The sequence below is a fragment of the Coenobita brevimanus genome, chromosome 85 (genome assembly GCF_032717465.1).
Source record: "Coenobita brevimanus isolate Jiangsu-jjx chromosome 85, ASM3271746v2, whole genome shotgun sequence".
NCBI classification, from domain to species: domain Eukaryota; kingdom Metazoa; phylum Arthropoda; class Malacostraca; order Decapoda; family Coenobitidae; genus Coenobita; species Coenobita brevimanus.
In genome coordinates this window covers 7,251,968-7,324,056 of record NC_137038.1, presented here as the reverse complement: position 1 = coordinate 7,324,056, position 72,089 = coordinate 7,251,968, and the positions used below count along the sequence as shown (strand labels likewise).

At 43.4% G+C, this 72,089-nt stretch overlaps 1 protein-coding gene across 2 annotated transcripts; it reads left to right on the top strand.

The window, feature by feature from the left end:
• The first annotated feature begins 18,331 nt into the window (after window positions 1–18,331).
• LOC145410377 (ribosome biogenesis protein WDR12 homolog) lies at window positions 18,332–68,400 on the top strand. 2 transcript variants are annotated; one of them, XM_080280530.1, is made up of 10 exons: window positions 18,332–18,551; window positions 28,911–28,999; window positions 40,786–40,996; window positions 42,117–42,281; window positions 47,317–47,492; window positions 51,425–51,507; window positions 51,633–51,879; window positions 56,263–56,395; window positions 67,630–67,777; window positions 68,049–68,400. In XM_080280530.1, exons 1-9 carry the CDS (start codon window positions 18,448–18,450, stop codon window positions 67,754–67,756), a joined length of 1,335 nt encoding a protein of 444 aa, XP_080136656.1. In that variant the 5' UTR covers window positions 18,332–18,447; the 3' UTR covers window positions 67,757–67,777; window positions 68,049–68,400. The 2 variants fall into 2 exon arrangements, with proteins under 2 accessions (XP_080136656.1, XP_080136655.1); XM_080280529.1 differs by having other exon boundaries at window positions 67,630–68,400.
• Window positions 68,401–72,089: the final 3,689 nt, after the last annotated feature.

Here is a 72,089-nt window from a genome sequence, read left to right as displayed (position 1 = left end):
TAACCTACACTGTGTTTGAAACAAAGAAGTTTTATGTAAGTTTTTTTGGCATTAATATTTAAGGGTTTTCTCCCTAACCAAATCAAACAATGATTCATTACAAAGGGTTAAAAGTATAAATGTATGTCTGGTGTGTAAAATATACTCGTACATATAATAAATCTAACATACAGGTGAATAATCTGTTGTAAATACTGTATAAAGACTGAGTGTGAGTATGGTAGCCTACACATTATTAACAGCAATTAGACAGTGATAAAATGAAGTTATTGTGGCATACAAGGGATTGTGTGTTTGTGTATGTTATATGGAATGGGTAGTCAGTACAGTATACCTAGCATTTACTAAAATACACTGAGGTCTACTTATTGATTATGTATCTTTAACCTGTTTGCAGCACTTTTGTTTTTCTCTGACTGATCATAAATGTAATAGTCAATGCCCTGAAGTCTAGCAGTCCTCTTACATGCCTCACATTTTCACATCATCCGTTCGGCATTAATAATCACTGTACATATTGAATATATGCTAGGGCTGTCTCATGCAGGAATGGTGTAATGGTACTGTACTACCTTTACTCTAACTTGGCCATCTATATATCTTGAAAACTGAGTTGTAACAATAGACTAACACTAGAATCTGGTGTTGGTCACAAAGAAATGCTATGGAGAGGATGTAGAGTTGTAGTACAGTATTGTTGTTCACTGCCACTGAACTGCATGGCACAAGCTGCAAAAGAACAAAAATCTAGGCCAAGTTAAGATAAAATAGCTATAGTGGGGATGTTTTATGATGTCAGTGGGTCTTGTGGAACATCAGTTAAGTGTTTTACGATCCATCTTCAGTGGGAGCTCCCACAAACTGGAAAAAGATGCCACCACCTGCCAGACAACTTAATGTAAAGTGCAAAAGTGGGGTCAACTTGAATTACCCTCCTGTTATACAATTTTTGTGTTACTTTACTGAAAACAGAATGTTTGTTGATTTATCTACATTTAATACTGGAGAAAAAATGGCTTCTTTTTCAAAATATAATAAAACGGAAGGTTGCGTCCATCTCAGTGTAGGGACAGCCTACGTGCGAGTATTATGTTGCCTGAGTATCAATCACTGTCATGTTTTTAGGTGGTGAATGTACATTTGTAAGGAAAAATGGTAAATGGGTTTAATGGAATTGTATCTCATGTAACATATGAAGGAAATATGCTACTTAAACAATCGAAGATCGTATGAACTCACTGAGGTCATGTGGAGGTGCTTCCTCATGGGCAGCATGGCATAGTTTGTGTGCCCGCCGCCAGGGGCCCAGGGCGGTGCTGATGATGTGTATACACCACGCCTGACTCCTGCCCCTTTTGAAAGCAGCTGATAAATCCGGAAAATATAGTGCCGTGGTCCACTTCACAGTTAAAGTGTATGTGGAAAAACAGACTGTAGCAGAACTGAGATGTTTTCTCAAAGCAAGAGAAATACCATGCCTTTAAAAGTTCGGGTCACTGATCTCGGCTATGTAAGATTTTGTCCGTACAATTCTTACTATTATTAAGTGTATAATGGATAGAATCATGTCAGGATTTGCTAAATGAAAGATTACAATCTCTCGAAACTGTATGATAAGTTTCTCCAGCAACTGAGATTCATAACACTTGATAAAAATGTGTTGAATGCAAATAACACATGATAAGTTTTCATGGCTTTTAGTAAACTCTGGAGAACTTTTCAGAGTAAATCTCGTGTAGAGCATTGGTAAAATATCTAAGATGAAAATAGTACTGGTATAATGCTTTATGCCTGAGTAATAATCCTGACAGGAATTTTTTTTAAGGAAGGTACACCAACTCTGAGCGGGTAGTGACCCCATGCTGTTTAGAGATCTGGCGAACACTGGCAACTTTTAGGAGTTTGTGGGGACTCCTATTCATTTGCCCTGTCTGGAGTATAGGGGCCTTGAGCTAGGGAAATCAGTCCCAACATTGAAGGCAAGGGTGACCAGACTCACTTTCCCAGGAGTGGCATTATCTGAGCAATAAATCCCAACCATCCCTTAGATGGAAGCCCTTACAGACTCCATCCGGTTGGAATGCCTTCACTTACAAGACCACCAGGTGTCAAAGAGCCTATTGTAACAAATTTCAAATCACCCAACTGTTTCTGCCCCAGCTTAGGACTGAAGTCTTATCCTTGTGAAATCCACCAGACCATCTCCCCCCAGATTTATAGACTGTTCTCATTCCCCTGCAGTTCAGAGTAATTTAGCACTGATTATGTCTGTGTCATTGAGCAGTTGACAGATATTATCACTTCAGGCCATGATGCTTTTAAAATGAATAAAATTATGGTTTGTATATGTGTGGGGTGGGGGGGGGGGACATGCACCATGCACTCACTTGTGCTGCCCACAAAAGTCTCTACAATTAGTGACAAGCCAAACAGTTTCCTGTAACCCAGGTAACCATACAACCAAATGATCCCTGGTGGTCTTGTGGGTCATGGCACTCCAGCCAGGTGGAACTCACAAGGGTCTGCACCTAAGGGATGGGCAAAGTTTATTGCTCACTTACTGCCTCTGAGGCAAGTGAGGCTGATCATCCATACTTTAAGTGTTGGGACTGATTAGCCTATCCTCAGACCCCTAAGCTCCTGATGGGACAAGAAAGGATTGGATAATAATGATGATGATGATGATTGTATCACTTCGTCCAGGTAAAATATTAATTTCCATTCACTCATTTGAGCTTGGCACTTACATGGTATAACTTACAGGTAGCTATCCTTTATTTAGTGATGTCTGTAGTTACTGAACCACCCCTCTTCTTCATATAGACCTGAAAATGATAAAAAAATAAAATAAAAAATTACCTGACCACGGTGCTGTGATATATTCTTGTAAACTACATTTAACTACTGTATTCAGTTAAGTAGGCTTAGCTATCCTGATTCTCTGGCAAGAACCAGGCAGAAGTCATGTAAAGCTCTTGAAGGCAAAGAAACAGCATATCTGTGTGAAATTATATATATATATATATATATATATATATATATATATATATATAATCACTAACACTGCACAAAACTGATGAAACAGTAATGCCAAAGGAATGTCGGTAAAAGCAGATTGAAGGCACTGATGCAACACTAAGCTTGCTTAAGTTAAGGAGACACTGTACCAGTATGTCCTCTGCTTCTACTTTTTTTATTTTTTTTAATGACCCCTTTTGTTTTGAACAAATTGTACTGAGGTATACATATCATGGATTAAGCTCACTGCAGGAGATTCTTTGTCTTTCTTCATACATAATATTTATTACATCATCCAGTCCTTTAATACCTCATAAGAATGTAGGTACCATGGGCATAGCTAATTAATCCAGATATTTAAGGCAAATCACACCATGGATTAAGCTCAATGCGGGAGGTTCTGTGCCTTTCCTGTCATATACCTGTACTTACTAATTATTCTGTTATCCAATCCTTTATTACCCCATAAGCTTTTAGGTGCTAAGGGCTAAGCTACTTAGTCAGTATTAAGGCAAATGACCAGTTTCTAACCCTTGAGTGACATTATTATTTGGAACAATAAACCTTGACCACCCATCAGATGTAAACACTAATGGGCACCATCCAGCTGGAGTGCCTTAATCAAACAGACCAGCAGCCATCCTTCTGGTTAGGCTAATGTGTATGGTTATCACCCAGCATATCAAAATATTTCCTGGAGGTCAATAACCATCTGGATTATAAATTAGTGTCAAGTCACAAAGGTAGCACTGAATTAATGAGTGGATGGTGGGAACTCCCACCTAACTAACCACCATACCACACAGCCATGCACTCAAATATCTTACAGTGGTGACAAGGATGGAATTTCTCAAGTTCTACCGTATCTACAAGCCTACCCAAAATGGGGTGTTGTAATGCAGTGGTTTGTCAGATACAGTGAGGGCAGCTGATGTCACATCTGCTAAATATTACCCATCCAAAGCTCATACCAGTGTTGTTAGTCCCTAAAAAAGTTGGTGTGTGGTTCTTCAGACCCTAGATATATTCGTTGTTGTTTTCTGTGTCTCAGGTCTTGCGGATTTTTCACACACTGACAAGCTGCCTAATATTGGCCAACCGGCACTTGACATCGTTATTATTATTATTATCATCATCATCATCATCATCATCATCATCATCATCATCATCATCATCATCATCATCATCATCGTCATCATCATCATCATTATTATCTTTATCATCATCATCATCATCCAGACCTCCTTTCCCACCCTAGGGCAGGGTGAGGGGTAACAACGTCCAGACAGCCTACGTTTGCCCAGTTCATTGGGCCACTCTTCCATTCACTCATCATTCAGGCCCACGGAATCCAGGCTCCATCAGGTAGGCCAAAATATTTTCACCACGTTCTTTAGCTTCACATGTACCTTTCTGACAAAGTCAGTCTGAATGCTGTCACGTTAAAAATGGTGTCAAATCCCCGGTTATGTGCTTCGCGCAAAATTCATCCAGCCAGCTTGGTCTCTTGTCAATCCCTTAGTCTCACCAACTTCCATACCTCTCTTCCTCACACATTCATCCACCATATCCCTCCACCTTCTTATTTTTCTTATTGAGGACAGTCGTCGGATTGACTTGTCCATAAAGTGTAGTTCCTTGGAGAGTATTTTTTTATTTTCAGGTGGACTCGGGTTTCTGGGTTTAAATGATGAGTGAATGGGAGTGTGGCGCATTGACTGGGCAAACTTTGGCTAGTCTCTCTCTCTCTCTCTCTCTCTCTCCCCTTGGACCATACTTCAGGTGGGATAAGTCTATAGACGATGATGATTATTATTATTATTATTGAAATACAGTACCAGCGTGGCGGAGTAAGCCAGACATCACCATCCCAGGAAGAGGGTACAGGGAGGTGACTCCCACCCCACGAGGAGACGACGGGGAGGCTTTTTCACCTCATGAGCCTTCCTGGCAGGAATGACGTATATCCCCCGTGACCCGACGCCCCTCTTCCCTGCAGCCAGACCACCGGGCAGTGCGCAGTTTGAGTGCACTACACTCCAGCGGAGGAAGCACTCACCAGAATCAGAGGGGGACTTACAATCCTCAAGTCACAAGCAAGCCCTCGGACGCCGTGTCCACCCGATCAGCCTTCACAAGAGGAGAGGAATCCACAGGAGCCTCCACTCTTGCTTTACCTCAGGGGAGCAGCGGCACAGTAGCATCCACAGGATCTACTGTGGGTGGAGTGACTACCGGTTCTCCATCCTCTGCCACCCACCTTCAGGAGTCATCACATCAGCACATCACACAGACGACTTTGCTGGAGCTCCCTAAAAGGGAGGCAGGCCCAGGGATAGACTCCACTGGAGCTACCTATGCGGGACAGACCACCGGTTGTCTCCTAAGCTGACCCAGCCACGACGGCTGGAGGACAGACTCTGCCGGAGCTGCAGCCTTGGCCAGGAGAGCCCATCGGGCCTCCCCTTCCTGTCGTCTCCGGGACAGGTGTCCCAGTCCCGAAGGCAGAAGGACGGACTCCACTGGAGCTGTGGCAGTAGCTATAGTCAGACTCGCGTCCATTTGCGGATGTGGTGTGGCCCGCACCTGTGTACAATGGTGCCACGTTTCCCCAACTTGCGATGTGAAACGGAAGCTATTTATGTACAAGGCATCACAAATTCGATAAATTCAGATGAATAAAATTTACACTTGTGTATTTTGATGGATGAATCAACAGTAATCTTATTATGCATAAAATATTTATACAGTAACACAGAAACATGGCATACATATTGTACAGTGTTGCTAAAAGATATTGTAGTCACTTTTAATGGTTTTTAGCGTAGTTTTAGGGTGGGTAATAATATCACAGTTATGGATATAAGATAATGAGCCTGAAAAAAGAAGAAATATGCCACTATCCAAAGTAAAAGAAATAATTCATGTAATTCTTGTGAGTGGCAACACTTACACACCCAATCTGGCCTAAAATAAAGTACCTACCCCTTCGTATACCCAACCATAGCTTGTACAGGTGTTGCTTGGGAAAAATGCTCACATTTACTGGCTTTTACCATAATTTTAAGGGCGAGGAATAATCACATTTATAATCATAAGCTAATATGTAGGACAAAATAGTAGGCATATGCCAATACCGAAGTAAAAAAAAAAATAACTATTCACTCGCGAGCGGCAACACTTCCACACCCAGTCGGTGGCCTTGACAGATAGCTTTCCTACAGAGAGAGAGAGAGAGAGAGGCAGGAGAGGGGCATGCATTGAATGCATTGTCGGCATCACTAAATATAACAAAACCAAATTAACAAATGAAAGCACAATTATAAATAACTTATAAAAGAATCAAAAGTACTCAGGGTGGCTCACATTTCCCGCCAGGAGAGAGAGAGAGAGAGAGAGAGAGGTCTGTCACTGCCTTCTTTGTATTCATTTGTTCCTTTGTACATACTGCACACACTGATATACATTGTTCCTATTGATGCACATATATCTATACACGTAATTTCTCTCTCTCTCTCTCTCTCTCTCTCTCTCTCTCTCTCTCTCTCTCTCTTCTAATACTGACCACGTGGTAGGTGAATCCAGCCCCCCCTTCCCCTTCCCTCCCTTCTTAATCCCTCCTGGGTGTCTCAGGTCAAATCCCCCTTTACACTTCCCCACCACCCCAACAAACCCACATCCACACTCCCACCCACACCTACACCCACACCCCACTACGTCGGGGTGTATGAATCAGTAACGTAACAAACCTCTCAGCAGACAGTAACTTTGACACTCCATCTACTACTAAATATAACAAAACCAAATTAACAAATGAAAGCACAATTATAAACAACTTATAAAAGAATCAAAAGTACTCAGGGTGGCTCACATTTCCCGCCAGGAGAGAGAGAGAGAGAGAGATAAAGGTATAGAAAACGTGGCAACACTGTACACAGGTGCGGGCCACACCACAGCCGCAAACGTGCGCGAGTCCTACTATAGGAGAGTCCACCATGCCTCCCCTTCCCACCATTGTTAGGTTCAGCGGTACCTGAAGATGCACACTCAGGACCTCCTTCCTCCTCTCTCCTGAGTAGGAACTCAGGCAGTGCCCACTGGGTCTGTCTGGCCGAAGGAGCACCCACTGGGTTTCCCTCTTGCGCCCCAGTCTGGAGCTCCAGCAGGGACCGTCAGGCCCACCAAGTTGGGGAGCAGGCCACCGGTCGCTCCCCTATGCGACCTCCAGAGTTCCTACTGAGGGTGACGTCTCTGGCTCAGCACGCCTTTCCTGTGGCGAAGTGAGGCGCCCCTCTCCCCCAGAGAGTGGGAACTGCTCCCCCACAGGTACCCCACCAGAGACCAGCCAGGACGAGACGATCCCGAGGCCAGGTGTCCTATCGCTGCGTCTCCTGCCTCACCACCCATGGGCGCTGCCGGACTCCCACACAGCGAGAGGCCGCAGTCCATCCCTGACGGCCTCCTCCCCCAGGTAAGGCCACGGTCCCCGGAGCAAACGGAACGCCTCTGACGCCCGCCATAGCTGCTGGACCCCTCCCAGCATAGGTGGCTGCAGCCAGCCCCTGACGGCTGCCCCTGACGGACAGGTTTGCGGCCCCGATAGTGTGCCACCTGACCCGCAGCCAACCCTCGGCGCAGGCCTAGCCAGGTCCGCCCCTAGGACTCTGACCACAATGAAGGGCCAGCACCGTACTGCAGGCCTCCTGGCCCTTTTTGGCCCTAGCCCCGAGGGCCTGACCTGGCCAAGGGCCCCTACAGAAAAGGGCCACTCACCACACTGCCTGCCAGCTCCCGTAGGACCCATGGCAATCTCGATGACGACCTACACCCAGAATATACTCCTGACGGCCCGCCCCCGACACCCAGCCGCCACCTGCAGCTACCGGTGTAGGGGCCTCCTCCCCGGCGTGCCCTAGCTCCCCCCTCCGACTGTACTCATGAGTAGAAAGACCCTGAGGTAATTGTTTTGTTCCCTAGTAACGTAAAGACACAATCCCAAGTGAAACAGACCCCCCTAATGTCCCCACTGCTACCCTTCCCCCGTCTTCCCCCTTGCTGAACCAATGAATTTACTACCCCAGGGGAAACCCACGATGACTACTTATAGTGGTACGAGGCGAGAGGCCCCGGGCTGTTCCTCAGTGTGAATCCAATCCCCAGTGCAATACACGACGAACTTCCTCTAAGTATCAGTGCCGTGCCCCTGCCCCCGTAATTGTCGTATGCCCTCCCACCTTGACTAGTCTGATTCTGTATACGCCGAATGCATACCCTTGGGATATATTCACTGTGACTGGCCCACGTAGAGATACTGTGTGACAGTAGTTCCCCTCCGTCCCTGCCACACGACTAGATAATAAGTGATATATTCTTCCGTTCCCTGTCACATGGGCGTAACACAAAGTAGCTAGGATATCGTCCATGTCACGCGGATGTGTATAACTAGCATAAGGTGCCGTCTATGTCACGCGAATGTTTATTGGAATGAGAATATACTTCCGTCTATGTCATGGGCTGTGTATCCTGAAATAGACTGTATTGGGTGTGTTATACGTACGAAAACAGAACACACCTGGTATATTGTGTGAGATATATGTGTATTACTTTGTGGGAATTGTTCAGTATAAGTAGAGACATATCACTGTGTGTGTTGGTCAAACTCTATATGAACTAGGTGGAGATATTTAGTGTAAAGTATAGTCTTCTGTGTCGTATTAATATTCTGTATCATTTAGGCTTGGTCTTGGACTGTAGTGTGTAATTGGTTATTGTTAATATATATGTGTGCCTTTGACCAGTCGTGTGTGGACTTCCTTTCCTTGTCTGTATACTCTGACCCGGTTGAGAACAAAGACCCCAAGGCTGCACTGTACCTGGACCCAAGAATTCGGGGCCCAGACTTCGTAGCATAACAAATTATTATTATTATTATTATTATTATTATTATTATTATTATTATTATCTGGTGGTCTAGTAGGTAATTATGGCACTCCAATTGGATTAGGCCAGTGAAGGTTTATATCCAAGGGATGGTTGGGGTTTATTGCTCATGTAATGCCACTCAGGGATGAGTGAGGCTGGTCACTCTCATCTTAAATGTCAGGACCAACTTGCCTAGCCCCGGGCTCCTACACTCATGGGGCAACGTAGGATTGGATGATGGATGGATGGATTATTATTATCATTATTATTGTTGTTGTTATTACCAACATAAATCTGATACGTACTACGATGAAGAAAATGAACTTCTTTTTTCTGTCCTATAACACATGCACAGCTTCTGTAACAATGTCATACTTTATTTTCACGTACCGGTACGCATTTATTCTAGACGCACGAGTGCGGCCACTTCTGTGGGTAGGGTTTGAGCAGGATGCGTTTGACTTCACAAAAAAATACAACATAATATACAATGAAAACAGTGCGTACCCCATTGTACCTACTCCACAACACAACTGATTTCATACCAGTTCTCCCATTCGAACTCGCATTCCATTTTGAACACCCTCGGTGGCGTGAACACACATCCATACCCGCAACTTAGCCAAAACACAAGTTTGAGGTCATGAAGAGTTAATATGGAAACATTTTTAATGTTACATACCAGGAATGACATGGAAGTCACTTCACAGTTGACAAAAATTATCGACTTATCCCAGAGGTTCAAATGAAGCCGCCAAAATGCAGCTCAAATGATTTTTTGGGCTTACCATCTCAACGAGGTGAAGGTGAAGTTCAATTATTCATTTCTTAGGTGCAGTTTGCCACACCAGTGTTAAATTAATGATGTAAAGAGCGGAATGGAAATATAAGTAGCAGATAAAGCGTGACTGAAGCTTGACTTGCCTGTAAGTTGTCTGCTCGCTCTGTTTTGGTCCGTCGTGTGGATGCTGCGCACTCAAATCTCTCGTTTTTGTTCACTCTTTAGTAAGGACGTTCGTGAGAGATTTCGCGCACAACTTGCCTCCATGATATTTAGATATTCTTGAATCCATATTATGACATTAAATAAGCAGTTCACCATGAACGCCAAGAGAGTTTTAATGGGGCTGCTGCGTTCGGTATCACTTCCGAGGCCAAATACAACGTTCATCGACACCTTAGGATTCGTTCACCAGCCACCTGGCAGAATATTGACCGCTTTTTAACAGATGCTCACGTTGAAAGTCTCTCTGTTAATTTTGCAGCAGTTTACATAGAGATGACTGACATTAGAGTTCCAGTGTTACAAGTTACAGCTAATTTTATCAGTTCCTCAGTAGTTTATTCATATACCAGTTGTATATGAATAAACTCATAATAATATTAAAACACATCACCAGCATTCAGTGGTACTGTCATCTTTTACGCACACAGTTTACTGTTAACCATACGTTTCTTTTTTTATTTATTACTTAGCAGAAAATGAATTCAAATGGCGGACTGACACTTGAGATTTATGTAATTTTATGGTATTAGCTATCATGAATAAAATATCCAAATGCAGCCTACCAACCGCATCCAGACCACAGCTTCACAGGATATGGTGACGAAACCCGGGAGGGGGGGGCTCCTTTGCCCTCCATTTCCGGTGCCCTTGATATGGTTGCTGAGAAAGATGCTTTCACGCGGTGGAACCGATATAATCGGACAGCTGCTGCCTTGTTTTTTTAACGTATCTTAGGTCCTTTCCTGTCCCCCAGAAGGACGATGATTGAGGGCACCTTCAGGCCGCAGTCCACCGGGTTCTTAGTAAACTCATCTGGTTACTGTTATGCTACGTGCTCAGAGCTCAACTCCTTGCTCTCTGAGTGAAATGCGTGAGTTAAAGTATAGTGCCCCCGAGAAACCACCGACACCCCCACACGGACCCCACGGAGTAGCCGCAGCCAAACACAGAATGTCCAGACAACAACGACACAAGTCAGCCCGGGCCGTGCGCCCCTAACCGCCTCACCACCGCCCCAGCAGGAAAAAGACACTACCTTCGAGAAGTGGGGTCGCCAAATCAGCCCGGGGTGGAGCTGTCATTTCAGTTCCTGACAGCGCCCCTCTGGAGACAGCCAATTGCCGTTCCCGCCGTCATCAGTCGGCCCAGCGTCGCACTGAAGGTGCTTCCTTAGAGACGGCCTACTGCCACTCTTCCCTTCTGCAGGAGACAGCCTACTGCCGCTCCTCTCCCCTGTCAAAGGAGACAGCCAATTGCCGCTTTGAAGGCGCTGCCCCGGAGACGGCCTACTGCTGCTCCCCCCTCCTGCCGAAGGAGACTGCCTACTGCCGCTCTGAAGGCACCGCCCCGGAGACGGCCTACTGCCGCTCCCCCCTCCTGCCGAAGGAGACGGCCTACTGCCGCTCTGAAGGCGCCGCCCCGGAGACAGCCTACTGCCGCTCCCACCTTTGCCAGACGGCCAATTGCCGCTCTGAAGGCGCTGCCCCGGAGACAGCCTACTGCCGCTCCTCCCTCCTGCCGAAGGAGACAGCCTACTGCCACTCTGAAGGCACGGCCCCAGAGACGGCCTACTGCCGCTCTGAAGGTGCCGCCCCGGAGACAACCTACTGCCGCTCCCCCCACCTGCCGAAGGAGATGGCCTACTGCTGCTCCCACCTTCGCCAGACGGCCAATTGCCGCTCCGAAGGCTCTGCCTCCGAGATGGCCTACTGCCGCTCCTCCCTCCTGCAGAAGAAGGCGGTTCACTGCCGCTCAGGAAGTGACCAGAGGCGCGCTGACTCTCCTACTCAGGCCACGGCCAGTTGCCGGGCCTTGGCGCGGAATAATTGCGCCCGTGGGCAGCCATGGCCAATTGCCGGGCCCCACGACCCGCAGGAGGTGTCACCCGCACCATCACCCCAGTGTGAGACAAGAGTCCGGCCCTCCAGTACTCAAGTACCTCTGTCAGGCCCCACAGCCTTTCCTGGTCTCCGCTCCCTGCGCCTGGCCCTGGAGCGGACACACCTGACGGACCCTAGTTCAGGTCGGTGCCGCAGCTCTCCCCTGACGGCGCCCCTCGACTCTGGGGACCACAGCCCGCTGCCCCTGCAGGCCCTCTGCAGGACGCCCGGACGCGACCTTTCCACGCCCATCAGACGGTCTAAGGCCTCTACCTCCGGCCAAGACCCACACCAGCGATTCCTGGAGCTATTCGGCCCCAGTCCCGAGGGCCATATCCCTGAGCCTAGCCAGGAGACTGCCGGCTCTTCCGCCACCTGCAGCCCTGGATGCAAGCGGACACCCCTGCGAGTCATCCCGTGCCCTCTCAGCACGCCCTCCCTTGACGGTGCCCTATCCCCGGCCTAACTGACGCCGGCGAGCTGCCCCGCCGCCTACACCGAACGAGTGAAATATGTCGAGTGTGATATCGCCCTCAGCACAGTGAAGTGACTTAGGTTAAGTAGACGGTGCCCGAAGACAAGTGATACAGTGACCTGGAATAAGTGCATGTCAGACAAGTGAGATCACGGGTAAATACTTACGGGCGAATATACTGTAGAGACAGTAAAACCACGAGTGACGCCCTTGTAGAAAAGCAGTCAGATTGTTACCCTAAAAGTCTCCCTATTGAGAAACGGGTAAATTTCATTTATTACTAGGGAGCAGTGAAGGAAAAGTGTTAAGAATACTCCTGTACGGGTATTACTATAATTAGTGCAAACTCCCAGTGTATTCTCCCCCCCCCCCTCTTCTTTCCAGTCTTCCCTTCAGGAATCTCCTCCAAACAGTCAGAGTGAATATAACAACTTGAATGAGAAATAGAGTTTTATTGTCAAAACCCTTTTTCTATCGAAAAATACTACGTCTGAAACAATAATACTATCCCCCCCCCTGATATTACCATAAGTATCTTCTAGCTCTACGCGCGTCCTCCCTTGCCCCCCCCCCCCCGTGAGACACCCTCTTCCGCGCGCCACAGTCCTGTATTCCCTTGTACGCCTGTATCATGAATTATTGAGTTGGCATCAATATTTCTTAAGCCAGTATCCTGCGAGATACTAATATCCTAGTTAAGGTTTCATTTCTGTCACATACTGTGTTGTAATATCTGCTGAATTTGTCCTGTGTCTGACTGTGGTAATGTACGTGTAAAGGTTATTGCCTGGAGTTTTTGTGCCCTACCTCTCTTTATTGCACCACGCTCCGGTCTTGAAAGAGGACCCCGCTACACGTTAAGTATTTTAGGACCGAGGAGTCGGGCCTTTTTCACCTAGAATTACACTGAGCACGAGCGACTGATCTGGGGTTCCCTTCAAGACCGGGTCTAGGGTATGCAACTAGAGGAACAGGGCATAAAAACTCAGGTCAACCAACCTTACACGTATATTACCACAAAGATATACAATGCTGGACACAGTATACAGTGTACAGACTAGACACACTAATAAGGACACAGAGGACCCGAACTGTGCTACAGGTGCCTGGGCAGCTGCAGGTGTCGTCCAGGTGTGGGAGGGGTCCCGTCAGGCGTGTCCTCTCGCAGGTGGCACAGGACCACCGTCAGGGGCCAGTTTGTCCGGTGTGAGCTGCTGGGCGGTGTAGAGGGAGGCCTTTTCTTGGTGGGGCCTCAGTGGGTGTGTCAGCCCTCAGGACTGGGGCAGCGCGCTTTCCGTGCCTGCTCTTGGAGGAAGGTTGCTCATCAGTTGGGCTGGGAAGGTCTCATCCGGGAGTACGGGGGACACCCCTGGGTGGCTGGGGGCTGCGGCCTTGCATTGGTTGAGATGCCGTCAGGGGCTGCCTGTGGCATCTCTTCCTCTGGGAGTCTGGCATCGAGGGGCGACACAGTGGTGCTGGCTGCAGCGAGAATATCCCCAGGCTCATTGCAGGGCTCCTCTAGATCCTCTCCAGCTGCAACTCTGCTTGGGGGCTAGCTCTGCGGGGAGAGCAAGAGGGGTGTCCCACTCGGCCTCTGAAGGGGTGAGGCAAGCAAGGGACGTTATCCTTGAGGGGCATCACAGGGGTAGCGGACGAGGGAAGGACAGTGGCTGTTCCCTCCCCAATGGGCACAGTGGGCACTGTCACTGTTCCGCTGGACCCTGGGACAGCAGGTGAAAGGGGGACAGTGGCCGTCCTCTCCCCAGCGAGTACAGTGGATGTAGCCACGGTCCTGCTCCCTGTGGAGGCGGCAGATGAGGGAAAGACAGTGGCTGTTCCCTCCCTGACAGGCACAGTGGGCGCCGCCATGATTCTGCTAGTGCCTGGGAGGACAGATGAGGGGAGGACAGTGGCCGTCCCCTCCCCAGTGAGTACGGTGGACGTTGCCGCAGTCCTGCTCCTGGTGGGGGTAGCAGACGAGAGAAGGACACTGGCCTTTCCCTCACCGATAGGTACAGTGGATGCCGTCGCAGTTCTGCCTTGCCCTGGGACAGCAGGTGAGAGAAGGACAGCGGCCGTTCTCTCCCTGGCGAGTACAGTGGCCATCACCGTGGTCCTGCTCCCAGCAGAGGCTGCAGGTGACGGAAGGACAATGGCCATTTCCTCCCCGGCGGCTACAGTGGTTCTGCAGGGGGGTGGTAGATGAGGGGAGTACAGTGGTCGTCACGGTTCAACCTTGGATTGTCAAGGAACAAGTCACACCCCGATCCTGGCGAGTGCTGGTCTGGCTTGAGAGTAGTGTGGCTGGTTGACATACTTCCTGCAGGCTCCGTTGAGGGGAAAAGGGGCATGTGGTGGTGGGGGATGTATGCCTGTCTCGCTCGAGCCCTTTCTGCACCACCCTGTGGTCTCCCCTTGGTGCTGGTATTTCATCACCGTCGCGGCTGGAAAAGTCTTGTCCCCATGGCTAGAGGTGGTAGGTGTCGGAGGTAGCAGTCTGCAGGGTTGGTGTGAGGTGGTGAAGGAGGGAGGTCCAGTGGTTTGTGAGTAGGTTTGGCTCCTGGTGAGGGTGGTATATTACCTCGAGGGTGGAGGTCTGCGTGGTCCTTTGCAGGAGGCGCAGGAGTTGTGGTGTCCCCCGGAGGCGGTGTTTGTTTCCCTGGGCAGGGGTCCAGAGTACCCATCGGATCTTCATTTCTGGAGGCACAGAGCATGGTGACTGGACGGTGACTCCGGGTTGAATGCTGGAGACGGGTGAGGCGACCTGGGTTTTATGAGGCCACAGGGGACATGCGTTAATCGCCCTTGTGGGCTTGCCAACTGGAATTTTCCATTTTGCCTGATGTATTTTTAGGATTATGGGGGATGTGTTTGGTGTGGGAGAGGTGGAGGTGGGTGATCCAGGTGGTGTTGGGGATATCAGGGGTGAGGGTGTGGGTGCGTATCTTGCTGGTGGGCAAGAGAGACAGCCGGATATGGTAGTGGTGGTGGTGAGGACGGGTGTGGGTGGCGAGGAGCTTGTGCCATGTTGTGAGGTGGCTGGGTGGAGGTGGGTGGTTCTTGGTTTGGGTGGTGGAGTTTTTGCATTAGGAGGTGGGGGTTTGGCAGTGGTCAAGGATGGGGTGCTGGTGTGGGGTCTGGTGTAGGATGTGGGTGTGGAATGAGGAGTGGGTGAGGGAGAGGAGTGTGTGGGTGTAATTATGGCAGTCTGTGTTAGGGGTGGCGGTGGTTAGGGCAGGTGTTGGCAGCGTGGAGCATCGGTCACGTGGTGAGGTAGCCAGGGGTGGGTGGGGGGTTCCCCAGCTGGGTGGCAGGGCCTTTGTGTCCTGTGGTGTGGGTGTTGAGGTGGGAGCTGGGTGAGGTCGCTAGGGGTGCACAGGGGGTTTGTGGGGAGGGTGTGGAACTGGTGGATGGTAAGGTGGGGGACGTGATTTTGGAGCGGGAGTGCATGAGGGTGATGAGTGAGATGGTGTGATGTAGCAGGTGTACGAGTCAGTTGTGTGGTCGGGGGAGGCAGGTGGTGGTGCGGCATGCTGGATGGAGGAGTGAGTGTGGCATGGTTGAGGTGGCGGATGGGGGCAGAAGAGATGCACATGGCGACTGTGGTAGGCCCTATGTACTGGGAGTGTTATGATATTGGATGGAGGAGACCATGTGGCAGCCTTGGGTAGCTGTTTTCCATTGGGCAGCTATAATTTGTTCCCGAATGTTATGAATGGGGCACCTGTGATTATATGCTGAAAACTCTCATGGATTTACGGAAATCAGGTTGGTATTCTCCTTAGAAGGGCAGCGCCTTTTGGTGGGGCGTGCCCTGGCCAAACTAGGTGGTGTTGGTGAAATTGTATCTGGGGGGCATCCGTGGTTTTTTGGGTTGTGGTAGATTCGTCGGGACTCTGCTCACTGCACCAATGTGCTGTGGGGTGGTGCAAATGGCGAGAAGACGCCTGACAGGTTGAACATCTCTGTCAAGGTCTCCTGTTGGTTTAAAGATTGTAAAATGTTCTCTTATGACACTGGGGAGGATTCTTATCAGGGTGTTGAAGATATGTTATTCCTGGGTGGCCGTGTCGGCCTCCAGGTAAGCCGTGGTGAAGAGTTGTCTGGCCTGGTTGAGCGTGTTGTCCAGGTTGCCGTCATAGGTGAGGGTATCGAGCTGGGATAATGCGACGACTTTCCCTAGTGATGGCGTGACTGCTTGGATCACGGTTTGTGTGAACTCCGCCCATGTCAGCTCTGGGACGATCTTCATGGCGATGCTTGACACTGCTTTTCCCAAGTGGGGTAGAGTGACTGCTATTTTCTCCCTGTTGTGGTCGAATCCAATGTCCAGTAGTGGTTTGATCATGCACATGTATGTGTCTGTGTCGCACTGTTCAGAGTCGAATTTTGGCGATTGTACGTTCAGTTTGGCTGCCATTTTGGTAGCCTTGCCCTTTCATTCCTTGTTGCTCTCTGGATCAAGAACCACCACTAGCCACCAGTGTTATGTTACGTGCTCAGAGCTCATCTCCTTGTTCTCTCAGCATGAGCGACTGATCTGGGGTTCCCTTTGAGACCGGGTCTGGAACATGCAACTAGAGGAACAGGGCATAAAAACCTAGGTCAACCAACCTTACACGTATATTACCACACAGATATACAGTGCTGGACACATTACAGTGTACAGACTAGACACACTAATAAGGACACAGAGGACCCTAGTTGGGCTGCAGGTGATCGGGCAGCTGCAGGTGTAGTTCAGGAGTGGGAGGGGTCCCGTCAGACGTGCTCTCTTGCAGGAGGCACGGGACCACCATCAGAGGCCGGGTTGTCAAGTGTGGGCTTCCAGGCAGTGTAGAGGGAGGCCTTTCCCTGGTAGGGCCTCGCTGGGTGTGTCGGCCCTTAGGACTGGGGCCAAACAGGGCGAGCAGGCATGCTTTTCTGCGCCTGCTCCTGGAGAAGGATTGTTTGTCAGTTGGGCTGGGAAGGTCTCATCTGGGAGTCCTGGGGGCACCCGTGGGTGGCTGGGAGCTGTGGCTTGTGTTGGTCGAGAGGCCGTCAGGGGCTGCCTGGGGTGTCTCTTCCTCTGGGAGTCTGGCAGCGAGGGACGACGTAGGGGCGCTGGCTGCAGTGAGCGCATCCCCAGGCTCACTACGGGGCCGCTCCAGATCCCATCCAGCTGCAACTCCACTAGGGGGCTAGCTCTGTGGGGAGAGCGAGAGGGGTGTCCCACTCAGGCTCTGAAGGGGTGAGGCTAGCAAGGGATGTTACCCTTGAGGGGCGTCACAGGGGCAGCAGACGAGGGAAGGACGGTGACCATTCCCTCCCCATTTTTTTTTTTTTTTATGTGTCCGAATCTGGGCATAGGCTTCACAGGCTACTCCCAAGGCCCAGTAGTCCTCCTACGTACCACACACCTCCACATGTCACCACTTCGGCGCTAACACCCACCGTCCATATTGAATATATGCTAGGGCTGTCTCATTCAGGACTGGTGTATTGGTATTAGCGAGGGTATTTTTACGACATGTCGGAGGGTCTTTTGGTAGATCGATAAAGTTTGCTTTTTATGAAATTCAGATCCTTAAACTGTTCCCTGCCCCAGCGGGGATTTGAACCTGGGTCCGGTAGGACTGCAGGCCACCTCTCTACCGATCGAGCCGCCGCCTCCCCAAAATGTAATGCTTTCGGGTATCTGTAAGCTGCACAGCGGACCATGGCACTATATTTTTCGGAATCATCAGCTGCTATCAAAAACCCACAGAGCAGCTCAGTATAAAACACGGGTATCAGGCGTGGTGTAACATGGCTGCCGCTACACCAGCGCTGCCCTGGCGGCGGCTACATAATTTCCCGGTGCTACCCCAGGTTCACTCTGAGGAACCAGCATATGAAACAGCACATTAATTTTTAAAAGCATTGTATTTAAGTAAGCACTATTATTACTTCAAGAAACTTAACTGCAAAAAGTATTCTTAATTGCAATTAGGTATTAACTGCTTTATATTTATCCTCCTTCAACCCTCATGTGTTTTTGTTGATGTTTATGCCGCAAGCCCATAACTCCCAGACTTGCAGAGTTGCTGCCGTGGTGGTCGCGTGTACTGTTGCTTGTGTATTGTGATATGCGCTGTTGTTGACAGAGAAATATCCAGATTTTCAATATGAGTGAAGTAAAAGGTGGAGAAGCCGCAGGTGGCACCACAGCTGAGGCAGAAGCAATAGTCGACGCAAGTGTTCTGGTCAGGTTCACCACGAAACAGCAGCAGTGAGTAGCGTACCGAAAGTGTTCAAGTTATTGTGTGTCTGGATTTCACAGAGCCCTCACTTGTGTAAATTGAAGAATTATGTCCACACAATGAAGTGTTTATGAGAGAAGACAGGAGTTTAGGTCAGACTTGGAGTCTACTAATAAGTCCATTTATGGGTATTATTAGTTGGTATAAAGTTTTAGCTCAAGTTTGCAAAACAATTTTAATGTGGAGTGTGACATTTTCAGGCCAAAGTAGGGTAAAATTTCACCACGTGGATTCGGTAATTCCATGTTTCTGCTTTCATTTTCATGTTCTTAACGAAAATAATTTTAGAACATTACTTGGTTTTCAACTACAGAATGTTCACAGAACGAAAAAATTTTGCCTTAGGGTACTTAAGGAAGTTGCATGGTTGCCCATATCTACTTAGTTTCTGATAAGTTTGCCAATTTAACTGGGAGTTCCCCCCCCCCAGACCCCCAGTGATTTTAACACCAAGGTTTGCCACTGCACCTAATGTTAAAAGCCTCCAGTACGGTATTTATCAGGGCAGAACTTTTGGCCTAACCTATCCAGACCAGCTTGTGAAAGACCCATTTGAATTGGAAATTTGGAAGACCTATGTCTGTGTCATAAAATATTGATAAAAGTAAAGGGGTTCTTCTGGTGTCCAGTCATTTGGCCCATAATATGGAGTGATATAGGCAATATGGTATATACTGTATATATATATATATATATATATATATATATATATATATATATATGCAGTATATATATAGGGAACCTCTGTGGTACAGTGGTAGAGTGTGCGTTTCGTACAAGGGTGAACCAGAGTTTGTTCCCCGCCAGGGTAATAAACTTTGGGAGTGTTCACCCGGCCACGTGCTGCATTGGTGGACACAAGGGGTACTGTGGTTGACCCAGTGTCGCTTACTATAAAGTATGCTTGCACCCATTTGGCTTGTGTGGGCCGATTACACTTGGTTCACAGACTACACATACATCCAAAGCCACTCCAACACTACAATTACACTTACAAGCACTTCTCACCCTACATACAATCTCTTCCAGACAGCCTAAGCCGCTTGGTAGCGATACATTGGCTGTATCGTCTCGACTTCAGTCAGGATAGGCCGGTCCTGCAGTGGATACTCAGAAGGCTGATGATGATGATTATATATATATAAAATATAAGTGGCTGGGAGAAGGGAGGTGAGAAGACAGGAAGAAATCGGTAGGATAGAAGTTGTGGAAGCAGTGAAGAAAGTGTATTTGGGGAAAGACCCAGGAATTGATGAAGTGTGTGGTGAAATGCTGAAGCATGGGGGAGAGATAATAGTAGAATGGATGTGGAAGACGTGGAGATTGGCCTGGGAGGAAGGTAGAGTCCCGGAGGATTGGAAGTCAGGTATAATTATTCCCTTGTACAAAGGAAAAGGGGAAAAAGAAGTGTGTGTTAATCATAGGGACATTTGTCTTCTTAGTGTTATAGGAAAAGTGTATGGTAGGATACTTATTGACAGAGTTAGGGAAATAACAGAGGAATTAGTTGGAGATGAACAGGGAGGCTTTAGGAAGGGAAGAGGTTGTGTAGATCAGATAATCATTCTTAGATCTTTAGTGGAAAAGTTTCAAGAGAAGGGAAAGAAGTTGTATGCGGCCTTCATGGATTTGGAGAAAGCATGTGACAGGGTGGATAGACAAGGATTGTGGAAAGTATTAAGAATATATGGAGTAGATGAGAAGTTGTTGAATGCTGTGAAGAGTATGTACCGGGTATGATGGTACTAAGGCTGCAGTGCGTGTGGTTGGTGAACTGAGTGAATTTTTCTCTTTGAAGGTTGGGTTGAAACAGGGATGTGTCATGTCTCCATGGTTGTTCAATCTGTATATGGATGGGATAACAAAAGAGATACAAGGTAGGGCAGTGGATGTTGGAGTGGTCCTAGTGAGAGAGGGTAATGTTTGGAAACTCGCTGTACTTTTGTTTGCAAATGATACTGTGTTAAGTGAAGACGAAGGGGAGCTGCAAGGCTTGGTGGATGAGTTTGGGAGAGTGTGTAAGAAACTGAATCTAAAGGTGAATGTAGGAAAGAGTAAAGTGATGATCTTTGAGAGAGGTGAAGTCAGCGAATGTACAGTGAGGTTGGATGGTGAGGAAATGGAAAATGTGAGTACATTTAAGTACTTGGGGAGTGTGATGAGTAAGGGTGAAGTGCTTGAAAGGGTACAACAAGGAAGAAAGGTTGCTGGTTCCTTGAAAGCAGTGATAAGAAACAGGGAAGTGAAAAAGTTACTATATGACAGTACAGTATTGTGATACCAACTCTAACGTATGGAAGTGAAGCTTGGACGTTGTTGGAAGGACACAAGTCAAGAGTGAGAGCAGTGGGAATGAGTTATTTGAGAGGAGCCTGTGGAGTCACATGGAGAGACAGGCTGACAAATGAGGATATAAAGGAGCATTGTGGTGTGGATGTGCATGTGATAGGAAGTGTTAGGAGCAATACACTGAGGTGGTTTGGCCATATGGAGAGGGTGGAGGGTGAGAGACTGATGAGGAGAGTGTATGTGAGTGAGGTGGAGGGGGGGAGAGGGAGGGGGAGGCCGAGGATGAGATAGAGGGATGGAGTGGAGAGGTATGTGAGTTGGGAGCAGGGCAGGGGACAGGGCTGCATGGAGGCGATTTGTTTGTGGCCACCCCGTACAGGATTAAGGCGTCTGGCAGTAGATAGATAGATATAAATGTCGGTATATATATATATATATATATATATTGTATATATATATAAATATATATATATATATATATATATATATATATATATATTGTATATATATATAAATATATATATATATAAATATATATATATATATATATATATATATATATATATATATATATATATATATATGTTTATATATATACTGTTTATATATATACAGTAATCACTCTAATATCCGTACGCCCAATAACCGAACATCCCCACTACCCGGACATAATCGTCCTGGGATCCAACATCCCCCCCCCCAAAAAAAAAAAAAAAAAAAAAAAAAAAAAAAAAAAAAGATTTATTCCTGTCTGTAATTTGAACTTACTGCCCGCGCCACGGGAGAGCATTGTTTTGGCCCGTCATTCCTCCGACGTCCGATAGAGCGCTGCTGCATCCTCCCCACTTTCCGCCTGTCTCTCACCGCGAGTGCTCGCTCGTCGTAATGGCTGCCCACGTGATCGCTTTTGTGGTGGTGCCCTGCCTGCTGCAGGGCCTCCTGCTGCTTTCGGGCCTCCTCTTAGTGTGTGTGATGATGGCCCCGCCACCTGAGAAAAGGAAGAGAGTGGTGTTTACTCTGGAGAAGAAGAGGGAGATATTGGAGAAAGTAGATGCGGGGTGGTCTTCTTCCCGCATTCTCCGCGAGTTTAACCTGGCCCGGTCTACTTTGTTCGATATCAAGAGGTCCCGAGACAAACTCATGCAATACACGGCTGACTTCTCGTCGAGAAACAAACGCAACATGGAAAGGAAGGTTATGTTTACCCCCAAGTTTGCAGAAATCAACCGATCCACGTTGATTTGGTATTGACAACAATGTGCTGCTGGTGTGATGGTACGTGGAACGGAGCTGAAGACTGCTGCTGAGAAGTTCGCCAGGCTTCACGACGCCCTAGAATTCAAGGCATCCGAGGGTTGGCTCTTCGCGTTCAATTTGCGGCATGGCCTTACCAACCGTAAAGCACATGGCGAAGCATTGGACGCTAACGAGGATGGAGTTGACGAGTTTCGGCACAAGGTGAAAGGCTTAATTGACAGGGAGGGCCTAACTCTCGGTCAAGTCTACAACGCTGACGAAACTGGCCTATTCTATCGCTCACTGCCAACGAACACTCTAGCCGAGGAGACAGAGAAGCGTGTACCTGGCCGCAAGCTTTCCAAGGAACGGATATCTGCTTTGTGTTGTGCCAGTGCTAACGGCATGCACCGGCTTAAGCCCGTTGTTGTTGGCCGCGCAAAGCAGCCTCGGTGCCTTCGTGGGATGATGGATGTCCTTCCTGTCGTCTGGTACCATTCTTTGAAGGCATGGTTCACAGCTGTGATCTTCAAAGACTGGTTTCATCGTCATTTCATCAAGGAGGTCATCCATTACCAGATGAAGACACTGGGAATCCCGCGCAGCCAGGTAAAGGCCCTCCTTCTACTCGACAATGCATCAGCCCACCCGTGCGACAAGGACTTGGTTGCTGAAAATGGCCGTATTAGGTGCATGTTTCTGCCACCTGATACGACTGCTCTCATCCAACCAATGGACCAAGGAGTGATCGTGGCAACAAAGCGCCTATACCGTCGGAAGTTCCTGGACGAGGTGATGGTTGTTCTCGAGGACGAGGACGAGCGCAGGGAGGGACGGGACACACGAGGCAAGCGGACTTTGGAAAACCTTCGCCGCTACAACATCAAGTCTGCACTGTACAACTGGGCTAGTGCATGGAAGGAAGTCCCTGTGAAAACTCTGAAAAATTGTTAGTCTCGTCTGCTTCTCGGAACGGATGTGGAGTACGATTTTCTAGGGTTTGACATGGATGACTTCCATGCACGGTTGCGTACGCACGGCGACGATGTAGATGTGGACGCTGTTCATGAGTGGTTGGATGACGACGAGGGCGATCCTGGGTATCAGACATTGTCTGATATCGAGATCGCGTCTTCGGTTGCAGGTGTTAGTACCGAACTTGAAGATTCCGACGATGATGCGGACTCCTCTCAGCATGACACTACTCCAGCCATCCCCAAGCTGAGCGCACTCTGGGAACATCTAGAGTTCGTCCTAGACTACCTGGAACACCCGGACTGCGACAGTGAGATGGGGCCCTTGGGACTCGTGGAGGAAGTGCGTGCTTTCAGGCAGCACATCATCAATCGTCAGAATCGTCGGTCATTGCGTCAGTCAGCCATTGACAGTTTTTTCAGGCCCGTGATCCCTGCTGTGCCCAGCCCTGGCTCCACTCCATTGCCTCCCCAAGACAGGCCCTCATGCTCCGAGCCACAGCCCAGCACATCAGCCACGGTGGAGTCACCGCTCGACGTGAGTTTGCGGCTGTCTTCAGAGTCCTCTGCAGTGGGTACACCATCACCACAACCCAGCGATACACCCGTAGGTCGCCTGCCAGTGATACTCTCGGACTCTGACAGTGAATAAACAGCAAGAACATCTCCACTAGACCACACGGGAATTTTGAGTGTTGTGCAGTGAAAAAAACAGTGTGTTGTGTTAAGGATTTAAAGTTGTGAGAGAAAAGACTCTATAGAAAAAAAATTTAACGTAAGTAGACTTGTTTGTTTTGGCTTTGGAAAATGAAAAGAATGGGAAAAGTTAAAGTGCAACACTTAGTAAGTTACAATGGAGCATTATTTAGACAAAAGTGCACACTGTGAAGAGAACGGACTTCTGTGTGTTATTGACTAAGTTCAGTGCAAGACTTCAGGAACGGTGTACTGCAAGTGCTTCAGGAAATCGTTCTTACTGTCAGAGTCCGAGAGGAGCCGGTTATTCATCGAGGTGGCCAGGGACTTGCTGTAAGTAGCCAGAATGTTTCATACTGTACTTTTTTCCATACTATACTTACCTCATGTCACTCTTTAATATCCTTTATTGGTGTGAATAGGGTGTTAGTAGCTATGCATGTGCAGTAGGAATGTGTTTTTCTGAGTTAGGCTAGGTTAGGGTCCATAAGTACCAGAATGTTTATTAATGTATGAACATACTGTACTTCTAAACCCTAATTTTATGTTTCTTTTGCATTTATTTCAGTCATTTATGTGCCTTATTGGTGTGATTTGGGTCTTAAATAGGTGTTATGCATGTCCAGAGGGAGTTGTATAGGTGTTTCTCTGAGTTAGGGTCCATAAGTACAAGTCCATAAGCTGGGGCCCAATATCCGGACAAAACCAATAACCGGACCTACCTATGGCTCTATTACGTTGGATATTGGAGTGATTACTGTAATGTGACAGCTCGTCAGTGTGCTGCCATCAGAATCACAGTACAGTAATGGGTTATTTTACGCTATGAAGTGAAATAAACGTGCAGCTGACCTTTTCAGTGCAATTAGAAATGTAATACCCTGTAACTGGAGGCAAAGGTTATAGTACTCATCCTGAAGGAATTATCATTGCACTGGAAATTAGTTGTAAGTGCTGTCATTACCTTATAATAACTCATAGAGATTCATAATCTTCCATTTCTTGCCAGACATTATTATCTCACAAATTCAACCTTAACTGATTAAATTTTTCAGTTGAGTTTTAAATAAGTATTCATTTCAAATAACACCTACATGCACTGTACCATATATCACTGTTCCTTGCCAGTGTTGGTTTTCATTTGTGCAGAATTCAGCTTTTAAAAATGTGTATATTTTACTTCCCTCTGCCATCTTTACCTTATCAACTGTTTACTCCCGGTCATGGGATGCTTGTGGCTGTCCTTGTTGCCCAGTGCTACCATGCATCCGTTAATGCCCAGGATTGTGTAAATTTTGCCCATGTTCTGGGGGCAGGACCATTTTATACCAGTCCTGATCAGTCTGATTTGTCTGAAACTGTCTTGCCAGAACAGCCATGGGACTAGTCAAACTAATTTAGACTGGTCTGAAAGCCTCACAAAAAAGTGGCTTAAGTAAGGCGGTTGGGGGTAGAATATATAGGTAGCTAGCTTCATCCACTATCACATACCGGTATAGCCTACATTAGAATTACTGTAGATCGAGTTAAGTTAGGTTACTTATATGTCAGCTTGATAATGGAAGCAGATAGAGGCTGAATAATATTCCTCCTCCTCCTTATTTACTAAGTTCATTACTAAACAAAGCATTTGCACCAAAAGGGTAACAGAGAAGTTCCACTCTAATTTGGTAAAAAAAAAAAATAAATAAAAAATAATGTGTGTGTGAATTTTGAGGGTGGAACTTGATATTTACCAGTTCTTAAAGTCTTTGCTGTTTTAATTGTTTATTGATAATGAGGAAATAGGGAAATTTTTTAGGATGTTACATTAATGGATTTCATAGTTGTGTTGTGCATTGTATTTGTCTAGTAAAATACTGGTAATTTTTTCTCTATAAATGCCTCAAATGCAACTTTATGTCTCTTAGAACACATGTTTACATTCATATCCCGTATGGAGGAATGCTGTTTTTGCCTCAATACCTAGACAGGTTAGGTTGGATTTTTCATTCATTCATTCATTGGATGGAAGTAATGCGAGTATAAGTGGCTGGGGAATGGCTGGGAGAAGGAGGGAGGTGAGAAGACAGGAAGAAATCAGTAGGATGGAAGTTGTGGAAGCAATGAAGAAAGTTAAATCGGGGAAAGCCCCAGGAATTGATGGAGTGTGTGGTGAAATGCTGAAGCATGGGGGAGAGATAGTAGTAGAATGGATGTGGAAGATGTGCAGATTGGCCTGGGAGGAAGGTAGAGTCCCGGAGGATTGGAAGTCAGGTATAATTATTCCCTTGTACAAAGGAAAAGGGGAAAAAGAAGTGTGTGGTAATCATAGGGGCATTTGTCTTCTTAGTATAATAGGAAAAGTGTATGGTAGGTTACTTATAGACAGAGTTAGAGAAAGAACAGAGAAATTAGTTGGAGAAGAACAGGAGGCTTTAGGAAGGGAAGAGGTTGTGTAGATCAGATATTCATTCTTAGATCTTTAGTGGAAAAGTTTCTAGAGAAGGGAAAGAAGTTGTATGCGGCTTTCATGGATTTGGAGAAAGCATATGACAGGGTGGATAGACAAGGATTGTGGAAAGTGTTAAGAATATATGGAGTAGATGGGAAGTTGTTGAATGCTGTGAAGAGTATGTACGATGGTGCGAAGGCTGCAGTGCGTGTGGATGGTGAACTAAGTGAATTTTTCTCTGTGAAAGTTGGTTTGAAACAGGGATGTGTCATGTCTCCATGGTTGTTCAATCTGTACATGGATGGGGTAATAAAAGAGGTACAAGGTAGGGTAGTGGATGTTGGAGTGGCCCTGGTGAGAGAGGATAGTGTTTGGAAACTCCCTGTACTGTTGTTTGCAGATGATACTGTGTTGTTGAGTGAAGACGAAGGGGAGCTGCAAGGCTTGGTGGATGAGTTTGAGAGAGTGTAAGAAACGGAACCTAAAGGTGAATGTAGGGAAGAGTAAAGTGATGGTCTTTGAGAGAGGTGAAGTCAGTGAATGTACAGCGAGGTTGGATGGTGAGGAATTGGAAAATGTGAGTACGTTTAAGTATTTGGGTAGTGTGATGAGTAAGGATGGAGGTTTGGAGGGTGAAGTGCTTGAAAGGGTACAGCAGGGAAGAAAGGTTGCTGGTTCCTTAAAAGCAGTGATAAGAAACAGGGAAGTGAGCATGGAAGTAAAAAAGTTACTACATGACAGTATTGTGATACCAACTCTAACGTACGGAGTGAAGCTTGGACATTGTTGGAAGGACACAAGTCAAGAGTGAGAGCAGTGGAAATGAGTTATTTAAGAGGAGCCTGTGGAGTCACGTGGAGAGACAGGCTGACGAATGAGGATATAAAGGAGCGTTGTGGTGTGGATGTGGATGTGATAGGAAGCGTTGTGAGGAACACACTGAGGTGGTTTGGCCATGTGGAGAGGATGGAGGGTGAAAGATTGACGAAGAGAGTGTATGTGAGTGAGGTGGAGGGTGGAAGAGGGAGGGGGAGACCGAGGATGAGATGGAGGGATGGGGTGGAGAGGTATATGAGAGAGGGGGGTGTGAGTTGGGAGCAGGGCAGTGAAATGGCGGGGGACAGGGCGACTTGGAGGCGATTTGTTTGTGGCCACCCCAAACGGGATTGAGGCGTCTGGCAATAGATAGATAGATAGATTCATTGCCAGACGCCATGGGTGGCCAAGGGCACTAATCCTCCACCAACCTCACTTGACACAGGGAGAACGTTATGCCAACAGCATCTGGTATTCCCAGGCGGTCACCCATCCAAGTACTAACCAGACCCAATGTTGATAGACCTGAGGGAGAAGTGTGTAGAGTAAAAGTTTCATCTTTTGGTGAGGTATTTAAGTAGATTATTAAAAATTCAGAAATCCAAGAATATCCCATCCTTAAAATTGACTTAAGTTGCAGATTAATAAACCATTTACCCCAAGCAGCAGATGTAGTTTTCTATTTAACTTTTTTTTTTTTATTGATTTACGTATTCACATGCTTTTATGTGATAACACAGTTTCATGTGGTGGCACTTATAAATTTGGTTATAAAAATGTCACTTAGGGGTCCTCCTTATTCCCCAAATAGTCAGCAGGTGAAGGACAGTTTTAGTCTGCGGTCCATCAGGTTCATGGCCCGATGAACTCGGGACCATGAATATAATAGCAAGGCTCTTGTTTTCTGTTGTTGTTGCTATGGTGGTTTTTAGCCTATATAGTTTCTTCCTGTTTGCATGACTTTTTTGTTATGGGTGGAGACCTTTCAACCCTTCCTAACCTTACTGATGTCTAAACAGGGTATTGGTATGATACCTAATTCACTTTTGTCCCCCACCCTCCATTAATTTTATTGTACTGGTTTCCTTTCACTGTACAGGTGCTCTTAAGAAAAGTCAGTTTGCAGCTTTATACTGTACAAAGATTTTTTTTTTTTTTTTTTCCCCAAGAGTTTGTATTATAAATAATTTAATTTTGATGGTTATTTCTATCACAGTTTATGTGTAGCCGAACCCAATCCAGCCTAATTTAGTTGAAAATCTAGAAGAAATATCTCCTTTCTATCAATACAATACTGTATTTCTTTCCTTGCTAAACTGTAATCTGATTATCAAAGTAACAGAGTTGAAAAGTTGCAGAAATATGTAATTGTGCCATTATTAATAATAGAACCTCACCAGTCTTACAAACACAAAAAAATATACCTTATGCAAACGAAGACTGAGAGGCCCCAATCCAACCATAAAAGAATCATTCTTTATTCTGTAACTTTAGTATCACTTAGTCCTACCTTTAATTTTTTTCAGTCCCCAAAGGCAGTTAAATTACATATGTCAGGAGCATTAAGTTTCCTACTGTCAGAGGAGTTTTACTATCATTTTTTCATCCTAACTAATTTTGGGATTTCTGATAAGGTAAATAATGTTGTTGGTAAGTGTAGTATGGTACCATAGTAGAAAAAAAAAAAAAATACGCGGAATGTTAAAGTTGTCATAACACTAATATGGTATTGGTTCATACATTCATGATGTAGAATACTTAACTGGTTATGATGATGATGATGATTTAACTTGTCTTTTCAGGTAACATGCCTTTTGTGTCAGTGTTCATCAATGATGATGATAGAGACTAATGATGATATTTGATGAGCTCCATTTCTTCAGATATGCAGTCCCTGGGGCATCGGTGTCCGTTAAGGCCAGCTCCAACCCAGCTGAGCTCAATCAGGTCATCAAGGCATTCATACAGCAGGGTAGGTATAGTCGGTTTGTTTTCACATGGTAGAACTGGGTCTGTCCAACAGCTTGAATACTAAGTTCTTGTTGCATGAATTTGATACACATTCGCTATAAAGATAAGAATGAGTCATATTGGTTACTTGTTAAATTGACCCTCCAACTGGAAATGAGTTGTCTTGGGTACTTGTTAAATGACCCTCCAGCTGGACTGGGGTGGCTGAATCGGTAGAGAGTTGGCCTGCAGTCCTGACGGACCCTGGTTCAAATCCCGCTGGGGCAGGGAACAGTTTAAGGATTTGAATTTCATAAAATCAGACTTTACTGATCTACCAGAAGGCCCGCCGACATGTCGTAAAAATACCCCCGCTAATACCAATACACCAGTCCTGTATGAGACAGCCCTAGCATGTATTCAATATGGACGGTGGGTGTTAGCGCCGAAGTGGTGACATGTAGAGGTGTGCGGTACGTAGGAGGACTACTGGGCCTTGAAAGCAGGCTGTGTAGCCTATGCCCAGAGTCGGACACACACACACACACACACACACACACACACACACACACACACACACACACACACAAAAGAAAAAAACATGGCTGTCAACTGAGCTGTAAAGTTACCGGTACTCATATTTGTCTGGTTACAGGAAATTTGCTGTAGTGAAAGAATGAGGAGGGGAAGACCTGTAATTAGTTGAAACTAGGGGTCATATTTGAGTCAACTTTTGGGGGTTTTCTAGTGCCTTTTCATTGGGAAATTATTTTCCAAATTATACCTCAGTATGCATGTGCATTATGGTATTTATGAAGTTATTCTAACACTGACACAGTTTGCGTGTATAGCATACAAGAGAATACAGCGATCCATTGATTATCATTCATATTTGGTGCCGCACATGGACCATGATAATGGAACTGTGGGATAACGAATACACAGAACCTATGGGATTTATCCAAATTGGTACCAGGCATCCTATGTGTAGTCCCTAATTTTCCCTTTTATAACAATTTAAACCCACTGAATGCATAGTATACTGTTATGGTATGTACCAGAAACACACATAGGCATCATGAGGTTAATAGACAATGATGAAAAAGGGCACAATATGGAAGAAACATGCCATAGAGAGACTCCAGGGCTTAGGGAGTGGAGAGGAAGGGCCATATTCTTTGTGGCTGTCTTTTTCCGTAGTGTTGTATTCTGCACGTTATGCCTCGGTATCCTCTTGTACGTTACTGATGCAAACTATGTTGATGTTCAAATGATACTAGTGATATACAAGAGAATGTTAAAGTCTATTATGTAATATAAATTGCTTGAGAAGGGGTGCTGTGAAGCCTCCTATGCCACCTAGAAAAGGGCCAAAGATGGAAATGTGGAGTATAGATAAGAAAGCCTTAGAAAAAGGTGGTAATGTGGAATAAAGATATGATGAATGGTGTGAAGAAGCAATGGATTGTTTTTCCCTCTCTCTCATTTGCTAACTCTCGAGAGGTACCGGTATTTACAAAGGGGCCTAATTGTTGTGCAGGATAAACCAGTCCCCATACTAATTTGTTATTATGACATACAGTATTTTTTTTTTTTTTTTTTTTTTTTTTTTCACTGATGTGATTGTGAAGTATTTAGTAACTGTATAAGTGAAGATTGATGCATATGCAGAGAACCATATGCACAACTTAAGCTAAGAGTGGTAATAAATATGGCCACAGGAGAATGTATGTGAGAAGGACCATAAGATAAGTATGGATGTGGAAAAAACATATGACAAGGTAAATAAAGGCAGATTATGATACATTTTTTGTTTGTGATGGTAGTGAAGCAGGTAAAATTTCCAGGGTTTTAATGAACATCCTCTTTAACCCCTTAAGACCGCAATTATTTTAGGGGGATCCCCCCCCCCAGCCGCAATTCAGGGAGGGTTTGGCGACTTTCACCAAGGGCAGATTGATTGTTTTCTGGCTAAAGAGGAAGAATCTACACACCTGACAATGCAGTCCGCACTCCTGTAGACCAAATGGTTACCGCACAATCATGCGTCAGTTTGTAGAACTACATATTATATAGATAGATAGATAAATAGATAGATAGAAGCAGGGAGTCAGATGATGAGAGGTGTTGTGTCTGCAAGAATCGAGCAGTGCTAAACATGCTTACACACTCTGATGTGAGGAATGCTTGATAGGCACACGCCAGCGTCTAGTGGCCATATACACACATACACACATGCTCACACACAGGCTGTGGGAACTTTCCATCCACGAGGAACACACGTGACACACCCCTGCTACACCAGAATTTAGGAAAGAGAGCTCAGACGGAGATTAGCCACAGAAGAGGCAAGAGAGAAGTAGACAGGCCTCAGAGGAGACAGGTGACGGGAGAAGGGCTTGGCAATTTGAGAGAGAGAGACGGAGATTAGCTACAGAAGAGGCAAGAGAGAAGTAGACAGGCCTCAGAGGAGACAGGTGACGGGAGAAGGGCTTGGCAATTTGAGAGAAAGAAACAGATAGCGAGACAGGGAGGTAGCTACCCGGGACTTATATTCGTCCGTGTGAGAGACTTGTTAATATTCCCAAGACAAATGTCATTGATGACATTTGGTAGCAGCGAACGTATACGAACCGCGTCTACGAATCAACATTAAATTCCTACAAAATATCAAGATTGAAAACAAGAATATCTCTCTCTCAACCAAACAACACAACCAGCTCCTGACGCTTCTCTCCATCCAGCCCCCTCCGTCTCCCAGATCATCATGCTGATGCAGAGGTCAAGAGATCACACGACGCCTTGCAAGTAGTTTAACAAAATATTGATACAATATTGCAATTTCTACGACGAATCAGCGAACTACAACCATCTACAATCAACTACAATTAACAACTCTACGTCGTCTGTATAATCTTCTACACGCACCTACAAGAAGCGGCAGTCTTCATCCTACAACGAGTAAATCACAAGAAAAAAGGACCAAGAATACATCAAGAAAGAAAACAAACAAACAAACAAACGAAGAGTGAGAGACGACTCACAACTCATAACCACCAGACCTCACCCTCCTCTCTCTGCTACATCCACCCAACCCCCACCGCTTACGCAGGTGTGAAGAGGTCAAGACACGCAGCAAAACACCAAGTTGATATTCACAACTCGTCTTACTCACCCGTCTTCACTCAAGTTACTCATCGCTACTCATTCACTCACCACAGCTACCAGTGTGGGAAGTCGACGTCACCATGTGCTGAGACGACAACACGCCAATCAACCCGCGAAGGACAACGCTATCACCACGTGCAACACCACTCACACCATTTCCCACCACGGTAAAAATTAGTGAGTTACATAGTTACTTCATTCATACAATACACAGTGATAGACAATAAACTTCTGCACAAACATATAAAAAGTGTGTGTATAGTTACAGCTTAAATACACATACCTACTTCAATTATCTTCATAATTCAATCATTAAATACTTGCACCAACAATAAATATTCTACACTGTATATATTCATTCATTTATTATAACATTTATTTACTACCAACGAGTGTTACCATTTATACCTACATAAAATACGTGTTTCATATATACAACTATACATTAGTACATCTACAAGTGATAAAGAAAATATACCATCACAGTTACTCAGTGAGCGATTAAAAGAACTGTATTAAACATTTATTAATTAAAGCTACCTAGTGGAAACATATAAATTAAATTACAAGGAAAACCAGGAAAAAAAAAAAAATGGCCAACACAAATGCTGTTAGCAAGAGTGAACATCTTCAACACAATCGTGAAGACAATGATTTCCACACAGTGCTGACACACATATTACTCACGATAGGTACAGGTGAACAATTGGTCAGTGTGTATAGTTAATACCGTATATAGTGTATATATTTTTTATATAAAATAACAAAATATGGGACTATATAATATCATTTTCAGTAGTATCTGTGCAATATAAACTAAACTTTAACAAAGTATCTCAAGGAAATTAGCCAGTAATTATGCAACCATGAACAACATGGAAAAAAGCGTACACAAGCGAAGAAAAACAAACTATAGAAAATCAATACATACAAAAAAAAAAAAAGAAAGAAAGAAAAGTAAGAAAGAAAAAAGAGAAATAGAGTAAGATCACATAACAAACAAATGAAAATAAGTGTAAGTGTTACTACATATGCCAAAATACCACATAAACTACAAACAAAAAAGCAAATTGTTGTCTCCACAAACAAGTGGCATGACACATCATCACTATCATCGACCGCAGCATATGTTAGGACTGCAATTATTACAATTATGTAACTCCATATTACAATTATGTAACTACAAACGATATGTAACAATTATGTAACGACAAACGATTGCATTATGTTACACTTTGCCAATTAACAGTTGCATTAACAAGATGTAACTTTTATGTAACTTTAACTACAATTATGTACCTACAAACGATATGTAACAATTATGTAACGACAAACGATTGCATTATGTTACACTTTGCCAATTATGTAACAGTTGCATTAACAAGATGTAACTTTTATGTAACTTTACAATTATGTACCTACAAACGATATGTAACAATTATGTAACGACAAACGATTGCATTATGTTACACTTTGCCAATTATATAACAGTTGCATTAACAAGATGTAACTTTTATATAACTTTAACTACAATTATAAGGCCAACACAATTATGCATTAACACAATATAAGTCATACAATTATAGCACAATTCTGTATTACCAGTATCATCATACAAGTTAGGTGAAATATTAGACATTACTAAAGTGATAACTCAGTATGTAATGTATAACCTAGCAGTATTACCATTGCACAATTATATGCGTATGTCTGTTGTACATGCACGTCATACAAAGTGTTATACAACAACCATTGCATTTATTCAAATATGTATACAACTTATTTAAAATGTAATATTACTGAATAATCACTATTTACTATGAATAATATATGTATACAATATTCATACAATTATGTTACTTTACAATATTATGTATTTCACTTAATTAGCTTATAAGCTCATTATAATGTGTATATGATATGTATTAATATGTTATGACTATTAAATGTCGATGGTATGCCATTTTTGCGCGGCCGAGCAGTATGTAGAACTACATATTATATAGATAGATAGATAAATAGATAGATAGAAGCAGGGAGTCAGATGATGAGAGGTGTTGTGTCTGCAAGAATCGAGCAGTGCTAAACATGCTTACACACTCTGACGCGAGGAATGCTTGATAGGCACACGCCAGCGTCTAGTGGCCATATACACACATACACACATGCTCACACACAGGCTGTGGGAACTTTCCATCCACGAGGAACACACGTGACACACCCCTGCTACACCAGAATTTAGGAAAGAGAGCTCAGACGGAGATTAGCCACAGAAGAGGCAAGAGAGAAGTAGACAGGCCTCAGAGGAGACAGGTGACGGGAGAAGGGCTTGGCAATATGAGAGAGAGAGAGGCAGATAGCGAGACGGGGAGGTAGCTACCCGGGACTTATACTCGTCCGTGTGAGAGACTTGTAATATTTCCAAGACAAATAAAAATAGTCCCATACTATTCTTTACCTCTCCTGTCACTACACGACAAGTTAAAAAAAAAAAGTTCATAATAGTTACCCCTTGAAAACAATCTAAAACGTGAAAATTTTGATAACTACCTATTTTTCTTATTGAAACAGGTCATTTCAAAGTGTTTGTCACACCAACCATGAAAATTGGTGTATGTAGGTGTGGGGAGATTACTAGACTGTGGGGAGGAGGCCTGTAGGTACGGGGTTGAAAAAATAACCAACTTTTTCCTTGAAGAGAAAGCACTTCAGTGTGTTTTGTAACATCTTGGAAGCCTGATACCTCTTGGGGGTCTGTAGGGAGTGGGAGGGTAGTGAGAGACAAGGAGGGAGGGACAGGGTGGGGTTTGGGGGGGACACATGGCTAGTAGAGTGGGAGCAGGGGTGATAGTGGGTGGGAATGGATACAGGTGGTGGTGGGAGGAGAGGTGCAGGTGTGTGGAGGGATGGGAGGGTGATGTGGGATAAGGAAGGAGTGAGGAATGGGGTAGTAGAGGGTGGCATGGAGGCAGCCCAGAGGTGGGGGGTGCCCCCCTACTGCCCGGGTCGGTCTGATCCCCCCTCACGCCACCTCAGGAGTGAGTTCTCATTGGCCTGAAGCCATGTACATCATAATCCAGGCGGAGCAAGCGTTCTGCAATTTTTTTTTTTTACAGGCCCCGCTCAGTTGATGCGATTAGGCAGTTTGGCATAAAACTCTCATTGCATCAATTGATGTGATTAGGCATTAACCCCTTAAACGCGGATCGTCTCGTTTGCGACGCTCGGCAAAAAGGACATAACGGCGGATCGTCGCATTTGCGATTCTTGTAAATTTTGAATAACCAAGGGCAAGCAGGCTCCAGCTGGTATTGTCTATCAGTACCACCACCCTTTAGCTACAACTAGCATACTTTACCTTTGTACTACTGACCTCAGTTGTTGCCAAGTATCGCCTTTTTCCCCCGTCTCTCCCCCACCACGGTCCGGCCAGCCTGGCTGTGATACATGGCAGCGCTCTGAGCGCTCAGAACTGTAAATCTGCGCTCTCCTCTCACAAGTAGTTTATGCTAATAGGAAACACTTGTTTCCCCAGTTGTAACACTAGCTTTTTTTCTCACGGTTTGCCCCTGTTTAGCGTCAGTTTACTGCAGGCTTTCAAAGTGACATTATGGCGAGTTCTAGCTCTTCCCAGTCAGTGCAAGCGGCTGACAGGAACGAGAATAAAGTGGCGGGCGTAAGGCAGAATAAAAAGTGCGCCGTGGTGATCTTTTGGGAAGTAATATGATTGAAAATAATGTAGTATACATGTTTTTAGCTGTGAAAATGGAAATGTTTGTTGAGTGACGGGAAGACCGCCGCCACGGTGCATGTTGGCTGTACGCTTCGTTGATTTTAGCCTTATTTTCAGTGCTTATTGTACAAATACAGATTCCAAACTACCTTTACGTTGTAGTATAAAGTTTACTGTGACAGAATGAGGCTGTGATAGAGGGGAAACCGGGTTGCTGGAGGTGTGAAAGTGAAGATTTGGTTACCCAACTTTGCAAGTCTCCACAAGTCCTTGGGTAGTCCATGAAGGCTCAACACCTGTCTCTGGAGAAAGCTGAATGTAAGTACTATCTGCCATACCAAGTATAATGTTCTAGGGTTAATCTCTGATTTTTGGCTAATATTTTCCTACAGGTACTCAGACCGCGATACAACCCTGCCACTCGGGGGGGGTCGACTGTTCATGGCCGCGTTTTAGGGGTTAAGGGGTTAATTCCAGGTGTTTCAGTATACGCTGTTTTTTAGGTCATCATGAGTGGCAAAAACACAAGAAAATAATATTCAGTAAAACATGTAACAGAAAACTTAACTACATTTTTGCCATCAACCATAGGAGGTACCTTCATGAAAGTGAAATGTGGGTACAGAGTGACCACAGATGTACAGTTGTTAAAAGTAGGTTTGAGGGTCCTGATGTAAGTGGATTCTTTTTTGCACACACACACACACACACACACACACACACACACACACACACACACACACACACACACACACACACACACACACACACACACACACACACACACATATATATAACATGCATCTCTTATTACATCTCGTATTACAAAGTGCATTGTACATAGACAAGTATTGCACACACTTCAGAGAGAGCCCGAATTGCTGAGTGAAAGCCCCAGACTCTTTCTGATGTAACCCAGGTGCTTGTCTGTCCATGTTTTATTGGCACGTATAATGCTGCTAATATACTGTATGTACAGGATATATATACAGTCACTACTTGGTATATGATGGGGTTACCTCAGGTCATACCTTAATGTATAACGATTTTATCGTAAATCTGGAGATTGAAACACATTAGAAAAGTGGGGTTATGTCAACTTAGTTTCCCAAAGTCACCTATCCAAGACTGAAACAGAAATGACAACTCATCTTAATCACTTCCTGTGTCTGTCAAGGTCATCTCCAAGACCAAAACAAACACTATCACACCAATACAGGTGGCATTACTCACTTATAGTAAATCGTTGCAACAACACAACAATCACACTTGCGTAACGTTGGCCTGGTGTGACACAGTGTATAGGCCTACTGTAGTACGATGCTTGGCTGAGAGGTGACGATAGCAGGGGGGCACACGTCAACAAGTGGAAAAGACAGGGCTTTGAAGGGGTGGCAGGACCGCAACTGATCCAAAACAAGGCTCTGCACGCAGGGGCCACCATCTTGCCTGAGACAAGCGACTGTTGCCTTCGGTGTGCCTGGTGCTTCGTACAAAATTTTCCGAGGACAATATCGTTATAGTGGGAAATTCATCGCAAATCGGATTGTGGGATGGAACTTTTCTGTTATTGTTGTAGCAAATTATTATATACTGAATCAACGTATAACGAGTAGTGACTGTATATAATCCCTTGTGCCTGGTGAAACACTTTGATAAATAAAAAGGAAAGACAAGCATAGTCAGTCAACATGTGCTCTTTAACCCTTAAACAGCAGGCAGCTTTCCAATTTTACATCCATGTGGGATGGATTATTTTAGAAAAAACAGTGTTATGAAATCAGGCAAAACATCCATAAATGGATCAGAATAGCTAAAAAAAAACAAAGAATTTGTTGTTACTCTCTTTAAATTGCCCACTGGCTGGGTGGTGGTGAGAGGTGAGTGAGATGAGTGGTTGCACGTCAAGGTCACTGTCAGAGGCATGTGATTGAGAGCAGGCGGGCAGAGAGTCTTGTTTTCTTCTCTTATTTATAACAGCAGCCTAAAATATCATTTTTATGTCATGTACAATACTCTGTTTTGTGTCGTGGTGCACTTTGAACACTACACACTATATTATAATGTAAAATCTTTCTTATCTTACGTCTCTGCAGTTATGATCTTACGTATGGAAATATTATATACAAATGTATATTACATCTGTTCATATGAATATGTCTTTAGTGTGAGGTATTCTTTAAAGCCGTTGACACAGAGACCCACACCACACTCAGGGCACCACCTAGTCACATTTCTGCGTTTACCTGCACGTCTCACTGTTGTTTGCAGCCACTTGCATCAACTGGAAGTGACCCAAGATGGTGTCGTGAGAAACGGGTATACCTCGATGTATGATACCTCTAGATGTGATACCCCAACTTAACGATGAGGGTAGAAATACTGTACAGGCAAGTCTCGGTTAACAAGCAATTGCTTAAGAAGAATTCATTAATACAGTACGAGGTTTTGGAATTTGCACCACCGCCTGTTTAATGAGCAAATAAAAATCCGCAGTTATGAGAATTGAAACGAGGGTCGTGCCGCAGCTGTCTACCGTGTTTACCTTGGCAGCTAGGAAATGAGTCGCACTCTAGCTCTGTGAGCCTCTTCCCACCTTATTTTCATAAACATTCTTCCAGCCAAATTTGCCCAGTTAAGGTCAGTCTTGAAGCGTGCTTTTTTTTCTATGCCCTCTCGTCTGTGTCCTTTCTTCTCCGTTATCGGAGGCAAAGGTGGAGGAGTTGGGCCTTTGATTCTTCCATTAGCCTCCCACCACCGCACCCTCTCAGGCCTCGGAGAGAGGAAATGAGCCAGCCGAGCGGTGGTGCAGCACAGCTGGCATAGGTCACGGAAGACACTCGAACTCAAGTAAGACATCCAATTGCTTGTTGAATATGTTTTTCTTCCATTTTCTAATGCTGTTAGGTTTATTACACTCTTGTATGAACCCATTATTCCAGCTTAAAATGATCAGAAAGTCAGTTTTGGTGGTTTGGGGGGAGGTTGCATGGAGGCATTGCTCCCCAACCCTATTTTTCTCATGAGTTCTTCACTTCATTTAACGAGAAATCAGTTAACAAGCAAAATCCTTGCTTCTAATTAGCTCGTAAGATCGGGACCCGCCTGTACCACCATACCCCACCTAACGATGGCCAAACCCTGGTTTAATTATTATTTTTTTTCTTTACTGATTTTGATATTATTTTAGACTAAAATTATGTGCTTAGGTTGTTTTATAAACTGTTTTTAGACACAGATTAATGTGTTTTAGCCATAGGTGGGGTGAACGTTGTCATTTGGGGGTACAGTTTACCAAGCTTGATTTTTTCCAGACTTATATTTAATGATTTTCAAATTTTATTTGTTGGTTTTAGTGTGTTATTTACAGGTGTTAGGCTTAGATTAGCTTCTTTTACAGCTGTTAGGCCATTTTGATGGAACTTGTTTTTGGACTCATTTGGGTGGGTTTAGAACTTTGTTGGGGGGAAACCTAAGGCTCAGAAACGCATCTCTATACTTTGCATGTTAAATCTACCCCAGGATACGATACCCTGCCTAACTATAGGTTTTTACTCAACCAATTGCATCATTAAACTGAGATATACCTGTATATTCATGTCGTAACAGGCACTATTGCCGTATCTCCCATTTGTTTCACATAATAGGCCTGCGGAATAGAAATGCATTCCGGAACTTCAATCCCCCATTCCTTAGTGGACATTGGGGAACGTTGACCACCCTTTAGGGGTTAAAATGACAAGAAAGAATGAATAAAAAATCATTAACAGGTACAAATGAAAGAATGAATGAAAATGCATGAACAAGTACAAATCAGAGTTTCAGATGATTTCTTCAGTTGTGTGCGTTATAGGATCCTGAAAGTGTTGACATGTATCCTCCATCTCTGCTTTGGGAGAGGAAAGAGAGTTTGTGATGTTGAGTCATCTGCTAGTAAAGCTTCAGGATCCAGTTTTCTCATCATATTAGGAGTATTTCTAGCATCTCGTCCATACAATTTTTCACACCTTAATATTATCTTTGGAACTTTTATGCTCATTAATGTTGTTTTATTTAGTATGGGGCAATGTAGGATTGGATGATGGATGGATGGATGGATGGATGCAGTACAAGTACTGGAGAATATTAATGCACCATATACAAAAATAATCTGATCAAGTGAGCAGCCAAAGCAGACAAGAATACAGGACTGGGTGATTTGCTGAAGGAGGCCAACATAAACTTAATGGGTGGTCAGTGTGGAGTACCTGGAGAATGAATAGTACTCTTAACCCTCTTATGGTTGAGATAACTTTAGTACACTGTTATACTAGCTGTCACTAGATTATTTTTATTTAGCTTAGAGTGAGTTGTAGGAAGCCTGAGAGAGTTAACATACAAGCAAGTCCTGGTTAACGAGCAATCGCTTAGCGAGAATTCGCTAATATGAGGTCTTGAAATTTGCACCATAGCCTGTTTAACAAGCTGGTAAAATCCCACAAAATCCCAACTTACAAGAATTGAGACGAGGGTCGCGTTGCAGCTGTCTATTTTCTAATGCTGTTTTTTGTATTTCATGTGTATTAACCTTTTATTCCTGTTTAAAATTGTCTGTCACAGGTGTTGGTGGTTGGTGGAGGTTACTTGGCTGGTTGTTCACCCCATCCCTATTTTACCTATAAAATGTGTTATTCTGCCTATATTAATGCTGTTTTTACATAATAGGTATTACCCTCTTGTATTAACCCCTTATTCCAACTTAAAATGATCAGAATGTCAGTTTTGGTGGTTTGGGTGGAGGTTGCTTGGAGGCCTTGCTCCCTAACCCTATTTTTCCCATAAGTTCTTCACTTCGTTTAACGAGCAAAATCCTTGCTCCCAATTAGCTCGTAAAATCAGGACCCACCTGTATATTCTTCTTTCCTTAGCTTCAGGAGAGGAAAGAAACCTGCCTGAGTTTGAGTTTGTGGTGTCGGGTCAGCTGCTGGTAGGGCGTCTGGGTCAGCGACTAGAGGAAGCCAACCTGAGCTTTGAGCAGGTTGTGAATGTGGAGTACCTGGAAAAGCAACCCCCACCTACGCCAAAGGATTCTCTCCATCACGATGACTGGGTGGCTGCTCTTCAGTGTAGTGAGGACTGGTGAGTGAATGGTTGGTGGCCATGTTTCTATAATTTACTGTGGACTCTACACCAAAAAAGAACATCAAACAAGGCAGCTTGTAATGAGGACCTACTGTATAAATAGTGTCCTAGGGCTAATGGGGTTAAATTCAAATTTATTACTGCATAGTGGGGAGAAATCCCCAATTAAGGTGATGGCCTTTTTTAGGTTCAGTCCATGAGAGATGAAATTTTTTTATCATGTAATACCACCAGTGGAAGTAGGCTGGTGTTCTCTCTGTAAATGTAGTGGACTATTGCAACGTGACCTTGGGCCCACACCCTGAACGGGGTAATATGGGATTAAATGTATCCTCAGTTGCTGTACTCTGAAATATCACAGCTTTTTCCATACAGCTGGTACTGTTAATTGGGGAAAACTGGTGTACAGCAGTGAAATTTTACTGTAGTACCTGCAGACAGTTTTTCTGTAAGTTGCTGTGAATATTAAGACAATACACTTGGATGAAGCTGTACTCAAGTGGAACAAAAATTACAAATAAGAATGTTAAAAAAAGATAACATGTAATGAGGACTTACTATAAAATTGCATACAGTACTGCATGATGGATATGGAGAGTTTACACTAAAACAACTAGACAAAATTCAGAACAAAGCTGTTGGAATTATTAATAACCCTGCTGCTATAGATAAACTACCTCCCCTATAAGTAAGAAGGAGTGTTGCCTCCCTTGCATTATTTTACAGATATTTTTATGGCAAATGCCCAGACAAAGTTGTGTCCATTGTGCCACCTCTCCATGCCTTCCCTTGCGCTACATGGGCATCTGGTAGCATTCATGACTAGAATGTCACAGCCATGTTGCAGAACTTCTGCCTTTCAGAATTCATTTATTCCCCGAACTGCATATCTCTGGAAGTCACTTCCCTAGAGCTGTTTCCCCCAAAACTTCAACCTACAGCTTTTCAAGTCCAAGTGTTACAAACATTTTGTGGATAGAGGATGCCAGTAATCTTGTGTATGGATTATTTTTTTTATTCATTTGTTTTTCCTTCCTCTGTTATTATTAAAAAAAAAAAAAAAAAAAAAAAAAAATGCTCCTTTTTGCTTTACAACCTTCCCTCCATCCTTGAGCAGGCTGTTGACAGGATGTTATGACAACACGGTTCACCTATGGGATGTGGCTGGGCTGGAGGCAGGGCAGGGAGATCGTGCACATAGACTGACCATCCCTGCACACCGAGCCCCAGTCAAGGCAGTTGCATGGGTCAACACAGAGGGCCCTACCAAGAGTTTCATCAGGTCAGTTCAGTGGTATCAGACCACAGAGGGGCACACCAATAGTTTTGTCATGGCTGTTTTTGTTTGATAGCATAGAGGAGCCCACCGAGTGTTGCATCAGGTGAGCTTGTATTTTACAGCATAGAGGAGCCCACCAGGAGTTTCATCAGGTCAGGATTTATTTGGTTTGTCTGATATAGTATAATCACTACTTTTGTCAGGCCAGTTGTTTGGTGCCACTGTCACATTTAACATACCTACAAGTTTCATTTGGTGATTTGTTTGGCATCTCTGTCTGACTTATTACAACCAAGGGTTCCAATTGGTCACATGTTTTCTGACAATGTAGCCAAGAGTTTCATCAGGGTTCAAGGGAGGAGCAATCATTGGAGACAGATGAATGATGATGAAAATCATTGGTTTGTTGCAAAGGGATGGAAAGGATCCAGGTAATGAGGAGCAGTGCAAAAGTGGAATCTAATAAGAATTTTCAGTGAAATGGACAGTACACGAAAGTGCTTATCTGTCATTGGCAAAATTAATTTCTTCAGTACAGGGACATACTAATTTTATTCATGTGATCTCCTGACAGTTTTGTTCATCTGTGGGAGATCTCATGGAATGAAAGTTAATTAAGTCAGCATATACCCCATCCCATTTTTTAAAGCTATTCTCTTAAACTGAATAATTTGGTCTGAAGGTAACAAAATAGAATTTAAAATGTATAATGAAATTGAAGTGGTTATAATGTGGGAACAGCTTTTGTCATGTTCCTATATTTAAATTGATTGGAAATAAGGGAGAGTGCAAAAGTGGTGAAGAAAATAATTATTGTAGTTCATAGAGCAGCTTTGCTTTGGGGTTGAGGGAAATTGATTTCTGGAACTCCCCAGTTCAGGAAAATCTGAGTTCTGTCTCAGACCTGAGTTCCTGGGGACATGGTGGACACAAGAAGGCAGTGCTGTCCTAATACAAGCACTGTAGGGGCAAAGTGTACCCTGGGGGATCTGTGGGCTCAGTTGCCAAACATGCATCACTGTAGAATTCAGGAGCATTTCTAAGATTTTTTTTTTTTTTTTTTTTTTTTTTTTTTTTTTTAAGGACCTTCTTCCTGATGGTTCAGATGGGTTTATTCCTTCTAGCAAAGTATGCAAAAGAATTTCAAAACTAATAAAAAAGGCAACAACCACTTGTCAAAACCTACAGTGTTCAAGGACTTTTTAGGTGTGGAAAATGGTACTCAATTTCAAGGACTTTTCTTGAATTTCAAGACTATGGCAACCCTGTTTTTTAACACCTTAGTGAACTTTTCTAGATTTTCAAGACCATGGCAATCCTGCTTTTAAACACCTTGGTGGTTGTTTTAAGGTTTGGGGAGCCAGAAAGTACAGTAAAAGTCCTTTTATTCGGCAGCTGATTATTTGGTAGATCCGACATTTCGGCAGTTTTGAGAAACAGTCTCATTTACGAAAATCTTTGATTGTTCGGCAGATGTCCAGAATCATCTCGGCAGTCCAGGAAGTGTTATCTGGGACTTGTAGGCTTAATGTTTCATTATACTTCTGTATGTTCACTAATTTCTATATTTTTTTCAGATTCAGGTATAGTATTGTATTGATTACAATATAGCACAGTATAATACAGTACAGTAACCACCCGCACCAAATTAGCGAGGGTTACGTTCCAAGCCCCTTGCTAATTCTTGAAATTTGTTCATTCTTGACGCCTTCCTGAAAATGACATTTACTACTAATTGCATAGCCCATGAACCACTGGTACTGTAATGCATTACCCATAAATAAATATTGCTTGTTAAATCAGTTTCCCCGTTGTTTTTAGCTGTACGGCTGTGACAGCTCTAGTATTTTTATTCCTAACCAAGTTTAACTGTACCTAATAATTTTAACCAAACCTAACCTAACCTAAAGTCAGAAAAATACTTAAAAATAAACTGGAGGAATATGAATTGCTAAGGTCTTTCTGATGAAAGTTAAACGTACATTTAGCGCTCATTCTTTTATTCGTTTTTGTGTTTAATGTGAAAGAGAGAGTATTGATGCAAACAATAATATATCCCATTAACCCTTTAATAACCTCCGGCACTGAACAACCCTTTACATTACCGATGTCAGTGATGTCAAGTTAGTGTGAGCTATAAAGAAAACTGAACAATTATGGAGAGGGAACGAAGGTCACTGGTATGTTTACACGACTCCACGTTACAATTCCAAGCAGTCAGGCGGTCGGTTAATCTCAGATGTTTTCGCCCATTTGGTAAATGCACCGTAACTCTATAAATTTTTCCATAACTCATAGCGAGTCATAGCATGGGTTTAGGAAGCTAAATAACACATTGCTAGGTGAGCCAGACAATTATCTTCACATCTTTAAGAAAAATAAATTGATTTCAGAAGAATGGAAGAAACTTACTCTATGTAATTAGAGAGGGATTAAACTTCTTCCATTTTCTTAAAGATGTGAAGATAATCGTCTGGCGCACCTAGTAATGTGTTATTTAGCTTCCTAAACCCATGCTATGATTTGCTATGATTCACGGGAGAAATTACGAAGTTACGGTGCATTTACCAAATGGGTGAAAACATCTGAGATTAACCGATCACCTGACTGCTTGGAATCGTAGCGTAGAGTCATGTAAACATACCAGTGACCTTCGTTCCCTTCCCATAATTGTTCACAGTTTTTTCATAGCTCACTAACTCGACATCACTGACATCGGTACTGTAAAGGGTTGTTCAATGCCAGAGGTTATTAAGGGGTTAATGGGATACACTACTGTTTGCATCAATACTCTCCCTTTCACATGTAAACAAAAAAATGAACAAAAGAATGAGTGCTAAATGTATGTTTAACTTTCATCAGAAAGACCTTACCAATTCATATTCCTTCGCTTTATTTTATGCAATTTTCCGACTATTTTATTTTGTGTTTGGAAAAAGTACTGTATACAGTACTCACTCCAAACATATTTGTAATAAAATAAGTATTGATGAGTTCACCAATACAAATGACGTGCTGAGCTGGTAGGTAATATTCCCTATCATTTCGGCCATCCAGGAAGTGTCATCTGACTTGTAGGCCTACTGTGTCATTACACTTGTATAAAAGTGAGTTTTACGCCAGGTACCCCTTTTTTGGATAAGGGCTAAGGCTTTGCCCCTGGGTAGAGGACTTTGGTTTGGAGCGTGTAGCATTTTATGACCGGATGCCCTTCCTGATGTCTACCAATGACCCTTGGGTGGATTCGATCCTCCGACCCTTCGGTCAGAGCGGAGCGCTCTAACCCACTGAGCCATGGCTGCTACATGTTCACCAGTTTATATATATATATTTCAGATTCAGGTATAGTACTGTATTGATTGCAGTATTGCACAGTATACAATACTCTCTCCAAACACAGTTGTAATACCATAAGTGGTGATGACAGTGTTCACCAATATATTTAAAGTACTGAGTGGGTAGGTTTTTGATTGTTCGGCAAATCTAATTTCCCGGCATCATCCCGGTCCCATAGATGCCAAATAATAGGACTTTTACTGTATCAGCTATTAAATATTTGGTATGATAGTGGCATTAAGGGCAATTTGTGAGCTATATGATGGAATAGCAGTCAGGAAGTGTGGCTGAAATGCATATGTTGCTTGGAGGACTGTGTTCCCTTAAAAATGAGGGGTACATTCTTTGTTGGGTGGTGTCTACATCTCTCTCTCTCTCTCTCTCTTCCCCCCCCCCCCCCAGTATTTGGTGATATTTCCTTAAAAACAAGGGACACCTTCTGATCATGTGGTGTATCTACCTGTATTATCACCCACAGTTTCTTACATTATTCATATATATTTGGCTTGACAAGAGGGGCTTGTTACATTTCATTATTCTTTAACACATCATCATTGGGTTTCTGTATGATAACATTATATACAAAGCAGTATGAAAGGTTGTAGATGGGTAATTGAAAGAACTAGAGAAATATGGAGATGAATTTATGATGACAGCCCTCTGTTAGGGGAGTCCCAAGAGGTAAGGAGGCATTGGTGATGATAAACAAATAAAGCCTTTCAATCTAACGTCAAAATGCCCTCCGTGGCCCACAAAAAGTAAACACCATAAGGCCTCACCATAACGGACTAACTGGGGCCCAAGCTATTCCGAAAAACATGAAATTCTGATAAAAGCGACATCCGGATTTCCCCCTGCTAACCCGGACTTTTTCCAATATATCAGACATTAGTCCAGATCGCGTGAATGGTTTTTAAGCTGTTTTAACTAGCACTGCAGTACTGTACTGTGTTATAATTTTACTACATTAATCAAAAGGTATAATATATATAATGATACTGTACTGTACAGTGTTAAACATGTCTTTTATTTACCTTATTGTGGTGAACATACCTGAAGTGGTCAGGCAGTCCGGACTGCTTCTAGCTTTATCGGACTTTTTCCGATATATAGGAATTTAGTCTGGTAGCTCCTTGAGTCTGATAAAAGCGAATTCTGGTCTTTTGAAGTCCATCGTATCGAGGTTTTACTGTATACTGAACTAATTATTTGGATGAAGTATGTAGGGAAGAGCAGAAGATGAGGATTTGGCAACAGTATTTTAACTTCATAAATGATGAATTGACTCTGGGAGGTAAGGTGAAGAGCATATGTAAAGAAAAATCAAGAAAAAAAATGTGTGCAGCTGTTTAGACCTATAAAGTAGACCTGTGAGTGTCTGGTCAAGTTCATTGGGCAATTTGTTGATAGTGTTCTCACTCTTCTTGTTGTTGTTTTCTCCCCTGCTTCACCCTATCCTTAGGTAGTAAAAGTTATCAGTATGATGATGATGACCTTAACTTGCTCCAGATTTTTATCCTTTTTGCGTTTTTGTAGGTGGATGGCAGAAAAAGACATTGCTATGGCTCTGTATCCTTTCCATCATACTTCAAGTTTATCACTGTATCTCAGTGTTAATATAGTATTACGGCTCAGCATTTAAGGTGGAGAGATGGCAGTTTTAAGCCAAGATAGAGTGAAAAGAGTATTGCTTCCTTTACAGCACATCAATTGACCAGACAGCAGTGGTGTGGGTGTGGCATAGTGCAAACAATGCAGTGGAGTGTGTGAGTGAGTGCCGAGGCCACACACAGAGTGTGGAGTGTGTGGCGGTTGACCCATCCAAGGAACAGTTTGCAACTGGTGCATGGGACAACACTCTAAAAATATGGTCTATGGGTAAGTGGTGGTATGGTTTGTGTGTTTTAACCTGATGAAGATCCCTAACCCCTTTCAGTTTAGTTGATGGCCAAGTGTAGTCATATTGGTGACTGGGTTTGTCTAGTAACCAAGGATACTCATTCTTGTCTTATGATATGGACACACTGAATTACCTGCAACCATGATTTAGTGTTCAGGTTGTAAGAGTAGACCAGTTCTGTCAGGTGAAAACAAACGAGGTATAGTGTCCCTAGGATCGTATACATGGCCCCTTCATCCAGAGATGCAGTTTTTCATTGTGCACAGTGTTTCTCTTCTCCAAACAATTTTATTCAGGTTAGGAGAGACCTCTCCAACTGGAAGTGTTAGCTGTAAGCTTCATCAACTCCATCACTATCAGGAAGCTCTCTGTAATTGAATAAAATAATATGGTAACAGCAAGGATAAAATAAAAACATCACTGGGATTGAGGGATCAGGTATTCAGTCATCAAATGGAATGCAACTAAATAAGTCCTCATTTTGGCATTGCTCAGGAAACTTAGTATGGCATAAAATGGGAGTTGAGTAAGCAAATTAAATTTAACCTAATGTGTATTGTAAACTATATATATATATATATATATATATATGGAGCCTCTGTGGTACAGTGGTAGAGTGTGCGTCTCGCATGCTGGTGGGCGGGGGTTTGCCTCCCCGCCAGAGTTGTAAAAACTTTGGAAAGCGTTCACCATGCCACTGACCACTTTGGCGGACACAAGGGATGCTGTGGTTTGAACCATTGTTGCATACTAGTATTCTTGCACCCAGTCGGCTTAAGGCGGGCCGATTACACTTGGTTCACAGACTACACACACATCCAAAGCCACTCCAACACTACAATTACACTCACAAGCACTTCTCACCCTACATACAGTCTCTACCAGACAGCCTAAGCCACTTGGTAGAGATACATTGGCTGTGTCGTCCCTGCTTCGGTAGGGATAGGCCGGTCCTGCAGTGAACCTCAACGGCTGATGATGATGATATATATATACTGTATATATATATATATATATATATATATATATATATACACACAGTAATCACTCTAATATCCGGACGCCCAATATCCGAACATCCCCACTATCCGGACATAAGAATGTTTCATACTGTACTTTTTTCCATACTATACTTACCTCATTTCACTCTTTAATGTCCTTTATTGGTGTGAATAGGGTGTTAGGAGCTATGCATGTGCAGTAGGAAGGTGTTTTTCTGAGTTAGGCTAGGTTAGGGTCCATAAGTACCAGTCCAGGAGCCAGTCACCAGAATGTTTATTATTGTATGAACCTACTTCTAAACCCTCATTTTATGTTTCTTTTGCATTTATTTCAGTCATTTATGTGCCTTATTGGTGTGATTTGGGTCTTAAATAGGTGCTATGCATGTCCAGAGGGAGTTGTATAGGTGTTTCTCTGAGTTAGGGTCCATAAGTACAAGTCCATAAGCTGGGGCCCAATATCCGGACAGAACCAATATCCGGACCTACCTATGGCTCTATTAGGTCGGATATTGGAGTGATTACTGTATATATATATATATATATATATATATACACATACATATATGTATAGATATAAGGTTGAGAGAGAGAGAGAGAGAAGTATAAGTAAAGGCTGTAGAGCTGTTAATGACAGGTCAGTTACCGTATGCAATTTAGCAAACTATTGGGGGACGCAGAAGGTGTTTGCAAGATATTCACAAAAGAAATCTGTGCGGCATGTGAGATGGTGCGTAGGGTGAAGAGAAAATGAAAGAGGGTGCAAGGAGCAGCATGGTGGAATGAAGAGGTGAGACAGGGTGTGGCACAAAAGAAGAAAGCATATAACAAGTGGATGAGAAACAGGGGTGTGGGAGAAGTTGAGAGATGGAAGAGACAGTTGTATGTAGAGAGGAAGAGAGAGGTGAAACGATTAGTAAGAGAGAGGAAGAAGAGATTGGATGAGGAATTTGGAAGGATTTTGAGTGTAAAGTGGAGGGAATGTAAGAAAATGTTCTGGAAAGAGGTAAAGAGAATTAGACAAGGTGCCAAAGAAGTTAGTCGGGGAGTGAAAGATAAAAATGGTAGATTACTAGTAGAGAAGGGAGAATAGGTGAGCAGATGGAGAGAACACTTTAAGGGATTGTTGAACATAGAGAATGAAAGTAATGTGGGTGTAAGTGGCTGGGGAATGGCTGGGAGAAGGAGGGATGTGAGAAGAGATGAGGAAATCATTAGGATGGAAGTTGTGTATACAGTGAAGAGAGTCAAAATGGGGGAAGCCCCAGGAATTGATGGAGTGTGTGATGAAATGCTGAAGCATGGGGGAGAGATAGTAGTAGACTGGATGTGGAAGATATGCATATTGGCCTGGGAAGAAGGTAGAATCCCAGAGGATTGGAAGTCAGGTATAATTATTCCCTTGTGCAAAGGAAAAAGGGAAAAAGAAGTGTGTGGTAATCATAGAGGCATTTGTCTTCTTAGTGTAGTAGGAAAAGTATATGTTGGGATACTCATTGACAGAGTTAGGGAAATGGCAGAGGAATTAGTTGGAGAAGTATGTGGAGATTTTAGGAAGGGAAGAGGTTGTGTAGATCAGATATTCATTCTTAGATCTTTAGTGGAAAAGTTTCTAGGAAGGGAAAGAAGTTGTATGTGGCCTTCATGGATTTGGAGAAAGCATATGACAGGGTGGATAGACAAGGATTGTGAATTGTATTAAGAATATATGGAGTTGATGGGAAATTGCTGAATGCCATGAAGAGTATGTGTTAGGGGGCTAAGGCTGCAGTGCATGTGGATAATGAACTGAGTGAATTTTTCTATTTGAAGGTTGGATTGAAACAGGGATGTCATGTTTCCATGGTTGTTCAATCTGTGTGTGGATGGGGTTATAAAAGAGATACAAGGTAGGGCAGTGGATGTTGGAGCGGCCCTAATGAGAAATAGGGCAGTGTTTGGAAACCCCCTGTTTTGTTGTTTGCGGATGATATCGTGTTGAGTGAAGACGAAGGGGAGCTACAAGGCTTGGTGGATGAGTTTGGGAGAGTGTAAGAAATGGAATCTAAAGGTGAATGTAGGGAAGAGTAAAGTTATGGTCTTCGAGAGAAATGAAGTCAGTGAATGTACAGTGAGCTTGGATGTGGAGGAAATGGAAAATGTGAGTGTGTTTAAGTACTTGGATACCGTGATGAGTAAGGATGAAAGTGTAGAGGGTGAAGTGCTTGAAAGGGTACAAGAAGGAAGAAAAGTTTCTGGTTCCTTGAAAGCAATGATGAGAAACAGGGAAGTGAGAGTGGAAGTGAAAAAGTTACTGCATGACGGTATTGTGATACCAACTCTAATGTATGGAAGTGAAGCTTGGACCTTGTTGGAGGGACAGAAATTTAGAGTGAGAGCAGTGGAAATGAGTCATTTGAGAGGAGCATGTGGAGTCACATGAAGAGATAGACTGACAAATGAGGAATTGAAAGAGCATTGTGGTGAGGATGTGGATGTGGTAGGAAGCGTTAGGAGAAACATTCAGGTGGTTTGGCTATGTGGAGAGGATGGAGAGTGAGTGTCTGACAAGGAGAGTGTATGTTAGTGAGGTTGAGAGGGGGGGGGGGAGGAGGAGGCCAAGGATGAGATGGAGAGATGGAGTGGAGAGATATGAGAGAGAGAGGTGTGAGCTGGGAGCAGGACAGTGACATGGCGGGGGACAGGGCGACATAGAGCCGATTTGTTTGTGGCCACCCCTTATGGGATTAAGGGGTCTGGCAGTAGATAGATAGATAGATAGTTTAAAATTGTGATAGTAGAGTGGAGTGGTTAATATGAAGGTATGACATAGCTGATGTAACAAGCTTCAATAGTTGATTGTATGATTGATTGCTTCTGTCTATCTGTATATCTATCAGTAGATTGTTACTGACATCAAAAATTTCCAGATGATAAAAAACCACCAGAAGAGGAGGAGGATGAAGAAAGTGAGAGAAAGAAGAGGCGAGCAGCCAAGAAGGCAAATAAGAAGGTAAAAAAAATATATATATATTCAGTTTCTTGACAGTATATGAAGAGGTGATATATTGAAATATTTATTGTATGTAAGTATAATTCTTCCAGTGTAACCTAAATTATCCCTCCTTCCACATACAGACACCAGTCGTCACACTAGCCGGCCACACTGAGAGCATTGGCGGAGTTGCATGGACAGGAGCAGGAGAAGTTACCACAGCCTCTTGGGATCACTCTCTGCGTGTGTGGGATATAGAAATTGGCGGGGTGAAGTCCCAGGTCATCGGGAACTGTGCCTTCTTCTCCCTCTCCTCGTCCCCTTTTACTCGAACCATCCTGGCCAGTTGTGCCGATCGTCATATTAGACTCTATGACCCCAGGAAAAAAGGTGACTACTAGTTTGTAAGTCTTAGTTCCCAGGCTTTTTAACTCCTTAACATAATGAGAGAGAGGGAGAGAGTGTGACTGAGTGAGTGACAGACAAACAGACAGAAAAACTGTGTGATCATTGGGGATAGGGTTGCAAGAGGCAGACTGAAAAAGACTTGGGTCAAGATAATAATGTGTGACCTCAGGGATAAGGGACTCAATAAGGAGGCTACCAGAGATTTAGCAGTATGGAGAACCATCTTTCAGTGACTGCGATTGATGCATGCAAGCGTGTTGGAGTCTTTATAAGCGATATGACGATGGCCCCTGTGTAATACATACCAGTAAGTAGTGTGTATGTGATTGTGTGTTTAATAATTATCATCATTATCATTATCATCATCATCTGGACCTCCTTTCCCACCCTAGGGCAGGGTGAGGAGTAGCAACATCCAGACAGCCAAAGTTTGCCATTTGCCCAGTTTAATGGGCCACGTTTCCATTCACTCATCATTCAAGTCTGCAAAATCCTGGCTCCATCAGATAGGCCAAAAAAAATATCACCACGTTCTGTAGCTTCACATATACCTGTATGATAGAGCCATTCTGAATGCTGTCATGTTGAATTTGGGTGCCATATCCCTGGTCACGCACTTCTCACAAAATTCAGCCAACCAGCTTGATCTCTTGTCAGTCCCTTTGCCTCACCAATTCCATGCCTCTCTTCCTCACACACTCATCCACCATATCCCTCCACTTTCTTCTTGCCCTACCTTGCCTCCTTCCTCCTTCAAATTTGCCCAGATATACCTTTTTCACCACTCTGTTGGCATCCACTCTCTCCATATGACCATACCATCACAGTGCACTCTCCGATACTGGTGTCCACAGAGTTCCTCACTCTGCATCTTTTGCGAATCACATTACAGTATTCCACATCCTATCCATTCTGTGTACTCCACATACATTTCTCAGCAGTCCCATCTCCACCCACTGCTCCTACTGTTGACTTTTCATTTTCATGCCACACAACAGTCTCACATCTGTATGTTAAAGTTAGCACTAACACTCCTTCATGAAAGCCTCGCAGAGCTGCAACGCTCAAGCCTCTGTTTTTTATCAAGGCCTTCATAGCACCAGCTACTTTCAATCCTTGTGTCACTCTACTTTCCACTTCTTTTGCACATTTTCCTCTCTTTTCTATCACTGCACTCAGGTATTTGAACTCTCTCACCAATTCCAGTCTCTCTCTATTCACTGTAACATCACACTGGGGGCCACCTTCTCTCTCATTAACCATCACTTTACTCTTTTATACATTTACTCTCAAGGCATGATGCTCACAGACACCGACAAAACTCTGCACTAGTCTGCCAAGCTCGTCTGGTATTTGCAAGTAGCACTGCATCATCAGTATACAACAAATTCGAGATATTCCATCCCATCACCATTCATAACCAATGCTATCCCATCTCCATTACTCATGTTTTTACTTCTCCCATCACCCCATCCATGTATTTATTGAACAACCATGGGGACATCACACAACCTTGTCGCACACCCACATTGATCATGAACCATTCACTTAGATGCCTGTTGCCCTTACACATGCCTCACCACCATCATAAAATCTCTTGAGAGCACCTAGCAGCTTACCGTCAGCACCGTACGTGTGCAAAACCTTCCACAATTCTTCTCTGTCTATTTTGTCATATGCCTTTTCCAGATTCATAAATGCCATAAACACCTTGTAGTCCTCACAAACCTTCTCCACTATCTGTCTTACTGCAAATATTTGATCCACACATCCACTGCCACTCCTAAAACCACCCTGTTCATCATTCACTAGGACTTTTGATAGCTTTCTTACCTTCCCTATAATGATTCTTCCATATACCGTTCCTACAACATTCAGTAGACTTATGCCACGATAATTCTTGCACTTACTTCACTCTCCTTTATTTTTGCACAGGGGTACAGTTACTGCCTTTTTCCACTCTACTGGCACAATTTCACTCATCCATGCCTTCTTACATATGTCCAACAAACACTTCATTCCAATCTCTCCACTACACTTAATCATCTCTGCATACACTTCATCAACCCCAGCTGCTTTCCCATTTTTCAGTCACTTCACAGCATTCGTCACTTCTGCGAGTGTTAGGTTTCCTGGCACTGCATTCCTTCTTCCTACATCCCCAAAACCAGTCATAATAATCATCATCATCATCCAGTCCTAATTGCCCCATGAGGAGCACAGGATCCAGGGGCTAGGCAAGTTGGTCCTGACATTTAAGATGAGAGTGACCGGCTTCACTCATCCTTGAGTGGCATTACGTGAGCAGTAAACCCCAACCACTTATGGATATAAACCTTCACCAGCTCAATCCGATTGGAGCGCCATAATTACCCACTAAACCACCAAGTGCCAAAATTTGCTTACCACCCAGTGTAGTAAATGGTTTCCTGGTGTACAGGAAACCATTTGGCTTGTCACTCAGTGTAGAGCCACCCACAGGCAGAAGGAAGAGAAAATCAAAATAATACAGTAAGACCTCAATATAATGGACTTCAGTGGACCGGAATTCGCTTTTATTGGAATCGAGGAGCTATTGGACTAAATCCCTATGTACCGGAAAAAGTCTGATGAAGCCAGAAACAGTCCAGACTACCTGACCACTTCAGCTGTGTTCACCACAATAAGGTAAATAAAGGACATGTCTTTCAGTGTAAAGTACATTATTATTATATATATTATACCATTGGATTATTGTAGTGAAGGTATAATACAGTACAGTACTGCAGTGGCAGTGAAAATAGTTTAAAAACCATTGGTGAGATCCAGACTAATGTCTGATATATCGGAAAAAGTCCAGGTTAGCAGGGGGAAGTCCGGATGTCGCATTTATTGGTATTTCGCTTTTTTCGGAATGGCTTGGGCCCCAGTTACTCCATTATGGTGAGGTCTTACTGTACTGTTTCCTAGAATAATACTGTTTCCATCCATTCATTCATTCATTCATCATCCAGTCCTATGTTGCCCCATGAGGAGCATAGAAGCCCCAGGCTAGGCAAGTTGGTCTTGACATTTAAGATGAGAGTGACCAGCCTCACTCATCCCTGAGTGGCATTAGGTGAGCAATAAACCCAACCATCCCTTGGATATAAACCTTCACTGTCTCACTCCGAATAGGGCTCCGTAATAACCCACTAAACCACCAGGCACCAAAATTTGGTTATATGGTTACCACCCAGCATAGTAAATGGTTTCCTGGTGTACAGGAAACCATTTGGATTGTCACTCAGTGTAGGGTTACTCACAGGCAGAAGGAAGAGGAAAGAATGAAGGAAAGAAAGACAAGAGGGAGTGTAAAGTCACCCGTAGGCAGAAGGACGAAGAAAGAATGAAGGAAAGAAAGACAGAAGAGGATGGAAGGAATGAAGGATGGAGGAGAGGAAAGGGCAGACACCTGAGAGCAGCACTACATTGAGTGAGTGGATGGTGAGTGCCCCCACCTACCACAAAATACTATTTTCCAGTTCGTTTATTTGTTGCAGCCAGTGGCTTAATGTAGTATCCTTACCTACATTGTGTCAACAGGCTGACCATGGCTACTTATGAAGAGCACTGACACACTAACTAACATGTTGAAGGGTTGTCTGAGGTGCATGAGATGAGATTGTTGTGGTTGGAGTGGGTGAATTTTATTGAAAGCATGTTGGATTGTTTGTGAGTTACATTTTGTGTTGATATTGAAGAAAGCATGCATACATTCTTCACATTAACTCACACAAAGTCCATCAATCTAATTTCAGTAAAAGATCTCCAAGAGTGTCCAGTTGTTTTTTCAGCAATCATCTAATTTCACTCTACTTGAGTTCAAGGCAACGACAACAGTTACATCTCATCACTACTTCCTTCAGCCACACACAGCCATACTCTCTCAAATAATGTTGTTGCTATTTTTTGTTGTTGTGTTAAATCCCCAGGCTCATCTGAAAGTGAACTTGGTGGACTGCAGACTGAAGTTGCCTATTTCTACAATGTCATCTCCCTTTCATGGGGAAAGGAGGGATTTGAGGGATGTGTATATAACTGGGCAGTGGAGCCACCCAGTTATATCATTGCACCACATGAATAGGTCCATTTCCAGCATTAACATATCCTTTGCATTATCAGTTCTGCTTCTTTCCTAATCACATTAGTCCAGTTATGTATTTCAGTTTTATTTTTGCCTCACCAGATTATTATAGTCACCTTAGGGGTAACTTTTTGAACTGGATGGGTTACATGTAGCCTGTACAAATAGCCTTTCTTGAGTTAAACAGATTCATGTGGAGGAGCGAGAAATAAACTGATACATGATAAGGTTCAAGGATTAATTCTTTTTATTTGTGACAGAGGGCAACATCGTGCAGCAGAAGTATTCATCACACAACAAGTGGGTGTCGAGTGTTAAATGGAGTACCACTCAAGAAAACTTGTTTGTGTCGGGTGGCTATGACAACTTAGTCAAGATGTGGGACTGCAGGAGGTGAGGAAGACTGAGGCACATTGACTTCCTTGTGATATTGGTTAAGGAAGGCCATATGTCACCCTTTCAGTTGGAAAGAATACCTCAAAGTAGGATAGAAGTTGTGGAAACAATGAAGAAAGTTAAATTGGGGAAAGCCCCAGGAATTGATGGAGTGTGTGGTGAAATGCTGAAGCATGGGGGAGAGATAGTAGTAGAATGGATGTGGAAGATGTGCAGATTGGCCTGGGAGGAAGGTAGAGTCCCGGAGGATTGGAAGTCAGGTATAATCATTCCCTTGTACAAAGGAAAAGGGGACAAAGAAGTGTGTGGTAATCATAGGGGCATTTGTCTTCTTAGTATAATAGGAAAAGTGTATGGTAGGATACTTATTGACAGAGTTAGAGAAAGAACAGAGGAATTAGTTGGAGAAGAACAGGGAGGCTTTAGGAAGGGAAGAGGTTGTGTAGATCAGATATTCATTCTTAGATCTTTAGTGGAAAAGTTTCTAGAGAAGGGAAAGAAGTTGTATGCGGCTTTCATGGATTTGGAGAAAGCATATGACAGGGTGGATAGACAAGGATTGTGGAAAGTATTAAGAATATATGGAGTAGATGGAAAGTTGTTGAATGCTGTGAAGAGTATGTATGATGGTGCTAAGGCTGCAGTGCGTGTGGATGGTGAACTAAGTGAATTTTTCTCTTTGGAGGTTGGGTTGAAACAGGGATGTGTCATGTCTCCATGGTTGTTCAATCTGTACATGGATGGGATAATAAAAGAGGTACAAGGTAGGGTAGTGGATGTTGGAGTGGTCCTGGTGTGAGAGGATAGTGTTTGGAAACTCCCTGTACTGTTTGCAGATGATACTGTGTTCTTGAGTGAAGACGAAGGGGAGCTCCAAGGCTTGGTGGATGAGTTTGGGAGAGTGTGCAAGAAACGGAATCTAATGGTGAATGTAAGGAAGAGTAAAGTGATGGTCTTTGAGAGAGATGAAGTCAGTGAATGTACAGCGAGGTTGGATGGTGAGAAATTGGAAAATGTGAGTATGTTTTAGTACTTGGGTAGTGTGATGAGTAAGGATGGAGGTTTGGAGGGTGAAGTGCTTGAAAGGGTACAGCAGGGAAGAAAGGTTGCTGGTTCTTTGAAAGCAGTGATAAGAAACAGGGAAGTGAGCATGGAAGTGAAAAAGTTACAACATGACAGTATTGTGATACCAACTCTAACGTATGGAAGTGAAGCTTGGACGTTGTTGGAAGGACACAAGTCAAGAGTAAGAGCAGTGGAAATGAGTTATTTAAGAGGAGCCTGTGGAGTTACATGGAGAGACAGGCTGACGAATGAGGATATAAGGGAGCGTTGTGGTGTGGATGTGGATGTGATAGGAAGTGTTATGAGGAACACACTGAGGTGGTTTGGCCATGTGGAGAGGATGGAGGGTGAAAGACTGACGAAGAGAGTGTATGTGAGTGAGGTGGAGGGGGGAAGAGAGAGGGGGAGGCTGAGGATGAGATGGAGGGATGGAGTGGAGAGGTATATGAGAGAGGGAGTGCGAGTTGGGAGCAGGGTAGTGAAATGGCGGGGGACAGAACGACGTGGAGGCGATTTGTTTGTGGCCACCCCAAACGGGATTGAGGCGTCTGGCAATAGATAAATTGATCGAAAACTTTATGGTGATATTAAGAATGAAATAGAAATATGGAAAAAATATCTCAGAGTAAAGTTAAATGGTGGTAATAAGAATGAAACAGAAATATGTCATCAGAGTAAGTATATATATATATATATATATATATATATATATATATATATATATATATATATATATTGTGTGTGTGTGTGTGTGTGTGTGTGTGTGGTGGGTCAGTCATATCAAGGAAGGATGGGGTCAGGTGAAGACACTGAGAAGGAGGTGAGGTGATAATTGCAGTTCAGGGAAGGGTAGTGGATAGTGGATAAGTGGAAGAGTGGAGACATTAATGGTCCTTAATTTGGGTGTGGGAGAGAGAGAGAGAGAGAGAGTGAGAGAGGATAGCACAGAAGTAGGTATGAAGTAGAAAGGTGATGGAGTAGAGGGAAAGAACTTTGTGACCTCAGTAATTATGGGATTAGGGTTGGGTTAGAGAGAGAGAGAGAGAGGACAGACGTAGATATGGTGTAGAAAGGCGATGGGGTAGAGGGAAAGAACTTTGTGACCTCAGGTATTATATATGGGATTATGGTTGGATTGGAGAGAGAGTGAGAGGGAGGATAGCACAGAAGTAGGAACGGTGTAGAAAGGGGTAGAGGGAAAGAACCATGTGACCTCAGTAATTATGGGATTAGGGTTGGGTTGGAGAGAGAGAGTGAGTATAATAATGAGAGATGGATTATGAAAAAAAATGACTTACGAAAGACCTTTAACCCGCGCCGTCCCGAGGACGTACTTCCATGTCCTCACGTTTTGTCACAGCTAATCCCGAGGACGTACTTCAACGTCCTGCAATTGCAAGGTTCATAATTTCCACAATTTTCAATTTTCGCGAGTCATTTTTAGTACGTATACACGGGACACCTTCCTCAACAAGATGCCAGGCAGAGACAATGCCTTACCCAGCATGACCTCCTCCCCACCCCCTGCATGCCCTTTTCTCAGCAATTCACCTGTTATCAGTGACCTGGCCAGTATAGCCATGTCATGCCACGGTACGAAATTCAGGGCCAGAGTGATTCCCCAATCAATGACAATGTGGAGGACAAACTTTACATAGCATTAGAGGAAGAAACAGTTAGAAATGATGATCAGGTAATGTGGCAAAAAAAGGTCAGGTATTAGTGAGTGAAACAATGCTTATAATGCCTATATTACTGCTTGAAAACCAATATACTCTTGTACTACATATAAATTCGTAACAGTAAATAAATAAATACCGTTTATGAATGGTGTGAAATAGTTATCCTCCCATAGAACTCGTTTTCTTTGGTGCCAGCCTGATGGAAAACCCAGTAAGGTAAGGAGGCTCTCCTACCTGTAATGAGTATTTTAAACCTCAGGTGAGCGATTTCTCTATGAATTTTCGATGTTTCTCACCAAAAGCGAAAGTTTTAACAAAAAAAAAAAGGATCGAAAAATGGCCGGGATTGGGGGGTACCAGTGGTCAAAAAGTGGTTGGGACGGGGCGGGTTAAGAACCAATTATTTTCGTAAGTTGGGGACTGTTTGTGTATATACTGTGTATATATATATATATATTTAAATTATAAAACAGAGGAAGGAAAAACAAGTGAATAAAAAAGATAATCCATACACCAGATTACCAGCATCCTCATTCATAAAATATCTGTAACAGTTGCATTTGAACAGCTGTAGGTTGAAGTTTGGAGGGAAACAACTCTGGGGAAGCGAGATCCAGATAGATGCAGTTCGGGGAATAAAAGAATTCTGATAGCCAGAAGTTCGGCAATATGGCTGTGTGACATTCCAGTCATGAGCACTACCAGATGCCCATGTAGCACGAGGGAAGGCATGGAGAGGTGGTACAATGGACGCAACTTCGTTTGAGCATTTGCCATAAAAATATCTGTAAAATAATGCAAGGGAGGCAAGATTCCTTCTTCTTTGTAGAGGAGGTAGTTTATTTATAATAGCAGGGTTATTAATAATTCCACCAGCTTTTTTCTGAATTTTGTTTAGTTGTTTTAACCCCTTAACTGCGAGTGTCATTCCAGAATGATATTGAAAAAACTAGACCAAACCGCAGGTGTTATTCTGGAATGTTCGTGAATATTTTGAATATCGCGCGTTTTTTCCGCGCGCCTATTGTTTCAAGGTAGAGTAGCTATTAAGTTCTTTTACTCCAGCCAACCCCCATTTCCCTCCTCCCACCCCCTGGGGGCCCCCCCACCCCTGCCCAAACACACATCAGTCTCTGTCCAGCTTTGTGCATGACAGTGGCGTTGACGCTGCAGTGAAGTGTGGGCAATTACAGTGCCTTTTACCTACCTCAGTGAACATAGAGTGGGTGTTTATCGTATGTGCAGTGTTCATGTATGTTTATAGTATTATTATCAGAGTGTGGTTGGCATTTGGTACTGGTGTGTGGGGTGAAAAATAGTGATTTTAGATTGCTCACATCTAACGGCACTGCCCGTCTAGTGAAAGTCCATGAAGTCATGAAACCTACATCACTGCAAAACTGAAGGTTAGTAGTTTCTAATGGTACCTTATTTTTTGTTCTAGTTTTATTATGTGCAGAGTTATAAAGGTTTAAAGGTTTGTTTATAGTTTGGCTGGAACCCCTGCGGGGGGGGGGGGTCAAAACAATGCCCGCGGTTAAAGGGTTAATGCAACCTCTCCACATCCATTCTACAAGAGTGAGCAGTATTCAGGCTGAGAGCACATGTGATTCTTATAAATTATAGCTGACTGCTTGCCAGTGAAGAGGTCATGGACTCTGTACAATAATCCAAGTTTCTTTGAGATGGTTTTAGCAAGTAATCTGACATGAGAGGTCATTGTTAAATGAGACACCGAGAATTTCGGTACTTTTGGAGCTGGGAATATTAGTAGCATTGAAGGTAGTTTATGAATCTGGCAATGTCAGTCTATTAGTGAATTGTATATACTGTATTTGGCTTTACTAGCATTAAATGAGACAAGGTTGTTTTGTCCCCATTCATTGATCATAGATAAGTCTTGATTTATGGAAACGGCTGTACTGAGTTGAGAGTTACTTTGTAAATGGGTGTTTGAGTGTGAATGAACTGTTGAAGTGTTGAGTCATCTGCATATGAATGGATGGGATTGTGGGTGACAGCTAAGAGATCATTAATATGAACCAGGAACAGGGTTGGTGCCAGAACTGATCCCTGTGGCACGTCGGCATTAATTGAGTGGAAATTGGAATATACATCATCTACTTTTATTTTTTTGTTGCTGAGATATGAGGAAAGCAGAACAAAGGACATTAGTCCATAGCTTGGGAGTTGGATTGCAGGGAACGGTGCCACACTCTGTTGAAAGCTTTAGAAATATCAAGCGCTACTGCATGAGTTTCTCCATGTTGGTCAGTTGATTGATGGATGGTATGCGTCAGGAGATTGAGTATGTCAATGGTGGATCTTTTGTGGTGGCTGCCATAGTTGATAGAATGTTAAATAAACCCTATTCACTCCAGTCCTGGAGAATAGTGACTTCACACTGCCACTGGTGTAATCAGGCAGTTCTGTTATCCATTTATGCAAGCATCCCTCAGCCCCTTCCCTCTCCCCTAAAAGGAAGATAATGGACTGCATGAGAAAGGCAGCTTCAGCCTGTAATCCACTGGGTTTACATTCGTATGATCTTGAGGCCACAACATCTGCAGTGATGCATGGCATATTTTATTTGTCCTCCAGGTGATTTATGAAGATTATGACATTTTGCAATCAGGAGATATTAGATACAATCTTTTTATTACTACAGATCCTCCCGATATTGAAAATATCATCATCAGGTGGTGGACATGTTAATTTAAATTGCATGTCATTGCTCTCAAGGGTTAACCCCTAAAGATCGCATTTTTCTGAAGCTATGTTCCCCCTCAGCTGCAATTCGGGGTCAATTTTTCAGCTTCTACCAAGGTAAAAATTTTTCTTACAGATTTGAAGAGCTTGAATTTACACACCTGAAAATGCCAATCTCAGTCCGCTAGGCCTTATGGTTACCGTGAAACTGCCTGTCAAAGATTATAAAGGTCCCCCTGGTGGTAAGAGAGAAAACAGGAAAACAGTAACGGAGCCTAATTTTTGCTAGAGAATCTTACCAAAATCAGTGAATTAAATGTAAAATATGTTTCTATCAGTGAAACTAGGTGTAGCAGTCAGTATGAGTAAAAAAATAAATAAATAAAACAAAAAATTTGTTTCCAAACTAAAAAATATCAGCAAAAAACATATTTTCGCTAAAAAAAACTTACCAAAACAATGTATAATGTGTTTCCATCAATGAAACTAGGTGCAGGAGTCAGCATGAGAGAGAAAAAAGAAAAGAAGAAGAAAAGAAAAAATGTTTGGTGAGAATACACAGACACAGGCTGATCATGGTAGGGAAATTACAGCCCCATATTCAGGAGGAAGGATAAGGAGGGAGGAAAGTGGAGGTCGGGTGGGTGGTCTCTGGTGGGGGTGAGGGGGTATGAAACACACCCCAAATGAGGGAGAGGTGATGTGGGGGGTATTATGGCAGGAGGAAACACACACAAAGTGATCACAGCAGGGAACTGCTGTGTCATTTGATGTGAAGGGGGGGTGGGGGTAGGTGGAGGGGGGAGGTCAGGGGAGGGGGTGAGGGGGAATGAGACACCCCCCCTTTCAGTGTAAATATGGTTTTGGTGAGTAGTTTGGATGGGAGGGGACAGAGCTGACTATATCCAATCAGCCAGAGGGACATGGAGAAGTGGCTGGGAGGCAGGGTCGGTCCCCCTACAGACCTGGTGAGGGGGCGGGATCATACTTCCCACCACCTCATGCCTTTTGGTTGGGTAGGAACCATTTGCATCATAAAAGGGGCTGGCATAATACTCAGCAGTTTTTGACAGACCTTCTACGATTGTCAGTCGTAGGACTCTATGTGGCAAACTAGCAAACTGACGATCGTCAGTTATAGTACTTTAGGGGTTAATGGTCATTAGACTACATACTTTTTCCTCTACTGCCAAAAAACTTTGATAATTCCTGATAGGAAGCAAGTGAATAGTATCCATCCATCCATCCATCATCCAATCCTACATTGCTCCATGAGGAGTGTAGGATCCTGGGGCTAGGCAGTTGGTCCCGACATTTAAGATGAGAGTGACCAGCCTCACTCATCCCTGAGTGGCATTACATGAGCAATCAACCTCAACCATCCCTTGGATATAAACCTTCACCAGCTCAATCTGATTGGAGCACAATAAAGTTAAATAATTTCCTGATTATTTTCTTTCATTTGTTTACAGACTGTACTAGTGATGTTCTGACTGTGTGTTTTTCATAATTTGCAAATGCGAATGCGAGTATGAATTTTCAGTATTCGGGAGTATGAGCACGAGTGTGAATATTCTGTTTGATGACATAGAAACGTGAGTTATTCATGTTGTTTTGTACGAATAAATTTCATTATAAGAGTTTCAGCCATAGAAAATTCAATGAACAAATTTCTGTCAGTTTTCTGTGTTACCAGGATGCGGGACAAGGACCCAACTTTTACATGCATCCTCCAGGGATATCAGATGCGTCCTGGATGAACTTCGAAAGGACCCAGAACAGATCATGTCAGACAGGTTTCTCTCTCTCTCTCTCTCAATTCTTAGATTTAGAGTACTTTTTCTGGTTACGAGCTAAACATCTGGAGATTACTCACTTTTTAATGAGAATTTTGAAAATCTGTCATTAGGCAAAAAATCTGGAGAAATCCAGAGTTCCCTGGGAAACTGGCAACACTGCATGATGCAGCAACCAGCTTAAGCTAACTTGGCACAGCTGCGTGGGTGGCAAGACTAGCCTAGAACACTCATTCAACTTATGCTTTTAACTTTTTAATTGAATTTGTATAAACTTCATAAAGTTACATTACTAATATTTGCAAAATATTCACATGATACCATGTGAATGCAAACGTGAACGCGAATTTTGAAAAATATGCAAAAATACGCAACTGTGAATTTGAAGGCGAATATTTGGACCATCGCTACTGTATTTTAGATATCTGGTGTATGGCAGTGTTGCAAGCAAATCAGCTCTAAACATGATTGGTAACAGTAAAGGCCAAAACTTCTTCAGTCACAAGAATAACAGCATAAGGGAGAATTATTTCCATGTATAGAAATGTCATTAATTCAGAAGAAACCACGTGGGGGCACTAACCATCCACTCACTTGATGTAGTGCTGCACTGGGTGACTGCCCTTTCCTTTCTTCCATCCTGCCTCTTTTCTTTCTTTCCTTAACTCTTTCCTCTCTCTTCTGCCTGTGGGTGATTTACACTTCCTCTTCTGTCTTTCTTTCCTTCATTCTTTCCTCTTCCTTCTGCCCATGGGTGTCTACACTGAGTGACAAGCCAAATGGTTTCCTGTTCACTAGGAAACCATTTACTACACTGAGTGGAACCATATAATCAAATTATGGCACCTGGTGGTTTAGTGGGTAGTTAAGATGCTTCAAATGGATTGAGCCTGTGTAGGTTTATGTCCAAGGGGTGGTTGGGGTTACTGCTCCCATAGTGCCACTCAGGGATGAGTGAGGCTGGTCACTCTCATCTTAAATGTCAGGACCAACTTGCCTAGCTCCAGGTTCCTACACTCCTCTATGGGGTGACGGTATTGGATGGTGGTTGGATGGATGGATGGAAACAAAAATTGCAGTTCAACTTGGATCTCTACCTGTAAAAGGTCCAAGTCAGGCTGAAGCTTGTGCATTGTGTCATTAAGAACCTTTCTATTTGTATGTACAGTATAATTCTTCCACATGAACAGCTCACAGCACTGAAATCAGGACTTAGTAATAGTAACACACTTTTCGTTTTCATCCATTCCAAAGAATAACAACAGTTTCTTTTCTTCTAATTCAGAGGATAACAACACAGTATCCTTTTCTGCCAGACCAAAGAATAACAGCATAAATTTCTTTTTCTTCCAGTTAAAAGTTTCCTGTTTCGTTCATTTCGTTTTTAAAGGCTCCAACATGCTTGCATGTGTCAGCCTTGGTCACCTAATGGCGGCTCTCCACGCTGCACGATCCATTGCAGCCTCCCTGTTCAGTCCCTTAACCCTAAGGTCATACTTAATGACCTCGTCCCATGTCTTTCTCGGTCTACCCCTCATAACCCTACCCCCAATATTAACACTTCTCGCCTTCCTCACCCAATTATCATCCCCCATCCTCTCCACATGTCCAAACCACCTCAATCTACCTCTCCTCATCACAACACCAATACACTCTAGTCCCATCCTACCTCTCAACTCTTCCATTGTAAACCCAGCCCCTCCAGGCCTTGGACGCAGGGACGCACTGCACATCCACCTAATCATTGTCATTTCTGTACGTCTGAGCTGGCGAATATCTTCCTCCTTCACTGCCCAGGTCTCACTGCCATACAGCATTACACTCGTAACACATGCTGCATACAAAGACCCCTTAGCACGTAGGGAAAGCCCTCTCAATGTCAGGAGAGGCAAGAGCTCCCTGAACTTCTTCCAACCACTTCTCACCCTAGCCACAGAGCTAGCTCCAGCCCCACCTCCAGCACACAACATGTCTCCCAAATAACAAAACTCTTCCACACACTCAAGAGATTCACCAGCAAGTTCAATCCTTTAACGTCTGACAATCTCCACCTGCTCACCCCGGCACGCCTTACACATAAAATCAGCATTATCTCACAGTCTACCTCTGATACCACTACATCTCTTATGCACCCATTTATCACACACACCACACAAGATGGAATTACTTCCCACGCCCTTGTGGCAAACTGCACATGGCCACTCTCCCTCGTCTTTGACAGTACCACCACCAACCCTAGATATCATCACTTTAGTTTTATCTGCATTTACCCTTAAACCCTTTTGCCCCATACCATCTCTCCACTTCCTAAACCTTTCCTCTGCCTCCCTCTCATTCTCTGCAATCAACACCAAATCATCAGCATACAACAACTCCCACGGGAGTCCGTTTCTAAAGTCACGTGAAAGGGCTTCAAGTACCATGATAAACAACATGGGACTCAAGACTGACCCCTGATGCACACCAGCATTCACGGAAAACTCATCACTCAAATCTCCATTCACTCTCACCTGGGTGTGAGCACCCACATACATGGCCATAACCACCCTAACCAGCCACTCCTCCAAGCCAAGCTTTCTCATTGCCCACTTCACCACCTCTCTAGGGACTCTGTCAAAGGCCTTTTCCAAATCAACAAAAACAAAACAAAGATCCCTTCTCCTACCAATATATTTTTCCTGAAGCTGTCGAACAATGAATATGGCATCAGTGGTCCCCCTACCTGGCATAAACCCAAACTGCATCTCATCAATATTCACTCTTTCTCTAATCATACCTTCTAAAACTCTCTCCATTACCTTCATTACCTGATCTAAGAGCTTTATACCTCTATAATTTCCTCTTTCCAGGGCATCACCCTTCCCTTTATACACATTTACAATTACACTCTTCAGCCAATCATCTGGGACAACACACTCATAAATAATCCTATTTATCAGGTCAGTGACTAAAGTCACCCCTATATCGCCTGAGGCCTTCAACATTTCGGCAGTCAACCCAGACACACCTGCTGCCTTCCCCACCCTCATCCTGCCTATTGCCTCACTCACAGTAGCAGTATCAATCAGAGGCCAAGGGCCAGACACTGGATCTGCTGGCTCCAAACCTTCCCTGTCCCAGTCAAACTCCTCATTCAACAACCGGTTATAATGCTCTCTCCATGCATCTTTAATATCCTCACTGTTCACCACTACCCTTCCTTCATCATTCTTCACACACTGCTCACCTATGATATCCCGATTATCCCTCTTCACCTGACCTACCACTCTAAATATATTTTTCATTTCCCCATGATTTAGGTTATCAAGTAATTGTCTCTGTGACTGAGACTTTGCCCTGTATACCTCTCTTCTAGCCCTACGCTTGGCAGCCAAATATTCTTCTTTGCTACCTCCCTTCTTCCATTCCCGGAAAAGCCTTCTTTTCTCCTTAATTGCAGCTTCTACACCCTCATCCCACCACCAAGTTACTTTATGTCTTGGTGGTCCTCTTGTCCAGCCGCATGTTACATCAGTAGCTCTCAAGAAATTATTCTTGAGGGCTCTGTACTGTTCATTAACGCCTCTGTCTACAGCTCCCTGTTCAGCCACCACTCTCCTCAACTCGCTATAGAAGGCATCCCTTACTACTTGGTTTTTCAGCTTCCGTATTTTCCTCCTAGGTATGCCAGAAAACCATTTACTGTGCTGGGTGGTAACCATATAACCAAATTATGGCACCTGGTGGTTTAGTGGATAATTACGTTGCTCCAATCAGATTGGAGCCTGTGCATTTTTCTTTCCAAGGGATGGTTGGGGTTTATTTTTCACATAATGCCACTCGGGGATGAATGAGGCTGGTCACTGTCATTTTAAATGTCAGGACAAACTTGCCTAGCCCTGGGCTTCTGCGCTTATCATGGGGCAACATAGGATTAGATGATGGATGGATATTTGCATCCACTCCAGTGAAGAATAACATGATTTCCTTTTTCTTCCAGTCCCAAGACGCCACTGTATGACCTGAAGGGACATGAAGATAAGGTGCTGATAGTGGACTGGTCTAACCCTCGCTATATCGCCAGTGGTAGCTCTGACTGCACCGCAAAAATCTTCAATGCCCGCTAAGTAAACGAAGAGGATTCTAGGGTTTGTATTTGGGACTATTTAATTAGCTCCATCAGTCAGAGAATGTCAGTTTTGTTATATTTCTTGCTACCTCCAGATAATTTTATTCAACTTGGGAGAGGTCTCTCGTATTGAAAGGGTTCATGAAGGCCATATCTAACTCTCGTATTTCAAAAAGTCTCATAGAAGCTGTATAAAACTGTCTGAACTTAGCAGTAATTAAAAGCAATGAACAGTATGTCATCAAACTGTAGGGGTTAATCACTGAAGATCTTTGCATTTTTATTTGCAGTTTTGCAGAACCACAGAAGTCTTTATATATTGCATGAGGACTTGCAGAGTATGCTAATCATCAGATATAGTCATAACAGTTTGTGTACCAGTGCTTTACTTGTGAATCACATGGACCACAATTGTCACATGTTTGCTAGAAGTGCTGTTAGCACTTTTATCTCAACAAAAACTCATGTATGTAACACCTATTGAGCCACTATTTGGTGAGCTCTCTAAAAGAAAAAAATAATACTAACAAGCTTCAGTTGTATGTCAGTTGTTTCACATTGATAGAGGTACACTTGTCTACCCTACCTGTCGTTTCTGCTCACCCACTAATCCTAATCCCACCATTAGCTGAAAGGAAGTCATATCCAGTGTTTCACATTAAACAGAAACTGGTGATAGTTCGATGATTTGCTAGACTGCATGAGAAACAGTTCACTACGACACTGTTACCTTTGTAGTCTGGAAAAACTTCAAATCACCAGCAGCAGTCTGTGGTAAGTATGAAGCCCTGACTATGAGACCGGATAAGGGGCCGAAGCCCGCTCTTTGGCTTGGAAGCAGAAGTTGAAGTCCTAGAATTTCATGAAGCTGAAGTAAAAGCTCAGCAAATGGTCATCAAGCAGAAGCCACATGAAAATGTATGAAGCCAAAGCTGACTCGAGCTTTGAGCTACAATGTGCTTTTGACAGCCAGGCAGACAGAATATCAGGCTGTAGTTTCATATTGTTTTTATTATTTTTTTTTAAAGACAGAATAGCCTTTATAGTGAATCATGTGTCTGTTATTACAGATCTTAGATGTTCATAAAGACATACATCATAACAGTGTCCCCCTTTGTGATGTACAGTAGAAGTAATGGACTGTTCCAAAAAGATTTTCAGATACATTTGTGTAACTCCAGAACATAGAAAAAGATTATTTTAAGTTTAAATCCATTGCAGTGACTAACAGTTTAATACTCTACAGTGGATACAAAGCAAGCTCAAAAAGTATTTGATCAGTATTGATTAAACTTTGAACGTAACAGTGTTTATCTCAGTGGTATAAAATTACTATGCCTACAAGATTTTCAAATAAGTATGTGTATCATCAGAAAACAAACAGATAGTTTTATATTAAACTCTCCTGCAGTAACCGAAAGTTTTAATTACTCTTGTATGCAAAATAAGTGCCTCGAAAATAATAAAATCAGAATTGTTGACACACTAGCCGTTTTTGTTGTAAGACAGATCTCGAAAAAGAATATTCCACTGACAGTACATTAAAGAAAAAAATCAGGTACATTTCACATGTGGACAAAGCCTAACATCATGGTAGTCAACACAGCATGACATTGCAGTGATTCATTATTAGCTTTCAAAAGTTTAGTCTGGAAGGCAACACTTTCTGGACAAAAAATTCTTCCAGCAATACATTACTAAACAATAATTCTTCTGCAGCAGTTAACATTGTTTTTCTCAGTTCCCACATGTTTTAGATGTGTTCATCTCATGATCTTGGTTTAGTTAGCAACATTGCTCATCCCACATGCTCTAAAGAGTGATTAGACATAAAGTACAGTATTTCATTCTTGATCTGGGTGTGGTTGCATGCAGTTGGGGCTGAAGCCAGCTGAAGCCAAAGTCCGTAGAATGGTGTGAAGTCAAAGCCAAAGCCATATATTTTAAAAGGTACAAAGCTGAAGTTGTGGCCTGGAAATCCTGGCATCATAAAGCTGAAGCCAAAGCTGAAGCTGGCTTGAGCCCTGTGTCTGGCGTTGGCTTATTTTTAGCCAGGCATGGAAATAGAGTGTAAGCTGAAACTATAACACATTTGTACTACCACAAGCATAAGTTCATCAATGGTCCCTGGCAGTGTTGATTAACTCACAGACAACACCATTGGAAGTTGCAGAGATAGTGTAGTCTGGAACTTTGGGCTGGATATATGTGTAGATACCTTAAAATTAGACCCATTAACCATTTCATTTACATAATTTCATTTAGTACATTCTTGCTATTCCCAGACAGTTTTATTGTAGTGGATTAAGGGACTTCAACCAGATGTGGCTCGTAAGGACTGAAGCTTACGTCATAAAGACTTTGTAGTTACTTGTAGAGAAGTATATTTTAGACTTGTGGTCGAGCGGCTTTTATATCTTGTAGTAGCTTCCCCACCAGATGTCATGTAGTGACGGGAGAGGTAAAGAATAGTATGGGACTATTTTTATTTGTCTTGGAAATATTAAACCAGGTCTCTCACATGGAAAGAGTATAAGTCCCGGGTAGCTACCTCCCTGTCTCGCTATCTCTCTCTCTCTCTGTTCTAAGGCTAATCTCCGTCTCGACCTCTCTCTAGGGTCGCTTGTCTCCTTCTAAATTCTCTTTCCTAAAATCTGGTGTAGCAGGGGTGTGTCACGTATGTTCCTCATGGTTACCAGATCTTTGTTCACGAGAGGACTGCTGACAGCTAACTGCATCATCTCCTTACTGGCCGCTGTCGTCAGCTTTCCTCAGTGTTAAGAGTGTGTAAGCATGTTTAGCACTGCTCGATTCTCGCAGACACAACACCTTCTCATCATTTGACTTCCTGCTTCTATCTGTCTCTCTATCTATCTATTTATCTATCTATCTATATAATATGTAGTCTTTACCACACTTAAACGGTGTGTGGAGTTTATTTTTTCTTGTATCTCATGCCAGTCAGGATGAGCAGGTAGTCGTTCTTGCCTTAAATGTGTGTCCTGAATAACCTAACCCTGGTCCTCTGTGCTCCTGATGGGATGCTATAGGTGAAGCACTGTGATGGGAAAGACCTTTCATATTGAAGGAGCAGAAGACTGTAGATTACACCTTCAACATAAAGACTCTTAAGCTGTATAAAATTATATGGGAAGAGCAAAAATTAAAAAAAAAAAAAAAGGCAGTAATGACATCATCAGCATAAAGGGGTTAAAAATTTTTGTTGTTAGCGTAACATATCAGCTCTGAATCTGTTCAACAGAGGTTCGGATTACTGAGGACTCATAGATATGATTAACCCATCAAACCAGATGTCTTTTTCATTTAATTATTGCCTTCTCCTGGTTTGGTTCATTTTAGCAAAAACTTTTCAGACTGATAGGGGTAGATGCAACTTTGTTAAACCTTTTCACCACAGGAGTGTTCCAGGCTTGACCCCTTCACTTACATGATGTTCATTATACAGTATTTTGTTCTTGCTATTAGAGGGAGAAATGTTCATGATATTGCAAGAGCGTTACTTTCCTCTGTCTTGAATCATGAGTCTTCTGTACGGTGTGCTATATGAATATTGTACCAACACTTTGGTGTTGAACTGCCCTTATATCACTTTACCACCACTATGGCTGGTTCATTGTCCCACCAAGGCTTGAGAGAATGCAATGAGGAAAGTTTCAGGGGTACTTAATAAATTTTCCTTACCGGCACTTCGTAACTGAATCTCAAATTCATGACATCCTCATAACATTGAATTTTCAGTATTCGTTAGACCAAGAAGTGTCCTATATTTGTCAACCTTGTAACACTGACTTTTCATATAATGGATGCCCGTATAAGGGAACCTTACTGTTCTCTGGCAGAAAGGGCTCATTTTAGAACCACCTCACTCTGATGATGTATTATTGACTGTTTTTTTTTGTTTTTTTTCCCCTCAGACCATTTTATTTAGCTTAGGAGAAAATTTCTAAGCTAAGGGGATAGAGGCAACCTCCTTTAACCCCTTCACTACTAGAGGGGCTCCCTGAAGTTAAGTAAAACTGTTTGGAGACAACAAGAACAATATTTAAATTGTCATTGCAGTCAGGAGGTTAAACATTCAAACAGCCAGCTCATTCATTCAGTAGTTACCAGTCATGAAACTCCTTGGACTTACACTCGGCTGAATGAAATCATCTGGAGTTAACTGGAATAGAATATTGGAGTTTTTCCAATCAGTAGAGGGTCAGTAATGACATAGTGACAGTATTAATGCTCGACCGAAATATATTATTGTGTGTTAGCTGGAATAGAGTGATAGAGTTGACCTCACCATTGGAGGATTAATAGTGACA

Bases quoted from the DNA above. Each gene is read 5' to 3' on its own strand.
- LOC145410377 (XM_080280530.1), top strand. From the start codon at position 18,448: ATGAGTGAAGTAAAAGGTGGAGAAGCCGCAGGTGGCACCACAGCTGAG. The intron at 40,997-42,116 runs GTGAGTGAATGG...ATCCTTGAGCAG, and splicing joins CTTCAGTGTAGTGAGGACTG to GCTGTTGACAGGATGTTATG. The intron at 42,282-47,316 runs GTCAGTTCAGTG...CTTCCTTTACAG, and splicing joins CCTACCAAGAGTTTCATCAG to CACATCAATTGACCAGACAG.